Genomic DNA, 70,387 nt, shown 5'->3' with positions numbered 1-70,387 from the left:
TTTGATAGCATCTTTGATCCCACAGCATATCTTTTTACGTTGCTTATCATAGCATCTGCTCCCATGTGAGTTTCTTCATGCAGTCCCTTGAGCACTTCCATCATTTTGGCTATGGTTAAAACTTGTCCATTTGGGGTGACCCATCCCCCTTCAGCATTTTTTGCACATTTTAGCCTTTCTGCCAATTGATTTTCTTTGTCTGAATATTCAGGAGGTCTCATTTGTATTTTTCTACTGGGTATTAAAGCCCCAATCACCTGTCCTGCTAGTGCTGCCTTTTTGGCTGCCGTATCTGCTCTCTTGTTTCCTTGTGCCACTTCGCTATTTCCCTTCTGGTGGGCTTTGCAATGCATTATAGCTAATTCTTTGGGTTCCATTATTCCTTGTAACAATCTTAATATCTCTTGTCCATGCTTCATATTACTTCCTTGAGAATTTAAGAGCCCTTGTTCTTTCCAAATTGCTCCATGAGCAAAAAAAGTCCCAAAAAATTTAACAGACTCACTGTCACCTCTAAACATATTTGCTCTGAATCCGCTCCAATCAAGATGTCATCCACATACTGTAAAAAAGAGTGACATTTTTGTTACCTTCCTGCCATTGGGCTAGTTCTTTGGCCAAGATCTCACCAAACAGGGTAGGACTGTTCTTGAATCCTTGAGGAAGAACCGTCCAGCATAACTGCTCCTTCCTCCTCGTAGTGGGACTTTCCCATTCAAAGGCGAAAATTGTCTGGCTTTGTTCTATAGGAATACAGAAAAAAGCATCTTTGAAATCTAGCACTGTAAAACAATTGTTAGTCTCAGGCACCGAGGCTAAAAGAGTATATGGGTTTGGCACGGTTGGATGGATATCTTTTGTTATTTGGTTTACTGCCCTTAGGTCCTAGACCAGTCGATGCACTGATGCACCCTAACTGGCTTCGCTCCTGGTTGTAGCTCTGTTTTGACCAGAGTCACGTTTTTTGCTTTACCTGGCTTTGTTGAGGCCCAAACCAAGGGAATCACCGCATCCAATACACTTGAAGGGATACTTGCACTGTTATCGTCTGGAGCTGATCCCATCAAAAGGCAGATTTGTGCTCTCCATGCCGATTCTGGAGGGCTGTGGAGCTGCACGGAACTCTCAGAAAAGGTCACCTGTGCATTCAGTTTGCATAGTAAATCCCGTCCTAATAAAGGGAGGGGACACTCTGGCATATAGAGAAACTCATGAGCCAATTTAGTACCTCCAGTCGTACACTCCATTGGTTGCAAAAATGGCCTCAAAGCTTTCCTTCCCATAGCCCCAACAATAGTGGTAGTAGTCTTACTTAAGGGTCCTTTACAACTAGTTATCACTGAATGAGTGGCTCCACTATCTAATAAAAAATCTATAGTTTCATTCCCCAGCTTTACTGGAACCAGGGGATCAGCTGAGGAAATTCTAATTTTCTCCCCCGGTCCCCTTCATTCCATATTTGACTCCTCTAACATAATTAGGTCGGTGTTTGCTGGGCTCTGTAGCTTTGTTATCCTTCTTCGATTTGGACCTTCATCTTTCCAGTGCCCTGCCTGTCTACAAACTGCACATTGATTTGGACCCAAAGCGGGTCTAGGGAGGCCTCCTCCTGGCCTCCCTCCCCTTCCACTTCTTCCTCCTCTGTTACCTCTTCTGCTTCCCCTGCCCCTGCCTTGGAATTCATTCCTCTGGACAGCTGCCAGGATAGCAGCCTGTAGTTTCATTCGATTTTGTGTTTCTCTTTTTCTCTTTTCATCTCGATTATTATATACCTTATACGCTATTTCTATCAGCTGTGAAATAGACGTTCCCCCAGCTCCATCTGCCTTCTGTAGCTTCTTTCTAATATCCTGAGCTGACTGGCCAATGAATAGCGTATTAAACAGTCTCTGCTTCGTTTCCTCATTTGGATCCAGGTCTGTCCATTTTCTGACTGTTTTGCATAATCTTTCGTAAAAGGCCGAGGGATTTTCTTCAGGCCCTTGCTTTACTTCATACAACTTTGACACATTCTTTGGTTTCGGAACCCCGTACCGAACCCCGTATAAAATTAGCTGTTGATACTGCCTCAATAGCTCCCTACCCCCGCTCCTATTTGGATCCCACTCTGGATCCTTTCTGGTGGGTAAATAGCCCTCAGGATCCCCCTTTCCGTCCCTTCTCTCACCCTCTTCTTTTGCCTTATCAATTACCAGCCTCTTTTCTTCTCCTGTCAGGAAAGTATTCAGCAGCACCTGCACATCTCCCCAGTTAGGATTATGAGTTATCATAATAGTCTCCAAAAGTTGATGCAGCTTCTCAGGATTTTCCCTATATGATCCAATAGGCTGCTTCCAGTTTAGTAAATCCGAGGTTGTAAAAGGAACATGTACAAATACTGGCAGCCCTTCTGGTCCCACTGCTTGTCTCAAAGGAGCCTATATAACAGGTTGTTTCCGTGTCCTAGTTCGGCCAGAAACAGGGCTGGACTCTTTGCTTTCTAGCGGGGGGGGGCGATGCTTCGACTGAGGTGGAATCGTTTCCACAAGAAGGGGGCACTGTCAGTAGTTGTACATCCTCCTGCTCCTCTCCATTCAGAATTTGTCTGTTAGCACAATACCCACTCTCTTCCTTCTTTTCTACTGCAACCATTACAGATTCCTCTTCACTTATAAGTTCACATTCCCTTGGAATTTCTGGTTCCCTATATAGTGACACAAAAGCCTCCACATAGGGTATCTCATCCCACTTCCCCTTCCGGCAACAAAACAGCAGTAACTGTAACTGTAATATAGTATTATGGTTCAAGGTCCCATTTTTTGGCCATTGCTCATCACATTCCAGCTTATACATTGGCCACCATTGATTACAACATCTTTTCATTCTTTTTTTTTTGTCAGCTGATCTCCTCCAAAAATATTCCAGTGTTTCAAAATACAACCCAAAGGGCTACAGGGAGGAATAATGGATTGGCTTGATCCTATGTTATCCTATCCTATCCAACCTTATTACCTAGAAATACATTTTTTCCCGTACCTTTGTGCACACTCGGCTCTGACCCCTCTGGTCAATTTAAGGCAACCCTTGCCAAGCATCTACGTGCAACTTTATTCCTTTATGCACACTCAGCTCTGACCCCCTCTGGTCAATTTAAGGCAACCTTTGCCGAGCGTCTACGTGCGACATAATCCAACATAACCTTCTGTGGAAGTAAGTAAATTTTATACTCACCAATCCAAAGATTCACTCCCCTTTCGCCCTGGCACAAATATATCTGGTTGGCGTTGCACCTTTGAGTTTATTGTCATCCCGACTTTGGAGGGTGGTCGGAGGACTCTCCGATCAACAGGTCGGTGCACACTGGAGCTCAATCCGATCCAGTCCGCTGTCAGGAACGGCAAGATGATCCGAGCAAGGCCTTCTGGCAAGTCCCATCTGAATCGCCAAACCGTTGTCCCAAAATCTGGGTTCTGTTACCCGGTGTGCAAGCAACCAATAGACACACAGGGTCGAGATATTTGTTTATTTCATTTCTGCGCAGAGATGGGTGCTAGGTGGTAAATCCACAAAGGTAGCACACCTTCTCCCCCACTCATTCTTGATTTATACACACTTTTCAGGGAGTATTTTATACAAATCTTTCTATTGATTACAGTTTCATTACATCAGGTAATTGCTCTGCGATTGTCATTTCCATCTCATTATTCATTTAGGGGTGTGAAGTTTAATATGTTAATAAGCCTTAATGAACCTAAGGTCACTTCTGGGTTATTCTGCTGGTTTTGTCTTACCTACCCCTCGCAATCTTCAAAGCGCTGTGGTTTCATCAAGGTTATTTAGCCGGAGCTGGTTATCCTTTGCAGTACTATTTTTCACTCTCCCTTGTCCTTGAGTCTTGTTAACTATTTGGAAGGGTTTTCCCACAGTATTTCTCTAACAACGGAGCACTGGAACAGGTTGCCCAGAGAGATTGTGGAGTCTCCTTCTCTGGAGATATTCAAGGCCTGCCTGGAAGCAACCCACTCTAACATGCTCTAGGTGACCCTGCTGCATGGGGAGGTTGGACTAGATGATCTCCAGAGGTCCCTTCCAACCTTACTGATTCTATGATTCTATGAGTGAGGTGAGACTCTTGTGGGCATGGCTTTGTGTCACCTGGGCATGTGCGAGGCAGCCCTTTCGCTGGTGATGTTGTCTGTATCAATGCTGGGAGGTTATGAGCACATGCTCCAAGGATGTGAGTTGTCTTTGGTGTGCAGGGAAGTGTGCAGCAGTTTTTCATAAGACTCTCCCATGAGGCTTCATGTGTGTGTCCTGATTTGCAGGTTTGCAGATGAGCAGTGCCTGAACAAAGCCAAGCAAGAGGCTGCCAGCCAATCCGTTGAGCCCACCCAGAAAGAGAAGGCAAGAGAAAGCAGCTCTGGGGAGCAGAGGGGCCGAAGTGGTAAGGTAACAGCTGTCATGCTTTTGAGAATGTGGCCCTGGGAAAGCAGTGGGACAAGGCAATGCCCTTGTGCAATGTGTCCATTTAGGAAAGGGATAGGGAGTGGGGAGCAAAATGGGGAATCGGAAAGGTCCAAGGGCCTCCTTGGAAGTGTGCGCTCAGGTTACAGTCACCCAGGAATGGACAGGGTTGCCTGTCCTTCCTGTGGGATCCATCCCAGAGAGGCGGTTGAGAAGACCTTCCTTGTCCTGTACTTCCAGAAGGTCTTGCTGGTGAGTGGGTCCTCTGCTGAGGCTCTCTTGTCCACTCCAAACAAGTGAGGGGGAGGTAACAGGAGAGAAGAGAACGAAGGTGTGTGCTGGAGTGTATGGAGTGAGATGAGACTCTTGGGAAGTGGCTTTGGGTGCACCCTGTGTTCTTGCATGTGTGTGAGGGAGCTGTTTCCTTTTGCCCTGTTGCCTGTAGTAGTGCTGAGAGGTTGTGATCAGGTGCCCAAGGACTCAAGGTCTCCTGGCTGGATTGGCAGCATGTGTCAGTTTTTGGAGAGACTCCTGTGGGAGGTTTCATTTCTGTGTCTTGGTTTTCAGGATCGCAGATGAACAGTGCGTGGGCAAGGCTGAGGCACAATGAGCTGCCAAATCGGTAGAGCTGATGCAGAGAAAGAAAGGAGAAGAAGGCAGAGTGCTGGACACAGTGAGGACTGTGCGAGGGCCAAAGAGCAGACGGAAAAGGGGACTCCAAGGTTGGAGGAGTCTATGCTCAGTCTGCAGTAGCCAATGCGTGAGCAGACCAGTACGTGCTTCTTGTGGCAACCGTCCCAGCGATGCAGGTGTGCAGAGCTTCCGTGTTTTGTACTTCCAGAGGGGGTTGCTGGCAAGCGCCTCCTTTCCCGAGGACATGTTCAGGCAAAGCTGATCTGTGAGATGGAGTTGATGGGAGAGGAGAGGAGAAAGGCCCAGGCTGGAGTGCCTGGAATGAAGGGAGACTCCTGGAGAACTGGCTTTGGGTAACTGTGTGCTCCAGGATGATTGTGAGGCAGCCATTTCCTTTGGCAGAGTTGTGTGTCCTTCTTGAGGGATCCATCCTCGGGAGGCAATTGTGAAGAGCTTCCTGAGAGATTATGCTCATGTGCCCCCTGGGCGTAAGTCTTCTGACTCGGTGGGAAGTGTGTAGCAGCTTGTGGTGACTGTGCCACCTGACGTCTCCTTCTGGTTGCCAGGCTTTTAAATGAGCAAGACCTGGGCAAAGCCGCAAAGGAGGGTGTCCCCAAATCAGAAGAGCTTGCGCAGCAAAAGAAGGGAGAAGGCAGGTCTGAGGGGCTGAGGGATGTAAGAGAGGATGTATAAGGTGACTCTGCCTTTGAGACTTTTGAAGTAGGGAGAAAGTATGACAAGAAGTGCCACGGGAGGAAGGTGGTGCTGTAGAAGGGGAGGGTTGGACAAGCTCCGTGAGCGATGTATTTGCATTGAGCATGGTTTTGTAAGTCTAGGCTTTAATCTGAAGGATTAGGATTGACTCCCAAGCACACTAGTGTAAAAAATGAAGAAAGGAAGAAGTCTCTTGGCTCCATTGGCAGAGGCATGGAGCCATTGATGTGGACTTGTTTGGAAAAAGCAGGCCTTGGAGTTGAATGTTGTGCAATTGACTGTCCAATCAGGTGATGCCTCCTGGTCTGCTGAGCGGTGTTTCCTCTGATCTCCGGTCCATCTGAAATGCCTCCTCCCTGTTTGCCTTGCAGCATGGTTGCTCCTTGAGGCAGAAGAGCATAAGAAAAAATGGTGGCTTCTGCCCAGAGAAGCTCAAAACAAAGAGAAGAAAGATTTAAGAGCTGTCGGCCAAAACTACAGCTTCCTCTCCCTGCCCCGAGCAGAGAAGCAGAAGAAAGTGACCCAGGGACTGGAGATGCCACAACAAGAGTTAAGTTTATGCCACCTCCTTTTAAGGCTCAGGGGAGTGTAGAAGCATGGAGCACTGTGCTGCAGGGTCACGGATTCTGAGCCCTGGGGTGGATGCAGCAGCCACTGCTTTCCCCTGTTTTGGGGGTGCCCTGGGTCAGCCCCCAATGCCCTGTGTCTCCGGGCAGCCCCAGGGAGTGCCTGATGCTGGTGCTGCATTGGAGGGGGTGGAGATCTGCAGTGGCAGCATCTGTGCAGGGTCTGGGAGCAGGCAGGGACAGGAAGGGACGCAGCCAGCGTGCGAGAGGGAATCTGTCCTTTGCATTGCAGCATCCTGCCAAGATGAGGAAGCTGGCATCTGCAAAGGCTGGAGGCATCTGAAGCCTGCCTGGCAGAATGGAGGAGGTTGGAGGCCAATGGAGAGTGGAGAATGGGCCAGAGCCTTTGCTCTGGTAGAGGTCTCCAAATTTGAGTGGTATTTCCTCTCTGGTGAGCCGCAGGGCCAGAGCGGGGCTGGGCTGCTTCCAGCAGCTGGGCAGGGTTGGGCAGCGGCAGCCCCACAGCATGGCCCAGCCCCTAGGCCCAAGATACCTTGGGGGTTGCACAGAGTCCCATCCACACTGGACCTGCCCTGGTCTTGGGGACCCTGTTGCACCCTGGGGTGCTGGTATTTCCTGCTGTGACATTGCCCTGGGCGTGACTTGCAGCACACAGCCAGAGGCATGGATGGAGCCCCCAGACTGTTAGAGCTTGGCGGGTGCCTGTCCCTGTGCAAGCTGGGGCTGGGTAGAGCCCTGCTCCACGATCCACCACAGGACACACAAAGCCTACATCTCTCATGCTGTGGCTGTTTTGTAAGTGACACCCACCGCACAGCCCCAAAAGCCCTCACAAGTGAAGAAACACACAGCTTGCACCTCTTTGGCAGCTGCAGCCTGCTGTTTTGGAAAGAGCAAGCAAATATGAACTTCCAGAGATGTTTAACACGTCAGAGAAGGCTCTAGGACTGCGTTTGCTCATGAGATAGTGGGTGACCTAAACAGAGCAGCCTGCAGTGATTCACCCCCACCAACGGCGGCACCAGAAAAAAGGGTCCCCTAGCTCAGCGTGTTGTCCAAAATCTGGGTTCTGTTACCCGGTGTGCAAGCAACCAATAGACACACAGGGTCGAAATATTTATTTATTTCATTTCTGTGCAGAGATGAGTGCTAGGTAGTAAATCCACAAAGCTAGCATACCTTCTCCCCCTCTCAATCTTGATTTATACACACTTTTCAGGGAGTATTTTATACAAATCTTTCTATTGGTTATAGTTTCATTACATCAGGTAATTGCTCTGCGCTTGCGCTTTTACATTCTTGTTAATTAGCATAGGAAGCAAAGAAGAGGCAGTAACATCATTATCATGTCATTTCCATCTCATTATTCATTTAGGGGTGTGAAGTTCAATATGTTAATAAGCCTTAAGGAACCTAAGGTCACTTCTGGGTTATTCTGCTGTTTTTGTCTTACCTACCCGTCGCAATCTTCAAAGCGCTGTGGTTTCATCAAGGTTATTTAGCCGGAGCTGGTTATCCTTTGCAGTACTGTTTTTCTCTCCCGCTTCTCCTTGAGTCTTGTTAACTCTTTGCAAGGTTTTTTCTCACAGTATTTCTCTAACAAGCAGACAGGAACAAGGTTTTGTTTTGCTCATGGGTATGTGGTGTGAAATGACAGCTGCTTTGCAGCCACCTGAAAGCAAACAAACCTTTGCGCTGTGTAGGGCAGTCCAAACTTCCAGAGCAAGTTGTGGGCTGCAGTGAACTGTGAGCAAGTGGGAAGGAAGTGTTTTCCTTCAAGTAGCGTGCAGCTACGGAAGGTCTAAGTAGCTCCTGTTGCTTCCAAGCGTTACAGGAGGCTCTAGTTCTGAAAATGAACTGCATTTGGGACTTGGGCTAAGGCCAGTGGGGCTGTGACAGGGCAGAGCCCCAGGCCACTGGGAGCCCAAGGCCCCTGGAGCCAAAGGGAGCTGGGGACAAAACCCTCTGGGGCTGTAGTAGTAAATACATATCCTGCGTGACAAAGGAGTCGATGTGCTTTGGCATATAGTCGGATGTTCCCAGGGAGGGGAGGGAGGGTGCAGAAGACTTTAGGGATCCCTGGGCATTTGGTGCTGTCCCAGGGTGTCCCAGAAGACATGGCAGGAGAGGGACCCCAGGGGACATGGGGCTCCCAGAGGTGTCCCGGGGGGGATATAAGGTTCCCATGGTGTCCTGGAGGAGATGGGAGAGAAGGGAGGTGTAGGAGTTTCCCGCGGTGCCCTAAGAGACACAGGGAGTCCCAGAGGACTCCTGTGAGGGAGTCCCAGGTCTGGGGAAAGGGATCAGAGGTGTTCCAAGAGATGCGGGGGAGGGGTTGCGGGAGTGGGAGGTGGAGACATGAGGATTAGGGAGGATTATGGAGGCATGAGGGTTCCAAGTTGGTGACAGGGAATTCGAGGACCTGGAGAGTGTGCTAAGGGCTGTAAGGGGGTGCAGGGGACATGTGGGCAGCAGAGGTGCCCCAGAGAATATTGTGGGAGTCCCAGGGCTGTCCCAGAGCACATGGGAGTGGGTCCTGGAGAGGACGGCAGCGTCCAAGGCCTTTATTGCCATGGCTGTAGGGGCACTCAAGGCTTTCCCTGCCCAGAAGGAGGCCTGGGGTGTCTCAGGTGGGATCCTCAGCCCTGTGGCTTCTCCAGGGAGCCCAGGGAAGCCTCAAGCCGGTCTTGACCATGCTGAATGCCTCTATGCATCTCCTGGCACAGCCCCTGAACCATCTGGGGCAACTCAGCCACCGCTGCCTCCTGCAGTGGGGAGCCTGGGGACAAGGGGACACAGGGTACACCATGAGAGCAGGGAGGAGATGGACAAGGGAAAGGCAGAGACAAGGTTCAGGGCCTGGCACCAGGGAGACAGGGGCCATAAGGCCCTGACTGGGGCCAAGGAGGGCATATGAGGGAACAGAGCTCAGGGCCTGGAGCTGGAGACATACAGGGGATACAGGGCAACAGAAGTCAGGGGTTCGGGCTTGTCTTCAGGGCTGGGGAGATGCTGGGCACACAGGGAGATGCAAGAGTTAGAGCAGAGCCCTGGCACAGGGGACAGGAGGGACACAGTACACAAAGGGAGGGGTCAGGGCCTGGCGCAAGGGAAAAAGTGGAGCCTGGGGATTTCCAGGGCCACCCACGGTCCCAGTCCCCTGATCCGAGGTTGACCGCAGCCCTCCTCTAGGATGTGAGGCTGCCCTCCAGAGCCCTTGCAACATCTCATGATACCAAGGGCCCCCTTTGATCCCACCAGACCACAAAGCATTCCTTATGACCCTCCCCACAACCCCAAGGTGCCCCTTGGACAGCATTAGACCCCTGTGTGCCCAAATGAACCCTGGGTGCCTCCCATCAGCCTCCCCATCACCCTCCAGCCCTCCAAGATCCCAGGATGCCCCCAGGACCCCATAGGCCCCCCATGACTCCATGTTCCCTCTAGCCCCCTGAGACACCAGGCCATCCCCCATGACCCTGAGCCAGGGAGAGTCCACCTGTGTTGGGCTTCCCAGGGGGGTTCCCCTCCTTCCTCCTGGGTGAAGGCAGGCTCAGGGCCTCCCAGGTAGACCAGGGTCAGCTCAAGGCAGGCCTGCTGACAAGGACATAAGCCAATGGGACAAGGGCATGCTAAAATTCGCATCACACATCTCACCGCACACCTACCTCTGACAGTGCCAAGGTCACCTGGGGTGTGAGGACGTACACATAGAGCTTTGCATGTTGAAGGACCATGTTGAGGATGTAGGCTGGCAGAGGGGCCGCCTGCCTTGGCCCAAACATGTCCACACTGGCTGGGGTGCACTGCAGGGGTGGCATCAGAGGCAGGGGAAAGCAAAGGATGGGCGGGGGCTGGGCAGGCAGCAGGCAGTGTGCAAGGGGAGGGGAGCATACAAGGAGCCTGCGGGCATAGGGCAGAAGGAGAGCAGCATGCCGGTAGCGTGGAGGAAAGAGTCCAAGGAGCGTGTGGGCAGTGTTTGGGTTCTGGTAAGTCTGTCGCAGGCAGGCAGGGAGTGTGCGGGAGCATAGAGCTGCATGGGGATAGTCCCAGGGCCATGTAGGCAGCGATAAAGCATGCAGGGATTGTTGAGGCACTAAGCGTGTGGGCAGCGTGCAAAGAGCACATGGGCCCCTCTAAGTGTGCAGGGAGCATGGGAGGACCATGTAGGTGACAGTAAATCTCCAACAGGCATGCAAGGACTCACATGCACGGTGTGGCACAGCAGCAGCTGACTGAAGCAGCTGTAGCACTCATCCTGGTCAGGCAGAGGGGTCTCTGAGGTCCCTGGAGGACCAACAGTGAGCACTACTCTGTGCCAGCATTTCTCCTGCCCTTCTCCAGCCCTGCACTCACCTGCGTGTGTGGCAATGGTGTGATGTACAACGCACAGCAAGGCCGAGAGCGGCCCTGAGGTGAGGCCCAGCTCTTGGCTCAACTCTCGGGCCAGCTCCAGAGCCCCCTCATAAGCATCCAGGGGGACAAGGACAGGGGGCCCTGGCAGAACCTCTGCCAGCACCCTGTAGGAAGAAGGACACCCTGGGAGGACATGACAGGGACACTGGGGCACAGGGACAGCCTGGGAGACATGATGGGGACACCCTGGGGAGACCCAAGAGAGAAACTAAGAGGAAGGATACCCTTGGGGGACACAACGAGGACGCTAGGTGGAGGGAAAGTAGGGCTCTGTGGGGACACCTTGGGAGAAGATGACGAGGACACTATGGGGATGGGACATGAGGAGGATATGGACACCCAGAGGGCTGCTGGGGCAAGAATGGGGTCACTGTTGGGAAATACGGGGGTGTCCTGGGAGGGGAATTAGGCACCCAGCAGTGCTCCTAGGGTGTCCTGGGAGGGACAGGGATGCTGGGGGTGACGGAGGGAATGGGAGTACAACGTGAAGGAGAGGGACCCGAGGGAAGTGCTGGGGGTGGGGGGAGCATGACCATCGAAGAAGATCTCCAAGGCATCCCAGGGACATGCCAAGGGGTTGTGTGGTGGTGTTGAAAGGGTCCTGAGGGGGTGCCAGGGATGTCCTACAGATTTATGGGAGTCCTAGAGGTCCCGGGAACTGTTCCTGAGAAGTTCCAGGGTGTCCCAGGTTCCCAAAGGTTGCCACGCCCCTAGTGCTCCATGTGTCCACAAGGGTTCTCTCAAGAGGTCTCAGAGTCCCCAGGGTGTCTCAGGCATTTCAGCCCCCCCCCCCCCCCCGAGTGCCTCTGTGTGGTCTCACTCTCACCCACCAGTCCTGGGAGGTTGGGGCTGCCTGGAGCCTCCAAATCCAGGTCCATCCTGAGGGGCCAGGATGAAGCAGAAGGATAGGTGAGGGGACAGAGGGGACCACTGGGATTGGGGGAATCTAGGAGAGGTCAGGGACCAGTTGTGGATGGGAAGCACCTGGTGAGACAGCTGGGGACAGGAGGATTTGGGCAGTGCTGGGAGGGGCAGTAGGGGAGAGGAAAGATGCAGGGGCCAAGGAGCAATACTTGAAGGTAGAGTAAAGGGGAGATCTGGGGGGCATTTGGGGACAAGAGGGGAAAGGGGAGCCTGTCGTGACCCAGGCAGGACATTTCAGAAAGAGCTTGGGGCCATACTCACCACACACAAGTCTCAGCAACCAGCAGCGCCACTGCCTGTGCCCAAGCCTGGGAAGAGGGATGTGCCCAACCCCACACCCTGCTGGGGCTGCACCAGTGGAGCAGGAACATGAATGGGATGTTGCCACCCGCAGGGTCACATCCATCACTGTCACAACCCCCAGGGTAGCCCTGTCCCTAACCTCCCCAGCAGTGCCATCACTGTCCCCATCCTCGGCAACAGGGACTGGGTGCTCGCAACCCCACAGCAGGGCCACTGGCACTCCCAGCTCTGGCACAAGGGCATCATCACCACAGCCTCAGCAGGGCCACGTCTCTGCCCAACCCTGAGGAGAAGGACAAGGTGTTCCGAAGCCCTGCTGGGACCTTGCATGGCCTGTCCCTCCTGGGGCTGGGGATGCTAATGACATCCCTGCTGCTCATAACCTCATCAGCACTGGTGACAGAGGCAGGAATTACACTGTCAGTGGCAAAGGTGTCATTGCTAGTGATGACTTTGCCCTGGTTTGTGCTGGCATTTAGAGTGACATTCTTGTGCATGGTGGCATTTATTTACACCCGTGACATGACTGCTGCCTGTTTTAAGGGTGCTGACGTCAGTGCATGTGACATGGTCAAAGCGTTGTTGCTGGTTACGCCACCCTTGTCCATAAGATCACCGAAACCCACGCTGTCACTAACACAAGGTCAACAACAGTGGTGACATCGCTGTTGCGCAGGCTCCCTGGGCCCCGCTGTGGACAAGGAGCCCGGCTAGCCCCCCAGCACTTGTTGCTTTCAGGGTCGGATCCTGTTTCTTCAGTCTCCGGCTGTCTGGAGCTGCAGGGAGAGGAGAAGGAAGCACAGAGGTGCATCCAAGGCCTTCTCACAGGCAAAGGAAAGGTAACTGCAGGCGTTGCAGCCTGCCTGGGGCTCTCGTTGTCTGCTCTGGGCTGCAGGGCTCTCTGAGGGCTGCTGGCTGTGCAGAGCTGCGCCCTGCCCATGCCCCACAGGCAGCTGCATCCCCGTGATGCCTCGGTCGTGCTGGCCGTGCTTCGTCCCTGTTCTCACGTGTTGGTCTCTCTCCTCCCTGCCTGGCAGGGTGAGGTGAAAAAACTGAGGTTTCTGCCTTCCATCTGCATGCTCTGCTGAGTTACGCGCACCAAGACTGTGCCTCGGTCCCTGGCTCTTTTCTGCAGCACCCGGGAGCTGGCAGAGGAGATCAAGGTAAGGGGCAGGCAGCAGGGCTGGGGAAGGTGGTAGGGCCAGGCAGGCAGTGGCAGCGTTCTGAGGAGAGCCCTTGGCTGCTGGGTGCCAGGAGGGATGGGATAGGCCCTAGTAGCCCTAGACCTCTGTGTCACAGGGCTGTGGGGTCCGTGGGGAGTGCTTGGGGCTGAGCGCTAGATAGGGGTCTCACCAGAGCCAAGCTGATTGTGGAGGGGAAGGAAAGCAGAGGCTCCTGTAGGCCTGCTTCTGCAGTGACTTCTTCCTTCACGAGAGCACATGCAGAGCCTGGATGCATCCCTCTACTTGGAGGTATGTGCTGGGGGAGCCCTGGGGAGGGAGGCACTCCATCCCAGTGGGCTTGCTGCTGGGCCACCCTGTGCTGAGAGATGCCTGTAATAGCCCGGCAGAGCAGAATCTCAGCTGTGTTTCCCCACCCTCCTCCTTTCTTCTTCCCTTTCCCCTGTGCTGGGCCACAGGCAGTGCCCATAGGCTGTTCTGTGTGCAGGAAGCAGCTCTCCTGCCCTGAGGCCTCTGCCAGAGCACTGCAGGGTGGTGGGTGTGGTGCGACAGCAGCAGCAGTTCCATCCAGTCTGCTGTGAGGGAGGGGTCTCCTGAAGGAGTACCGCCACCCTCTGCCTCCTTACAGACCCTGGGTGCCATGGACCACATGCTGCAGGTGTTGGTGCTCACTTCTACCACCTCCAGGATCCTGGAGCTGCAGAGCCTCCTGCAGGTCTTGTAGGGTCAAAGAGTGGGGTTCCTGGGGGCTGCTCCCGGCTGTGCAGCAAAGCGACCCCATCCACAGGACAAGGCCAGCTGCAAGGGAAGGCCAGCCCAGCAGCTTTGTTGCTCTGGCCCCAAACCCTGTCCCCTAGCCAGGGGGGACAGCGGGCTCTGTTCTGGAATGGGTGCAGGGAGGGGCAGAGGCTGCAGTGCGGCCGGCTCCCTGCCTGCACACAGCTGGTCAGGGTGGGGCATTTTTGGCCACGGCTGGGAGGGACTCTAGGGGCAGGAGGCCCACCACAGCCATTGCTCGTGCTCCGAGGAAGCTCTGCTGGACTGCAAAGCCAGCCAGGCCCCTAGCAGAGCTGTCTCTCCTGGAGCAGGCATCAGAGCGCAGGGCAGAGGAGCAGCTTTTTTCCTTCCAGGTGCTGCTGGCCTTCACAGAGTCCCAGAGAAGGGCTGTGTGCAAGCAGGCAGTGGGCAGGATTGCAAGGCTCAGTGATTTCCTGAGTAGCTACTCGTCGCTGGAGGTAAGGTACCCATGGGGCACGCCAGATCCAGGCAGCCCATGACCCCTTCCCCAAGTGCCAGAGCTCCCTGCAGCTCCGGGCTCTCTTGGGAGGAAGGCGGGGCAGCGGTGAGGGGGCTCAGCAAGGGCTTTGCCCCTTTCCATGGGCTTCCCTCTGCAGGCCCTTTTCCTTTTGGGAACCAGCTGTGCCCCCAGGCCTTTGCTGGCAGCACTGCCCAGGCATCATGACGTGAGCCCAGGTGCTCTGGGAGGCAGGCCCTGCAGGGCCCTGCAGAGCACTGCCTCTGCTGTGATCCAGCCCGGCGAGGACTGTGGAGCTGAGGGCTTTGGCCTCAACTGGTGGCCCTCTGCCTTGCTACCCCAGGGACTGCCTCCCTCCCTCAGGTCTGTTCCGCTTCTGGAGAAGTCAGTGCCAGCCCTGCCCACAGCAGAAGGACACCTTTGCAAATCCTGGCTTGTCTGGTGGGGCATCTCATCCTGTGCTGCGCTGACTGGGAACAAGGCAGCAGCCATGGTACTGTGGAGGCTCTTTGTTCCCTCTACCACTTCCTGCTGCAGCAAAGGAGCAAGAGCAGCTGCATGGGGCTTGGTCCTTCCACACAGAGGCATCCAGGCAGCCTCCTTGCTCTGCCCTCAACTCTTCTGTCCTCTTTGCTCTGTGGGAGCAATACCCCTTGAAGAACCTGGAAAAGCTTCAGCAGCCTCTGCTCGATGCTAGGGCTCTGGTCTGCTTTTGAGCAGAAATCCAAGCAAAGGCCTCTGTCTTTCTGTATTTCTACAAGTGATTTGCCCTTCTGCCCCTTGGAAAAGGCCCAGAACCTCCCTGGGAATCCTGCTGCCCACAGCTGACTGCCAGGCCCTCTTCCTCTGTCAGCCACAGGGTTTTATTCCCAAAGCCCTTTGCTTGCCCCCTCCAGCTCTCTCGTGCTCTTGCTAACTGCTCTGGGGTTGCCCTCGTGTGCAGGCAGGGAGCTGTTGAAGGACAGTCCAGAGAGTCTGCAGCTCCAGAGGGCCTGAGAAGCGAGGCACACCTTGTGGTGCAGCAGCATCACAGAGACCACCAAGGTCAGGAGTGCCTCCCTGGCTGGTAATGTTGTCCGGAGGACCAGCAAAGGACATGAGTGAACAAAGGGATCCACCGCCTGTGGGGTGAGGGATGCTGTGCTCATGAGTTAGAGGGCTCCCATCAACCCTGAACAAGGACTCACTGAGGGTTTGCTGCATGGCACAACAGTGGCTCCAGCCTGACCAGGCTCTTGCAAGCTCTGCTTCCCTGCAATGCTGCCATCTTGACCCCAGCCATCCTCCCTGGCTCCACAGCACCACTCCAAGCCCTTCTGCAAGCGCTGCTTCTCTCCTCTTCTTGTTCCTGTAGATGTTTGTAAGATACCTGCAGCCCTGCGAGCAGCAGATGTTGTCCTCACAGCCATCATGGGCATGAGAATCTCCATCACCTGTCACCCAGAAGCAGCTGCCCACGTGCTGGACGTGCTCGTGACAGAGCACGTAAGCAGCCTGCAGCTGGCACAGTTGCGGCTTGAGGCCTCTGAGGGGCTTTTCCCTGGAGGTGCTGGGCTCCTGGGCACCGACAGCCCTTCAGGCCAGGAGGGAGCCATGAGGAGGGAAGCAGGTCTCAGGGCAGCGGGAGCTGTGGTAGCTGTCGGGTAGCAGCCCACCCTCAGCTGTCTGCCCTGCAGGTGCCTCTCGCCTCCCTGGCCACTCACAGGTGGTGACCGCCATGTCGGGGTGGCCCACATCCATGGCTGAGGCAGCTGCCCATGCTGCCCTGGTCCTGCATCCCCGTGCCTCGCTCAGCAGGCAGGGAAGTTGGAGCAAGGGCAGGGGCTGTAGCAGGCTGTGGTGCCTGTAGAGGAGCTGAGCCCAAAGAGGCTGTGGGACTTGGCCGTGGCTGGGCTTGCAGTCTGGGCGCTCCTTGTCCCTCTCCCAAGGGCCAAGACAGCCCCCAATCCTCACCACTCCAACACACCCCGCGAGCTCAGGAAGTGTGGCAGGCAGGTGTCGGCAGCGAGAGTTCTCTCTGGGTGTTTTCTGCAAGCAACCAGGGCCCTGCACAAGATCCTCTGTCAGCCTACGTGCCCGCAAGAGGTGAAGGCATTTTTCCCACAGCTCTTCCTGGTGCTGCTCTTCCAGATTGCCTTCGCTGCAGAGTTCATGCCCCAGGGTATTGGTATTTTCTGGACTGAATGCCAGCAGGATCAGTCCAGCCACAGCAGCCCCGTCAGGTGCTTCAAGCCAGTCCCTCCAGTCCTCCCATGTACCTGAAGCCAAGGCCAGGCTGCAGCTCTGACCTGTGCTCTGCATGCAGGTCCACTGCACAGGCCATGCGAGAGCTGCTGCACTGTGCAGGCTGTGAGAGTCAAGTGCTAGGTTTTGAGAGAAAGGGTATCTGGGACCTGCTGCTCAGCGCATAGACTTACCACAGGGGAGAGGGGTTGCTGGCCAGGTGAGACCGCTCTTTGCCTGGCTTTTGCTCGGCATCTCTTCCCTGGGGACGGAGCACCCCACACAATGCTCTTCCTGGTGGGTCAGAGAGGTTCCACCATTCTGCAAGAAAGAGGCTGCAGCCTCAGCACTTGTGACAGGGCACTGCACCAGGAAACTCCACTGGGAGATGCCTGCTCCCCAGCAGCCACGTGGCCATGTGTAGCAGAGCATCATTCACAGGCATGGTCCCCTCCCAAAGCCCTGGAGTGCCAGCCCCCACGCCTGTGCTGAGCCTCCAGGGAGCCCTGGGGCTCTGTCGACTCGCAGCCCCTCCGAGGGCAGACCACCAGGACAGGTACAAGATGCACAGAGGAATTTGGGATGCAAGTTGGAGATGCATCCAAAAAGGGCAGAAGACTGAAAATGGTGGACAGTCCTGACTGCAGGGTTACAAGGGTGTTTTTGCAGTCATCCAAGTAAATTAAGCAACCGATAATGCTGTCTTTCTCTTGGTGAAGTGGGATGGGGAAAGAGCAGCCCTCCACCAGCAAACGCCACTGGCTGCTGGAGCTCCATGCCAGCATTAGCTTGGCCTGCTTTGCCCTGGCCTGTTGGCTCATGGCTAGCCTGGGCAGTGCAAAGCCAGCAGAGGTTTGCGTGCTCAGCTGCGAAGCAACAGTGCTTCCTTGCCCGCACCAGGCAGATGAGGAAGAGCCTGAGTCCCCTGCATTCCTGGCTCTTCCACCAGCTTGCGGCGCTGCTCAGCAGGGAGGAGCTGTTTTGGGGAGATCCCGGCATTTTCTTTCTTCACTGAGGTGGGCTTGATAGCAAGCAGTGTCCCTGCACGTTGCCTGTAAACACTCTTCTCTCTTGTGCCTGTGGCTGTGGGGTGGGCTGCTGGGTCAGCGAGTGCACTCCTCTAAGTAGCCTTGGCCCATTTCTGCCAGGGTGTGTGTCCCAACCAGTGGTGTCTTGAGCCAGCTCTCCTGCTCTCGCCATGCACTTGTTCCTACACGGGAGGAGAACCAGAGCTTGCAGCTGGTTCAGAGGCCAGGAGGAGCAGGAGAGCAATGTGTGCAGTGTACCGTGAAGCAGAGGCCTGAGGCCTGGGAGCAGGGCTCGGTGTCTCTCCACAGTCAGGGCTGCCTCCCGACGGGGCTGTGCCTGGGCCTGGTGACCTTGCACTGTGCTGTCAGAGGGATCCAGCCCTGCACAGTGTGGGGAGTCCTGCAGGCTCTGCTGGGCTCTCCCTGCTGGGTGCGGTTCAGCTCCTGGTGCACCCTGACCTTATTGGAGCAGAGGACCGTGCCCTGAAGCTCTTGCCAAGACACATCAGCAGTCAGTCCCTGGAGATGCACAGGCTGGTTCTCAGGGGCCTCCTCACACTCTCAGAGAGACCTGAGACAGTGAGCAGGGATCAGGCAGGCAAGGTGGTGTGGGCAGCCTGGAACTGGGCAGGAGGCTTGGACATGCGGGGAATCCAGTGGGAGCTGTGGGAGCTGCTGCCAGCTCCCCCCGCTGCTGCCTTCCTCTGACCCGAGTCCTTCGTGCCAGGCTCTTGGCTGTGCCACACAGGGAGAAGGGTGCTTAGGTGTGCCTGGAAGAGTTCCCACTGCCAGCGAGTGCTGTCTCTGCCAGGCAGAGCTCCCAGCCCAGCACTAGCAAGTCAGCTCCAAACAGCCTCCGTTGTGGGAGCGCTGCGCCCACAGGGAGGAATGGTCCTGCTGCGAGAGGGATGATGAGCCACATCCCAAGTGCAGGCTAGTGCTGCCAGGTGCTTGTGGGTGCCAAGGCAGCAATGCTTGGCCACCAAGGGGCTGCAGCGTGCTCAGGGCTGCCTTGGAGAGCTTTGCCTTGTGCAAGCTGTGGGTGCCACAGAGCCCTGGCCCTGCACCCTGAGCCACCCAGAGGAAAGGAGCCTGCCTGAGCAGGGGTTACTTGTGGCCCTGGGAGCTTTCCCCACTGAGATGGCTGCAGTAACTATTGGGCCAGCTAGTTAGAAGCCATGGGAAGGCTGTTATTTCATCAGAGCCTTTTGCCAGGGGGCCTTGTGTATGCTTGAGCACAAGGCAGTTGTGTCTTTCTTGCAGGCAGGGAAAATGCAGAGGCTGCTGCCAGACATCATGCAGTGGCTGCAGGATGCTGCCAAGGACATTAGTGTGAAAACTTTGGTGGTGCTGAGAAACGTCCTGTGCTCCATGGATGAGCAGAAGGCCAAGCACACGGCTGTGCAGATGACTGAGGAGCTGCTGCCACATTTTGATGACATAAGGCGAGAGGGAGGGCCGAGGACCCTTCCGGTGTGCCCATGGATCTGTGTGCATGGGCGCGGGTGTCCTTTGTCCTTCTTCATGGAAATCCAGATGTCCCCTCTGGAGGGAGAGGGAGATAGAGCCCAGGAAGCCTGCCCTGCTGCTGCCAGAAAGCCCTCCATCTCCAGTGACCTCTCCTGCCAAGGTGGGGGGCGGTGGTGCCGGCAGATCATGAGGCCTTGCAGTGGAAACTGCCTGCTCATGCCCTGTCCCTGGAGCCAATACTGAGGTCTCCCCTCCCCTCCTTCCTCCTGCAGGAGGCCAGCTGTGTGCGAGACCTCTCCGTCCTCCTTTTTAAAGACCTCTTGGAGATTGTGGCAGGGAAGAGCAACCGGTGGATGAAGCAACGAGTGCAGAGGAGCCTGCTCCAGCTCTTCTTCCGCATGTGCGACTTGATGCGGAGCGTGGCCCAGGTGTGGATTTCAGATGTGACCAATGGTTTGTGGAGAGCAATGGTGACAGTCGTTGGGTGGGCCTGAGCACCAGGGCAAGGGTGGCTCACAGTCATCCTGCCTGTGGCGACATCTCCCGGTCTCTGCTGCTCTGCAGGCCTCTCGGTAATCCCGGCTCGGAGCAGCGCAGTTGCTGTACTGGGAGCAGTTCAGGGACCTCACCACAACCATGCAGCTGTGGAGGACTGGCGAGTGCCTGGTAAGGAACCTGCAAAGCCCCAGGGGCCAAGCTGCACAAGGCTTTCTCCCTGTGCCCAGGGCATGCATCTCTGCCCTTCACCTGCGGCTGCAGCCCAGAGCCCAAAGCTCAAGCCTGGAGCCGCTCACACACATGCTCGCTCTCCTCCAGCTCCAGCCCCACTGCCTTTTCTGCCCCTGGCATGTGGAAGGGACTTTTGGCCCAGTGGGGCCTCGTAAGCAGCTTGAAACGGGAGGGTCTCATTATGCCCCAGCCATGCTGTGCCCTCTGCTCCCTCCAAAATGTGGCACTCTACTGCTCCTGACTGGCAGTCAAGAGCATCCTGGCATGGGAAGGAAGGGGAGGGCGGCCCTGGGAGGGGGAAAAGGCCCAGCTCACTGGGAAGGGAAGGCTCCATCCCAAGCCTGGGCCCTTGTGCTCTCTCCAGCTGCAGTGGGACAGGAGGCAAGTGGAGCAATACCTGTGCCAGAGCCTATCCTACTTTGAGGACCCTCAGCCCTCTGTGCAAGAGACAGCCATGAGGTTCATTGGTGAGCTGCAGCCCCCCAAGGGCCCTCTCAGTTCCAGCACAATCAGATCCCAGCCCTTGCTGCTGCGCCCACAACAAGAACAAGACCAGCCGCTGCCCAAGCAGCCACTGCCCTGGGCAGGGCCTGGGCTTCCAGGGACTCCTTGTCTCCCTGCCCCATCCCTGCACACGCAGGCAAGCTAACGGGAGGCTCAAGTAGCCCTTCACGCACTCCAGGGCTGTTGCAGCCCAAGGACTGTGCTGGCCTTGGCCATGCCTGTGGCAGGAGGGTGCCTGGCCAGGCCAGGAAGGCGAGGCAGGAGGTGTGCTGCTGGCAGTATGCTGGGCCACCTGAGGGGTGACAAGCGGTATGTGCTTAGGGCTTGCCAGGAGACATATGAAGACCTGGAGGAAGGAGAAGCTGCAGAATGGTGAGCGTGTGCAGTGCTGCATCAGCTGGGGCTGGCAGGGAGGAGGAAGGAGCCTGGCCAGAGAGCTCCAAATCCTCTTGTGCCACAAACCAGGAAAGCTCGGTCTCCCCAGGGGGAGGCAGAGGGGAGGCAATGGGGCATTTAGGGCATTCCAGACCAGCCATCTCCAGCTGATCCATGTGTCCCAGCTGCTCCCTGTTCACCATGGAAAGAGCTGGCTGGCGCTGACCCTGTCAGCAATGATCCTGATGCCCTTGTGCTGCCCGCTGGGGCACGCTGGCTGCTGCCTGGCATCTCCCCCTGCCTGCAGGACAGCAGCACTCCACAGGCACATCCTGCCCAATTACTGAAATCCCCAGGCACTCTTTGCTGTGCTTTCCACAAAGAGGCAGCCCTATTTCTTCATCACATGTGTGTCATTTCTTTAGGGAGACAAAAGCAAGAGGGACATGTATTTGGAGAAACTTAGGAATCCTGTGTCACTGAGCAATATATGCCATAGTCCTGCTGCTTTTCTGCAGAGGGAAAGAGTACGGTTTGGGGGCCCAGTCCTACAACGAGTTGTGCACCAGTTGGGGGGCCCAGTCCTACAACCAGAGGACAGTTCGTCCTCTTGGGCCCCTGAGGCTGGGTGCTACAGTGCAGGGCGGGCTGCTCCTGCAGCTTGTCCACCTCCAGGGCCTCCTTCTCCTCTGCGGGGTTTAACTCCATGGCCTGTGGGGCAGATGCAGCCATCCTAGATGGCTCTGCACACCTTCCTCTTGGTCAACAGTGCTGCCTTCCCCCTTTCCCACAGCTGCTCTGCCTGGCTCACGGCTGGAGCCCCTGTTGTGGGCAGGAGCAGGCAGCTTGATCCCACACTCTCACCCACTGCTGGCCACATTAACAGCTCTGGAACAGCAGTGCTGAGGTCACTGCTGACACGGGAGGGCCATGGAGATGGCACGCCTGGCTCGGTCCTCCCCAACAGTGGCCCTGCCTGGCTGTGCCCTGCGGAGGGATTCTGGCGCCTGGAGGGTGACCAATGGGGAGGGAGCTGCACGGCTCGGGGCTGCTCTCCTTGGCACCCTTCCTGTGGGACATCGTGCTTACTCGAGGGAACAGCCATTCCAGAAGTAACAGGAGAATGGGAGGATGGGAAAGCTGAGTGACTGCCTTGAAGGAGTTAGTAGGAGAAACAGCAAAGACAGTTTGTTTGGAGAGGTGGAAGAGCTGCCTGGCAGGGACTGGCTTTCCTCAACACGAGCTGGTAGGAGAAGGGCAAGGAAAGCCTCCAAGCAGTGGTGGGAAGTGGTACCCCAAGTTCTCCCAAACCAGAAAAGGCCGTCTCTGGGAAGAGGGGAGTTTTGTAACACACCGGGACAATCCCATGCCATGGGAAGAGCCAGGGCAGTTTGGCAGTCTGTTCCGTCTCAGGATGGGAACCAGTCCCAGAACACCTTCCTGGGCCCCAACACGGACATGCTGATTGCTGACTGCTGACAACCTCTGTGTTAAATACGCTCTGAGTGTGTGCTGAGGAGGAGGGAGACTGTGTGCCATGACCTCCCCCTGCTTGGGGTGGAGATGTTGGGGAAAATGTCACCTGCAGCTTCCTGCAAAACTGCGGGGAAGGGAGCTCGCAAAGGGACCCAGTGGCAAAGGGGCATCCAAAAATCTTGGGGGATTGGGGTGAGGCCGGAGGGCTGCAGTGTGTAAGTGCCCCACAGGTGGGGGCACGCAGCCCCCAGTGTGTAACTGCCCTCCCCACACACAGCGGGAGCAGGGGCAACGGGAGAACTTCCTTTTCCCAGGGACAGAACAGCAGACCTCACAGCCAAGCCAACTTGCCCTCATTTTCCAGAGTTTTGAACTCTGGCAAAAGCCCAGCCTCAAAGGTCGGTAACCTGGACTGTTTAGCCGGCCCAGCTGCCAGCCCAGTATGCCAGAACTGCTCTTGTGCTGCTCGGACCGCCAGAGAGAGGCATGCGGAAGGCTGACAATATCTACTAGGGCGTGGGTATGCAAGAGATGATCCCCATTTCTGACTTTCTACCTTCAAGACGCAGGCTCTGGATCTGCAGCCCTGGGAGAGTGAAAGCAGCACACTATCATACAGGATAAACACAGCCTGTAAATAATCTTCCTTGTGTTTGACCCAAACAGCAGCTAATAAACAAGTTTCACAGACAAAGTCAATAGGCCTGCAAAGGGCTGGGGGGTGTGAATTCTTTGACTTCCTCAAGCATTAACCACTTTACTGACACCTGCCCCTGTTGCAGACCTTCAGTCTCACATTGCCGTAAGGGCCAGAGTATGGCAGAAGGGCCATAGATGCCCTTCTCATGTCCCCTGGGAACCCAGGAGCCACCCTTGCGTTCGTCACGCTGTCCCCTCATCTGCTCTTGCCTCTGGCCTTCAGCATCACTTAGAGCCATTCGTCCAAGGACTTCTTCCTTTTCTTCTGCCTTTTCCTTTAATACATTCAGAGTCATTACTCAGGCCTCTGCTTGCGGTATGCCTCGTTCCATCCTTTCACGCAACAATTTGCCACAACATAAGGGGACTACACTAGCGCATACACAATTCCCCCATCAATTATCCTAATAAAAGAGCCTTGAATGTCCCTTTAAGCAGATTTCCTGACCATCCTGTCCATTACAGCACAGATACCAAACAAGGTATAAGCAAGGCTATGAGGAATTTGTTACACTAACTCCTTCTTGGGTGAGATTTCCATAGAGGTTTGCAGCTGAAGCATCAAAGTTACAATAGGGTATGAGACTTGCCAAAGAGGGTCTGAGAATTTAGAACTCTTAAAATGTAGGCTTCCACCAAATGAGTTCCAGGATATACATGGAAACTGCTCTGGAAAATTTCTAAGCACCAACAGTTTTCCAGTTTGTGCCATGGACTAGTAGTCTTCATCCTTCATGGTCTGGTGACATAACAGTTCTTTCACAGGTTAGCCCCGGCCTGGTAATACACACCTAGGTGTAGAGCCCCTCAGGAAAGTGATCATTTTAGAAACAAAGAAAGCAGCAGGAAGTTCAGGTGGTAACAACTGGGTCAGCAAAGGCCCCTTGTGGGGCCGCAGATGATGCTTCTGTTGGCGCTTGGAGGAAGTTCACCTGGGCCAGGCAGCTCTCCTGTGGCAGCAGGAGTTGTCTGCGCTAGTATGCCTGTGCTGTGATCTTTTTCCAGCGGGAAGTGCGGACCCAGCAGGACAGCCCTTACACTCGACCACAGTGTTGGGAAGCAACAGCACAGGATGAGGTCCTCTCCAGCACAGCTGGAGTGCGTGTTTCACTGCTGTCCCTTCATGCAGACCCAGTCTCCTGGTTCCAAGCAGTGACAGACCTCAGAGGTGGGCTCAGGTCAGCCTTCCCTCCCCGGTGTGAGGAAAAGACCTGGCATAGCTCATTAATGCCTGACACCGATTCAGAAGAGTGTCAGCTGCCAACGGCAAGGCTGCCAGCGCGGCAATTAAGGGTGTTGGGCAAGGCAGACGCATGGGGCTGCCCGTCTAGGTCTCCGGATGTCACAACCCATGTTTCCTGGTCATCAGATTTCTTACAGGTTTTTACACGAGAGGTAACACATCCAGCCAGTTCAGGCCTCTCCTTCTGGCCAATTTGGTGATCAAATCAGAGGTTTTCCTTTCTACAGCCCCACTGGAATGGCACGATAGGCACAGTGCAACTTGTGTTCTATTTGAAGCGTTGCACAAATTTTCTGTGTCACTTTTGCTAAAAATGGTCCCACTACTGCCATCTAATGCTAGGAGAATATCAAACCAAGGGATTTGTTCTAGGATCAGGCAGCTCATACAGCACCCAGGCCATGCCTGGCAGCAGGAGCTCATGCCAAGGCTGGCAGAGTGTTTCTGCCCCTGGGAGGGCTGGGGGCACCTCCTTGCCACTCTGGCCCCGGGGCCATGGGGCTGTGCTGCTGCCCCTCCCGCCTCCCCTAATACCCTCCAGCACACAGTCGGAGCTGGCAGCCCTCCCCAACCTGCCCGGCAGAATCAGTCTTGTCCCACCGCTCCCGGCTCCTGAAAGCAGCAGCCCGTCAGGTCAAGCGGGCCAGACCGAAGGCCAGGCTGCTCAAGGTAACTACAGCAGTCACAAAATCCTTATAGTCGGCCCTGCACACCCCACGGCATGGGCCGTGTGTCAGCCCCAAGTGATCCCACCAATACCCAGCCCCCAGGAGAATCAAACAGGCAGCTGAGCTCAACTGCACTGGCAGAGCACACATTTATTCACGGGTTTCTCTGACTTTGCCTCTCTGGGGGGACTGTGTTGCAGATGGGTGCAGAAGGGGAGTCTTCTCTCCAGCTGCTGCCAAGACCTCCCCCAGACCTGTCTTGCTTTGTACTAACCTTGGACAGCTGGCGAGTGGCTTGGATGAGCAGCTTGGCTTCTGCCACGAGCCAGATAAGCTCCCACTCTGGCTCTCAACCGGAAGGCATCGCCTTGGCCTTGCCATCAAGGAGTTGCGTCTCCGCTGCGCACCAGGGCATCGAGCGTTGGCTTCTGCTAGCATCTCCTGAGCTCTGTGAAAAAGCCAGAAGCACTCAAAATCTGCCCTTCTTCATACTTTCAGGATTAGCCTCCAAGTCTTACACTGTCTTAGCAGACTTCCAAACATAGACTACCGAGTTACCAAAGTTTAGGCCTTCTCAGGATTCGATCTTCAAAGCAATCTACGTTACCTACTTATATGACTCTTCCGGGAACCTAGTCATCTGTCCAAGAAGTCAGGGCCGTCTCCTTCCACACAAACTAAACTCACACGTAAGATGCACTGCTACAATGAAAAGCCAAATGGACTATTTTTGCCTCACAGTCTCATGGACTGTTCTCTAGCTCTTTTCAAGTGCATTTCTATGTGTTGCTAGGTCGAGCACAAGAGCTTCAGAAATGAACGCCCTCTTTTCCACCACCCAGACAGCAAGAGCAGGGGATTACAGAGCTGACAAAAAGCAGAGTCGTTCAAACAACACAAACTTCAAAAATACTCTGTAGAGGCATGCATCTCGTCGTTTCTTCCAAGACAGTAAAGACAAATGAGAACAGTCCTCCAAACAGTCCTCCATCACAGCAGGGATCTCACTCTACTCTTCTCTTAAGCATGCTGCCTTATACTTGCATGCGTCCTGCTGACCAGATCTCAAGCAGGCATTTTGGACACAAAATCAGAGCTTAAAACAAGGTAATACTTCATTACTCACTAAAAACAAAACTCGACAAAAAATAAACTTACCTTGCCAGTTTCTTTGCTAGGTACTTTCTCATTTCCATATTCACCCAAGAGAGTTTTTCATACTGTTTCATTTCTCCCTGACCAAATGCTACTTGCAGAGCACTGTCTTGCTGCGCATTTTGTAGTCTTGCCACTTCCGATTCGAGGTCGCCAATTCGCCGCTCCAGCTGGTTTCTCACGGCTGCGTTATTGGCGTTTATTTCCTCTAATCTGCCTTGAGTGGCTGCCTGTGTCTGAAGCAGAACACGTAACTTCAAGGAACAGAAAGGAAGAAACAATGCTGCCCCACAACCCCATTTCACATCCCCGGTTTGAAAAACAGCCTTACTCAACCAGGGTATCCTGCCTGCTTCCTCACGACCAGCAACCATCAAGGCACAAACCTGAAACCACCCAACGCGTTTGCCTTGGTTCTCTATTTGTTTGGTTTTGCCCTTCCCTCAGGAGGGGAGGAACCTTAGTGAGCTGTTCTCTGAACACTCTGGTCTGGAGAATGACACAGCATGTCTGGTGTGTCTGGCCCTGCAGACTCTCAGCAATAACAGCCAGGAGGGGACAAACACATCCCTTTGCGATTCAACCACCTCCTGGAGGGATAAAGGGTCTGTTCCCCTCTCCTTGCTTTGCTGTTCCCCCTGAGTTCTCCCGCTACTCAGTACAGAGGCCAAGGGGATCACGATGTCCACGAATGCCAACTCCTCACATTGCATCCTGAAGACAAAAAGGCACAACACTCACAGAAGCATTTTCACACAGCCAGTTTCAGCTCTACAGCTGCCCTACAACAGCCCAGCCCTCTTCTCCCTCTGTCCCCCCACAAAAAGGCAGCAAAAGAGAACTAGACACCTACAGCAAGATACCTAAAAGACAACAACAGCAATGGAATGCACTGTGGACTGCAGGCGCAAATGGTGAAGAAGTTTACCTGCAAAAAGTGACTGAGCTCTTCCACTTTTTGCCTTAACTCTTGTCGGGCTCTTTCTGCAGTCTCTCTTTCATACTGCTCTATTTTGCAGTGATCCACCATATTATGCTGCAAGCAGTGCTGGAGGCAGACCAGTTCTCCTTGCAGCTCCTGATTTCTAGCTTCTCGCTGCACAGCTTTTGTGGATTCCATTGCCAGCTGCTGAGACAGTTCAACAACCTGTGCACAGGGGGAAAACAAGCACAGTTCATCAGAGAGCTCTAGAAAGTCTCCATTCGGTGGAGGAAAAAAAAAAAAAAAAAAAAAAAAACACCATCCAGCCTATTAGTCAGGATTATAGCTCAGGCCCATGGACTTGGTACTTCAACCAAGCACAAGCCAGCCTGCTTCCTTAAAGGAAGTACCTCTTTCCCATGAGTTCTGACAGGCTTCCTTCAGACCCATCCTTCCTCAAGTCTCCACCAAAACTTCACAAACCACGCCACAACTCACTGCAGTTCCACCCAAGGGCCTTAACCCAAGAGCTCTTGCTCACACTGTCTGTCTGAAGCACAACATCACCTCTTACTGCAACCCAGACCAGATGTTTGTGTGATATTGCTAGCTTTACACAGTTGACATACCTTGGCTTTCATCCTGCCCAAGTCCTCTTGCAAGTGCGCTCTTTCTGCCTTCAGGTCAATGCACACACCAGCAGAAACTCTCAGGGAAGTTTCCGACAGCCGCTGCTTCATGAGAGCCTCACTAAGTTCTCGCTGCAGCTGCCGGACCGTTCTCTAACAATGGATTGTTACCCAGGCACAAAGGAAAAGGTAAGAATGTGAAATCTGCATTTTTACTTCCATTCACTAGGTCATGTACTTAGGAGGGTTTCCAGAATGAGCTACAAAGGTCTGAAATCTTGTCCACCAGAAGACAGTCTCTCACAGCTGGGGACCTTCTTGAACCCCCAGAAATACATACATAAAGTAGCCCCTGGACAACATTCAGACTCCTCGATTGCACTAACACTTCATGCTGAAGGCATTCCTTCCCTTTAGGAACAGGAAAGAAAACTACTCTTTTCTTTGATCAGCACTCAGCAACTCCTCCTCGGTCACTCTTCTCTCCTCGGGCTTCCTCCTTTCCTTCTTTCCCACTCATCTCCACGCACCTTCCCCTCCCTCCCCTCCTCTCTCTCTGCCCATCCTCACTATTTTCTGAAACATTCTCTCGCCTCCTTCTTGCAGCACTGCACTTCCTTCCTGCATCTCCATTCCTCCACTTTTTCCTACAGGGTGGTTCTCGTTTTAAATCACTTGTTGTGCTGGGGTCGGTGCCATGGACAGACAAAACAAAGCCACTCTACAGGGCACTACAGGGATTAAGTAATAGAGATGAAAAAGCCAGCACAGAAGAATCACCTGATCCTGGTAAGAGCATCTCATGATGCTGTGTGCTCTCTGCTCAGATCCAAGCAGGGATATCCTGCTTGCCAAAACCTTCCCAGGAAAATCCCAGGAAACACAGGACAAACCAGAAGAATGTATTCCCATGCACATAATTATACCCAGTGAATTTCAGAAGGGAAAAATATTTTCCAGAACTGTCCTCTGTAAAGGCATTCTTTGGCAGCGTGCATCTTACCTCTCTTTCTACTCTCTCTGTCTCATGCATCAAGACTTGGTCTCTCAACTGAATGCACTTGGCATTCAACTCCTTGTTTCTGGCCTGCAGCAGGTAAACTTCCTCTTCTGCCTCTTTGCTGCTTTTACTGAGTGTGTTATGCAGTGCCGCCTGGACAGCACTCACGAGCTTCTCTTGGGTGGTCTGAGCCCGCACAGACTCCTCTTTCACAACGTGTCTGCGGACTTGATCTTTTTCACGCTCCAGAGCACGACCACGTTCCACGGCCTGACACTGGGCTTGACGCAGTGCCCTCCTTGTCACTTCCAAGAATGATGTTCTTCTCCTCAGAGACTGCTTCAGTTGCTGAACTTTCTTCTCTAGGCCGGTAGCTCGACTTTCAGCTTCACTCAGCTGCTGAGACAAGCTCTTGCTGGTTTCCCGCAAATCAGAGAGCTCCTGATTGAGCTTGTCTTGCAAACTAAGACACTGGGCACACTCCCTCTGAAACCTCTGCTCAGCCTCATCTTCTGCTGTCTGACAACTTTCAAGGGCCTCAACTTGAGCGGAGATCTGCTGGGAAGCGCAGGAGCCCACCTGTGCCTCCAGTCTCTCTTTGCTCTCACTTGTCTGTTCAAACGTAAGGAAGGAAATGGGACCAAACTTAAGCAAATCCTCGGAAAACAGGAGAGAATGGCAAGCATTCCCTAGAACCATACAAAGACTGTAGCCAGCTGCACTTCAGATCAGAATACAGTACTCACCTGCACAACTCCTCTTTCACCATTACCAGTTGCACAGTGGTATTTTACATTGGTACAGACCACCAGTTCCAAATTCCATTTAAATAGATGGGTTTACATACCTGCCTCCCAGAGCTTTCCCTGCCGTCCTGGAGGGCTTCTTCTCCATTTGACCAAGACTTAGGAAGAATGGCTGACTCGGAGTACCCTTCTGTATTAAAACCACATCTTGAGGTGAGCAGTGTGAGCTAATACAACTTCCTGATGCCTAGAGGGCTTCCAGAATCATCACGCAGAAGAGAAAAATCTGAATGCTAACACAGACCCACCCCCCAAACTCATCCAATTTGAAAGAGAGCCTCTCAGCAAGCACATTTAACATGCAGCTGCTTTCTTCCTCAGCCATTTCCTCTAGTGCATATTCCTTACTCACGTACCAAGCAAATCACTGCAAGGTGTGCAACGCAAGCCAGCAAGCACTCACAGCCTACACAACACCTGCCTGGTTGGCTGAAAAAGGCAATGTTCGGAGAAGCCCACAGACACTAAAATAAGCATGATCCAATTTCCTCCAAATGCCCATTTGCTCTAAACGCTTAGAAATCCTCTAACAAGCCAGTCAGAAACAAGGCCAAGGAAGCAGGGGCCAGTGGAGGAGACCACAAAAAGAACACGGGCCTCCTTTCTGGTCTCTCCAAAGCTCTTCCAAGTTCCTCCTCTCCCAAGGACATCAAAGCCTCTTCCTGCTGCCTGTCAGAGGGAACCAGAGGCAGGGGCTATGCTTTGCACGTGCCATCCAGCAACTACAGAATTTCCTTCAAGAAGCTTCCCAAGAAGCTATCAAGTTCCCTCTCAAAAAAATAGGCAAAGAGACAACCATGCTCCAGAGCCGTACCGGAGGCAGCTGTCCACCTGCTGCCTCCCCTGGCGCTGCCTCGCTGCAGCAAGGCGGCTCGGACACCGACCTGCAGCCTTGGGGACCGGGTCTGCACCAGCAGAGGCAGAGCGCAGTCAGCCGCAGTCCCACAGTGCTGTGTCACCCCCCGCTCCACCAAGGGGCCATCGCAGCCCCCAGATGCACGTCCCGGCCCCCACACACGTGCCCAGGGCCCTCGTCCCCTGGGGTCGCCCCACGCAGCTGCAGCAGGACACCCCGCCGCCAGCAAAGGCGGCAGCGCTTCCCTCCTGCCCCGCCGGCGGCCGAGGCTCCCACCTCCTGCCTCCGCAGCAGCCGCCCTCGGCAGAAATCCCGCGGCTCCTGCCCGCCGTGGGGCGCCGGGCCCCGACTCTCCTGCAGCGCGGCCGGGAGCAGGTTCCCCTGCCGGGAGAACTGCTCTGCCAGCACGCAGCTGGCCCAGGCCCTCCGCCCGCAGCTCGGCACCGCCGCCGCTCACGGGGGCGCTGGACGCCGGCGGCTCCTTCCTCCTCCGCAGGAGCCGGCGGATCTTCTCCATCCTGCGGCGGGGCGGGACACTGCACCACCTCGCCGCGGGGAGAGCTGAGGACGGGCGGGAAAAGCGCCGGCAGCGCTAGCAGCGCTAGCAGTGCCAGCAGCACCAGCAGCACCAGCACCGGAACTAATAGCACCAGCAGTACCAGCAGCACCAGCACCGGCACCACCAGCAGCAACAGCATCAGCACCAGCACCAGCACCAGACACCACCCAGGCCACGCTCGCACCATGCAGCTGCCCCTGACCCCACAATGGCGCTCGGGACGTCACAAAGGGCTGGGGGCGGGGAGGGCCGGGCAGGGGCGGGGCCTCGACGCCATCTTCCCCCGCCCAGGCCGCAGGGGCGGCAGGTGCTGGGCTCGGCTCTGCGGCGCCCAAGGACGGCTCGGGAATTGCTTTCTCCGCCAGCTCCTGCTGCTCTGTCGTGCTGGGCCACCTGCCCCCCTGCCACTGTCCCCTAGTTGGAGAGTCCCGACTCATTTAAAAGTCACCCCTGGCTGCAGGAAATACTGATCTCTTCTCCATTGCCTACAAGCCAGGGAAGGCCGCCCACGCAAGAACTTCACCGGTGGTAAGAAGGTGTAAAAACAAAGCCTTCCAGTTGCACGAACCAGCTCTGCCTGCACACCCCAAGTAAAGGGTTTAGAGCTAGTGCGAGGAGGCTCTGAAAGCAGCAGGTCTGCAATGCACTGGTGACCTCATTCCCACCTTTTCCTCTACATTACCAACATAATGTCAAAAAAGCTGCAGAAATCTCCTCTCCTGGCAGGTTTTGCTTGTTTACCTTCATCCAAACTGCCTTCACAAAGGCTCCTGCTCTGCTCCTGTTTTGAAAGCAGCTCCCCTTTTATCGCTCCCTTCTCAGAGGCAAAAGGTTCAGGCTCAGCACTGCTCGTCCACTCCTTGGGTAAAAATGCCTTTTACTTGTCCCGACAGCTAGAACTACTTGAGCAGCCTCCGTCCAGTCTGTCACCTGCCCTTGTCCGCTCATTCCAGTGCTAAAGTCATCAAAGCAGCCTGGGCAGTGACCAGGCAGCCAGTGCTGGCAATATCTGCCGGCAACCAGCACCTTCCCCTGCTTTGCCCGACTTGTAAGTGCCGAGAAATGTACTGCAAAGTGGCGTGTTTAATCAGTTTTCTCACACTGTTGTTTAGGCGTCTGGCCACACTAGTACAACAAATGTAAAACCGATGTCAGGCCTGAGCCAATCAACAAGGGAGTACATTTTTCATGCCAAGTCCTTTTCACCCCGGTGCTGTAGTCAGGAGGATGAGGAGCATAAATGCAGAAAATAGGTTTCTCTAAGCACCTTGGGACATTGTGCCCTTTGCAGGTAGATGCCGCTGCTGAAATTAGTGCAAAATCTGCACAGCCACCTCCGGAAGGGCTCCTTCGCCCTAGTTGTGCCAGGGAGCTGAGGCATAAGGAAATAGGAATTGGCATTCATGTTGTCAGCATTTTGCAACGAATTTTACTGTCTCTTTTCTCTGGAAATGGGTATTTTACCAGGAGACAAAACAAGGACCAAAACCAAGCTAGGATCTGCCCATGGTGGGCAGCCACAACCCTCAGCCACTGTTTTATCATAACAAGTAGTTTTTGTGAGTGGAAGGATTGTAGCTTTGCAAGCCCTGGGCCAGTGAGGGACCAGTGGCAGATGAATCCATCGTCTTTAAAGAGGAAAGATTCCCCCAAAGGTAGAAAGGGGCCCCAGTGATCGGTGGTGGCCTGAATGCCCGCATTCCCTTCCTGCAGCTGGAGATGCCTGGACTCATGACAGGGAGACTGGCACCATTTCAGAGAAGGTTCTTCCGTGGTAGCTAACATCAGGATACCAATATAATGAATGCTGTTAGAGCTGTCGTTAAAGGAAGCTTTTGCTGTGTCGTAAGAGTATTGCTCAGAAAGGCCCTGGTTAGCTGGGTGGGAGCTGATGCCTGTAAGCTGCCTTTGTGAATCAGAGGAGGGTGTGAGTTGAAAGAAGGGTGTCCAGAAAGGTGTGTGCTAGCAGGCGGCCCTTTCACGGTGCTGAAAAGAGCAAGTGCTGGAGAAAGGCTGAGGCTGGGAGCTGGAGAAAAAGCAGATGAGAAAAAGCTCAGAGAGAAGGAGTTTGTAAGCGAGAGGACAGTCCCTTGGGAGCAGGTGTGAAGTATCCTGGCCTCTCCCTCCTTTGCCTTTTCCCCATCAGGGAAAAGGTGCAGCTGAGTTGGCAACAGCAAATGCCAAGCTGCATTCTCTTGCTGAAGCTGTTCAGGACATGCTGCAGTTGTGCCCTGAAATCTGCAAAATGGGGCTGCTGCTTTGAGTGAGGCAGGAGGAAAAGTGAGAAATAGCAGGGCTGAGAGCTTGTCAGAGCAGACAAGGCACAAGAGTGTATGTGCGCTTTCCCCTACGTTCCCTGCCTCTGGCCCCAAGGTTGCTAATGGCTTCCCCCAGCTTGTCTTTCTTCAGGAAGCAGCAGGTGCTCCTTAAGTGTGGATGTGCGAGCAGTTCTAGTTTTTGGTCTGCCAGAGAGCTGCTCTTGTTGTGACTTGTGCTGTGTGAGGTGTTTGTGATGAGTTGCACTCTTGAGTGGCAGATCTGTGAGTATTGTGATGGCCAGTGTGCCAGGGAGAGGGGGAGGCTTTGTGTAGCGCATCTGAAGGGCCAGGAGTGATGTCTGAAGAAGACTAAGGTATGCTGGTGCTCCTGCTGGGCTCGAGAGAGGCTGTTGGAAATGCCCATGTTAGAGCTGGATTGTTTTCTTTGCAAAACCTTGTAATTCCTTCGAATGAGCTTGGCTTCTTGTGAGGAAGGCCAGCCACTACCCCTGGTTTCTTCTGCCTGGACCTGCTTGTGCCTGTGGAGCAGGAGGGGACAGGCTCTAACACGGGAGATGCCTTCCCATAGCGGATGAGAGGATGCCCTTCTCCAAGGCCCTTCTCGTGGCTTCATTTCAGCTACAGCCCTCTGGTGGGGTCAGTGGAGGGCTTCTAGTTGGAGGTCTGTTAAAATGTCAGCTCTGCAGCCCCCTGGTGCACAGGTGCTTGTGGGAATGGTGGTGGTGGTGCTGGATGATGCGTGTGTCTGCTTGGTTTAGACTGGGCAGGATGGTGTTGAACTAGTTGACTTGAAGTATGGCATGACTTTCTCTTGCTCCTCAGGTATTGCTAGAGCTTGGGATTGTGTTGTTTCCTCGTCCTCTCTCTGACCCCAGGGAGGGCTGAGCAGCTCAGTTGTGGGTGAGGAATGAATTTCCTGGGGATGGCCTGACCTGTCACTATTGCTGGAGACAGGGTGTAGCTGCCAGGGTTGGTCTCCTCATGAAGCTAGTGGGAAGTAACTCTGCCAAATGCAGGTTTCTCAGTGAAGTCCATGGTCACTCTTGTGTCTTGGGAATCCTTGGGAAGTCTTTAGGTGGTATCACAGGGAGGAGGACCTGCTTTCCCTTCTGCCAGTGTGTGAGAGAGGAAGTTAGTTACCACTTTGCTCCCATCCAGCTTCTTCTGCTCCTTCCCTTTCTTGCAGGTGAGACTACAGAAGACAGCCTCCGAGCTCAAAATGTGACTCTTTCTTGCATGGGTTTGTTTTTTCCCCCTGAGAAGCATCCTTGGAAAGGTGACTCACCACCAGATCTTGACAAGCCCTCTTGTGCCCATCCCAGCACTGGCGTTACATGAACTCAGGCTCCTAAGCTATATTGCCAACGTGTGCTGTGTTCTGCTTTGTCAAAGAGGAGAGCTGACAGTAGCTCTCTGCTCTCCCTCTTTGCAGCTGCTTGGTGGAGGCTGCCAGCGGCCGTGTTGCTCTATACTGAAAGCACTGTCACCTTCTTGTTTCCAGGTTTGTGCATAAAGGTGCAGCTTCAGGAAAGGCCTTTGCTGAGCAGGCTGAGAGAAAAGGTACTGTAACGCCACACAGAGCAATCGTAGGGGGCCACGTGACTCTGTATGTATGTCTTCCCCTCATAGGCCTGTCTGTCTCCCATGCCAGAGAGACCCTCTCCAGTGGCCAGGCTGTCCCAGCTGGCCCCCATTTCAGAATGCAGATCTGAGAAAAGAATGACCCCAGAAGACGCCAGGGAGCAACAGGGTCCTTCAGGAAGGGAAGGCCGAACAAGATGAGGAGTGTGAGAGGGCCAAAAACCTCATAGGAAAGCAGACTGGAAAGCACGAGGAGTCAATGCTCTGTCCACAGAGGCCCATGCATGAGCAGGCCAGCATGTCCTTCCTGTGCAAACCGTCCAAGTGGTGCAGGTGTGAAGAACTTTGCCATTTTGTCATTCGAGAGGAGGGCCTTGCTGTCAAGGGCATAATTTCCTGCAGTCATCTTCCTTTAATGAAGACCAGTGATGTGGAGGGGACAGGCGAGGAGACCAAGGCACGAGCCGGAGAGCATCAAATAGGTGGCCTGGCTAGCTCAGTTGGTAGAGCATGAGACTCTTAATCTCAGGGTTGTGGGTTCGAGCCCCACGTTGGGCGCTTGAGCTTTTCTTCAAGCTCAAGAGTGGTGTATCCCTATGATGTAAGAAGTGCAGCAAAAGGGGCAGGAGGCCTGAGTGGGTGAGCAAGGAGCTCTTGGCCAAATTCAGACAGAAGAAGAAAATACACAGAATGTGCAAGAGGGGACAGGCTCCTTGGGAGAATTATAGCAATATAGTCAGAGTATGTAGAGATGCTGTGAGGAAGGCTAAGGCCCATTTGGAGTTGAGCCTTGCAAGGGATGTCAAGGACAACAGGAAGGGCTTCTTCAAATATATCAGCAGCAAGTGGAGGACTAGGGAAAATGTGGGCCTCCTACTGCATCAGGCATGGGCCCTGGTGACAAGGGATACAGAGAAGGCAGAATTAGTGAATGCCTTCTTTGCTTCAGTCGTCACTGCTAAGGGCAGCCCTCATTAACCGTGTAGCCTGGATGTGAGGGAGAAAGTCCAGAGAAGGGAAGACTTTCCTTTGGTTGAGGAGGAAAGGATTAGAGACCTTCTGGGCAGGCTAGACATCCACAGATCCATGGGCCCAGATGGGATGCACCCACGGGTACTGAGGGAGCTGGCGGATGTTGTTGCCAAGCTACCAAGCTGCTCTCCATCATCTTGGAAAGGTCCTGGAGAAGTGGAGAGGTGCCTGAGGACTGGAAGAAAGCCAATGTCACTCCAGTCTTCAAGAAGGGCAAGAAGGAGGACCCAGGCAACTATAGGCCAGTCAGCCTCACCTCCATCCTTAGAAAGGGGGATGGAACAGCTCATTCTGGATGTCATCTCCAGACTGATGGAGGAAACTATGGTGATCAGGAGTAGCCAGCTTGGATTCACCAAGGGGAAATCCTGCTTAACCAACCTGATAGCCTTCTATGATAGACTGACTGGCTGGGTAGCTGAGGGCAGAGCAGTGCACGTTGTGTCCCTTGACTTCAGCAAGGCTTTTGACACTGTCTCCCATAACATCCTCCTAGAGAAGCTCAGCAAGTGTGGGTTAGACGAGTGGAGAGTGAGGGGGATTGAAAACTGGCTGAAAAGCAGAGCTCAGAGGGTCATCATCAGTGACATGGAGTCTAGTGGGAGACCTGTGACTAGTGGCGTCCCCCAGAGCTCAGTACTGGGTCCCATCCTGTTCAACTTCTTCATCAATGACCTGGATGAGGGGACAGAGTGCCTCCTCAGCAAGTTTGCTGATGACACGAAGCTGGGAGGAGTGGCTGACACACCTGATGGATGTGCTGCCATTCAGAGAGACCTGGACAAGCTGGAGAGCTGGGCAGAGACAAACCTCCTGAGTTTCAACAAGGGCAAGTGCAGAATCGTGCATCTAGGGAAGAATCATCCTAGCTGGGGGCTGACGTTCCGGAGAGCAGCTCTGCAGAGAAAACCTGGGAGTGCTGGAGGATGACAGGTTGACCATTAGCCAGCAATGCGCCCTTGTGGCCAAGAAGGCCAATGGTCTCCTGGAGTGCATTAGGAAGAGTGTTGCCAGCAGGTCGAGGGAGGTGATCCTGCCCCTCTACTCAGCCCTGGGGAAGCCTCATCTGGAGGACTGTGTCCAGTTCTGGGCTCCCCAGTACAGGAGAGACATGGAGCTACTGGAGAGAGTCCAGCGTAGGGCTACAAAGGGCTACAAAGATCATCAGAGGGCTGGAGCACCTGCCCTATGAAGAAAGGCTGTGAGAGGTGGGCCTCTTCAGCCTGGGGAAGAGAAGACTGAGGGGGGATCTTCTCAATGTGTATAAGTACCTGAAGGGAGGGTGTCAAGGGGACTGGGACAAACTCTTTTCAGTTGCCCTGTGTGACAGGACAAGAGGCAATGGGCAGAAATTGAAGCACAGGAAGTTCCGCCTGAAGGTGAGGGGGAATTTCTTCCCTGTGAGAGTGATGGAGCACTGGAACAGGTTGCCCAGAGAGGTAGTGGAGTCTCCTTCTCTGCAAATATTCAAGGCCCGCCTGGAAGCAACCCTGCCTACCATGCTCTAGGTGACCCTGCTGAGTGGGGAGGTTGGACTAGATGATCTCCAGATGTCCCTTCCAACCTTGCTGATTCTATGATTCTATGAGTGAGGTGAGACTCTTGTGGGCATGGCTTTGTGTCACCTGGGCATGTGCGAGGCAGCCCTTTCGCTGGTGATGTTGTCTGTATCAATGCTGGGAGGTTATGAGCACATGCTCCAAGGATGTGAGTTGTCTTTGGTGTGCAGGGAAGTGTGCAGCAGTTTTTTGGTAAGACTCTCCCATGAGGCTTCATGTGTGTGTCCTTCTGATTTGCAGGTTTGCAGATGAGCAGTACCTGAGCAAAGCCAAGCAAGAGGCTGCCAGCCAATTCATTGAGCCTGCCCAGAAAGAGAAGGCAAGAGAAGGCAGCTCTGGGGAGCAGAAGGGCCGAAGAGGTAAGGTAACAGCTGTCATGCTTTTGAGAACGTGGCCCTGGGTAAGCAGTGGGACAAGGCAATCCCCCTGTGCAATGTGTCCATTTAGGAAAGGGATAGGGAGTGGGGAGCAAAATGGGGAATCGGAAAGGTCCAAGGGCCTCCTTGGAAGTGTGCGCTCAGGTTACAGTCACCCAGGAATGGACAGGGTTGCCTGTCCTTCCTGTGGTCTCCATCCCAGAGAAGATCTTGAGAAGACCTTCCTTGTCCTGTACTTCCAGAAGGTCTTGCTGGTGAGTGGGTCCTCTGCTGAGGCTCTCTTGTCCACTCCAAACAAGTGAGGAGGAGGTAACAGGAGAGAAGAGAACAAAGGTGTGTGCTGGAGTGTATGGAGTGAGATGAGACTCTTGGGAAGTGGCTTTGGGTGCACCCTGTGTTCTTGCATGTGTGTGAGGGAGCTGTTTCCTTTTGCCCTGTTGCCTGTAGTAGTGCTGAGAGGTTGTGATCAGGTGCCCAAGGACTCAAAGTCTCCTGGCTGGATTGGCAGCATGTGTCAGTTTTTGGAGCGACTCCTGTGGGAGGTTTCATTTCTGTGTCTTGGTTTTCAGGATCGCAGATGAGCAGTGCGTGGGCAAGGCTGAGGCACAATGAGCTGCCAAATCGGTAGAGCTGATGCAGAGAAAGAAGGGAGAAGAAGGCAGAGTGCTGGACACAGTGAGGAGTGTTTGAGGGCCAAGGAGCACATGGAGAAGGGGACTCCAAGGTTGGAGGAGTCTGTGCTCAGTCTGCAGTAGCCAATGCATGAGCAGACCAGCACGTGCTCCTTGTGGCAACCGTCCCAGCGATGCAGGAGTGCAGATCTTCCTTGTTTTGTACTTCCAGAGGGTGTTGCTGGCAAGCGCCTCCTTTCTCGAGGACGTGTTCAGGCAAAACTGATCCGTGAGATGGAGTTGATGGGAGAGGAGAGGAGAAAGGCCCAGGCTGGAGTGCCTGGAATGAAGGGAGACTCCTGGAGAACTGGCTTTGGGTAACTCTGTGCTCTAGGATGAGTGTGAGGCAGCCATTTCCCTTGGCAGTGTTGTGTGTCCTTCTTGAGGGATCCATCCTCGGGAGGCAATTGTGAAGAGCTTCCTGAGAGATTATGCTCATGTGCCCCCTGGGCATAAGTCTTCTGACTCGGTGGGAAGTGTGTAGCAGCTTGTGGTGAGTGTGCCATCTGACATCTCCTTCTGGTTGCCAGGCTTTTAAATGAGCAAGACCTGGGCAAAGCCGCAAAGGAAGGTGTCCCCAAATCAGAAGAGCTTGCACAGCAAAAGAAGGGAGAAGGCAGGTCTGAGGGGCTGACGGATGTAAGAGAGGATGTATAAGGTGACTGCTTTTCAGACTTGTGAAGCAGGGAGAAAGTATGACAAGAAGTGCCACGGGAGGAAGGTGGTGCTGTAGAAGGGGAGGGTTGGACAAGCTCCGTGAGCGATGTATTTGCATTGAGCATGGTTTTGTAAGTCTAGGCTTTAATCTGAAGGATTAGGATTGACTCCCAAGCACACTAGTGTAAAAAATGAAGAAAGGAAGAAGTCTCTTGGCTCCATTGCCAGAGGTACGGAGCCACTGATGTGGACTTGTTTGGAAAATGCAGGCCTTGGAGTTGAATGTTGTGCAATTGGCTGTCCAATCAGGAGATGCCTCCTGGTCTGCTGAGCGGTGTTTCCTCTGATCTCTGGTCCATCTGAAATGCCTCCTCCCTGTTTGCCTTGCAGCATGGTTGCTCCTTGAGGCAGAAGAACGTCAGAGAAAAATGGTGGCTTCTGTCCAGAGAAGCTCAAAACAAAGAGAAGAAAGATTTAAGAGCTGTCGGCCAAAACTACAGCTTCCTCTCCCTGCCTTGAGCAGAGAAGCAGAAGAAAGTGACCCAAGGGCTGGAGATGCCACAACAAGAGTAAGTTTATGCCACCTCCTTTTAAGGCCCAGGGGAGTGTAGCAGCATGGAGCACTGTGCTGCAGGGTCACGGATTCTGAGCCCTGGGGTGGATGCAGCAGCCACTGCTTTCCCCTGTTTTGGGGGGTGCCCTGGGCCAGCCCCCGATGCCCTGTGTCTCTGTGCAGCCCCAGGGAGGGCCTGATGCTGGTGCTGCATTGGAGGGGGTGGAGATCTGCAGTGGCAGCATCTGTGCAGGGTCTGGGAGCAGGCAGGGACAGGAAGGGACGCAGCCAGCGTGCGAGAGGGAATCTGTCCTTTGCATTGCAGCATCCTGCCAAGATGAGGAAGCTGGCATCTGCAAAGGCTGGAGGCATCTGAAGCCTGCCTGGCAGAATGGAGGAGGTTGGAGGCCAATGGAGAGTGGAGAATGGGCCAGAGCCTTTGCTCTGGTAAAGGTCTCCAAATTTGAGTGGCGTTTCCTCTCTGGTGAGCCGCAGGGCCAGAGCGGGGCTGGGCTGCTGCCAGCAGCTGGGCCAGGCTGGGCAGCGGCAGCCCCATGGCATGGCCCAGCCCCTAGGCCCAAGGTACCTTGGGGGTTGCACAGAGTCCCGTCTACACTGGACCTGCCCTGCTCTTGGGGACCCTGCTGCACCCTGGGGTGCTGGTATTTCCTGCTGTGACATTGCCCTGGGCGTGACTTGCAGCACACAGCCAGAGGCATGGATGGAGCCCCCAGACTGTTAGAGCCTGGCAAGTGCCTGCCCCTGTGCAAGCTGGGGCTGGGTAGAGCCCTACTCCACGATCCACCACAGGACACACAAAGCCTACATCTCTCATGCCGTGGCTGTTTTGTAAGTGACACCCACCACACACCCCGAACAGCCCTCACAAGTGAAGAAACACACAGCTTGCACCTCTTTGGCAGCTGCAGCCTGCTGTTTTGGAAAGAGCAAGCAAATACGGACTTCCAGAGATGTTTAACACCTCACAGAAGGCTCTAGTGCTGCGTTTGCTCATGAGATAGTGGGTGGCCTAAACAGAGCAGCCTGCAGTGATTCACCCCCACCAACGGCGGCACCAGGAAAAAGGTTCCCCTTGCTCAGCGGACAGGAACAAGGCTTTGTTTTGCTCATGGGTATGTGGTCGTGTGAAATGACAGCTGCTCTACGGCCACCTGAAAGCAAGCCAAACCTTTGCGCTGTGTAGGGCAGTCCAAACTTCCAGAGCAAGTTGTGGGCTGCAGTGAACTGTGAGCAAGTGGGAAGGAAGTGTTTTCCTTCAAGTAGTATGCAGCTACTGAACGTTCAAGTAGCTCCTATTGCTTCCAAGTGTTACAGGAGGCTCTAGTTCTGAAAATGAACTGCATTTGGGACTTGGGCTAAGGCCAGTGGGGCTGTGACAGGGCAGAGCCCCAGGCCATTGGAGCCCAAGGCCCCTGGAGCCAAAGGGAGCTGGGGACAAAGCCCCCTGGGGCTGTAGTAGTAAATACATACCCTGTGTGACAAAGGAGTCGATGTGCTTTGGCATATAGTTGGGTGTTCCCAGGGAGGGGAGGGAGGGCCCACAGGATGTGAGGGATCCCTGGGCATTTGGTGCTGTCCCAGGGTGTCCCAGAAGACATGGCAGGAGAGGGACCCCAGGGGACATGGGGCTCCCAGAGGTGTCCCGGGGGGGATATAAGGTTCCCATGGTGTCCTGGAGGAGATGGGAGAGAAGGGGAGTGTAGGGGTTTCCCGGGGTGCCCTGAGAGACACAGGGAGTCCCAGGGGGCTCCTGTGAGGGAGTCCCAGGTCTGGGGACAGAGATCAGAGGACACGTGTGGGCAGCAGAGGTGCCCCAGAGAATATTGTGGGAGTCCCAGGGCTGTCCCAGGGCACATGGGAGTGGGTCCCAGAGAGGACAGCAGTGTCCAAGGCCTTTATTGGACTTGGCTCCAGGGGCACTCAAGGCTTTCCTTGCCCAGAGGGAGGCCTCAGGCACCCCAAGTCGGATCCTCAGCCCCGTGGCCTCTCCAGGGAGCCCAGGGAAGCCTCTAGCCGGTCTTGACCATGCTGAATGCCTGTATGCACCCCCTGGCACAGCCCCTGAACCACCTGGGCCAACTCAGCCATCGCTGCCTCCTGCAGTGGGGAGCCTGGGGACAAGGGGACACAGGTTACACCAAGAGAGCAGGGAGGAGGGGGACGAGGGAAAGGGGGAAACAAGGTTTAAGGCCTGGCACCAGGGAGACAGGGGCCATAAGGCCCTGACTGGGGCCAAGGAGGGCGTATGAGGGAACAGAGCTCAGGGCCTGGAGCTGGAGACATACAGGGGATACAGGGCGACAGAAGTCAGGGGTTAGGGTTTGTCTCCAGGGCTGGGGAGATGCTGGGCACACAGGGAGATGTGAGAGGTAGAGCAGAGGCCTGGCACAGGGGACAGGAGGGACACAGTACACAAAGGGAGGGGTCAGGGCCTGGTGCAAGGGAAAAAGTGGAGCCTGGGGATTTCCAGGGCCACCCATGGTCCCAGCCCTCTGATCCGAGGTTCACCGCAGCCCTGCTCTAGGATGCGAGGCTGCCCTCCAGAGCCCTTGCAACATCTCATGACACCAAGGGCCCCCTTTGATGCCACCAGACCACAAAGCATTCCCTATGACCCTCCCCACAATGCCAAGGTGCCCCTTGGACAGCATTAGACCCCTGTGTGCCCAAATGAACCCTGGGTGCCTCCCATCAGCCTCCCCATCACCCTCCAGCCCTCCAAGATCCCAGGATGCCCCCAGGACCCCATAGTCCCCCCATGACTCCATGTTCCCTCTAGTCCCCTGAGACACCAGGCCATCCCCCATGACCCTGAGTCAGGGAGAGTCCACCTGTGCTGAGCTTCCTAGGGGTTTCCCCTCCTTCCTCCTGGGTGAAGGCAGGCTCAGGGCCTCCTAGGTAGACCAGGATCAGGTCAAGGCAGGCTTGCTGACAAGGACATAAGCCGATGGGGACAGGGGCATGCTAAAATTCGCATCACACATCTCACCGCACACCTACCTCTGACAGTGCCAAGGTCACCTGGGGTGTGAGGGCATACATATAGAGCTTTGCATGTTGAAGGACCATGTTGAGGATGTAGGCGTGAGGGCATACACATAGAGCTTTGCATGTTGAAGGACCATGTTGAAGATGTAGGCTGGCATATGGCCGCCTGCCTTGGCCCAAACATGTCCACACTGGCTGGGGCGCACTGCAGAGATGGCATCACAGGTAGGGGAAAGCAAAGGATAGGCAGGGGCTGGGCAGGCTGCAGGCAGAGTGCAAGGGGAGGGGAGCATACAAGGAGCCTGCGGGCATAGGGCAGAAGGAGAGCAGCATGCTGCTAGCGTTTACGAAAGAGTCCAAGGAGCGTGTGGGCAGTGTTTGGGTTCTGGTAAGTCTGTCGCAGGTAGGCAGAGAGTGTGCAGGAGCATAGAGCTGCATGGGGATAGTCCCAGGACCATGCAGGCAGCGATAAATCATGCAGGGATTGCTGAGGCACTAAGCATGTGGGCTGCGTGCAAAGAGCACATGGGCCCCCTCTAAGTGTGCGGGGAGCATGGAAGGACCACGAACCCTGTGACAGTAAACCTCCAACAGGCATGCAAGGACTCACATGCACGGTGTGGCACAGCAGCAGCTGACTGAAGCAGCTGTAGCACTCATCCTGGTCAGGCAGAGGGGTCTCTGAGGTCCCTGGAGGACCAACAGAGAGCACAGCTCTGTGCCAGCATTTCTCCTGCCCTTCTCCAGCCCTGCACTCATATGTGTTGCAATGGTGTGATGCACAACGCACAGCAAGGGCGAGAGCAGCCCTGGGGTGAGGCCCAGCTCTTGGCTCAGCTCTCAGCCCAGCTCCAGAGCCCCCTCATAAGCATCCAGGGGGATAAGGACAGGGGACCCTGGCAGAACCTCTGCCAGCACCCTGTAGGAAGAAGGACACCCTGGGAGGACATGACAGGGACACTGGGGCACAGGGACAGCCTGGGAGACATGATGGGGACACCCTGGGGAGATGCAAGGAGGACCCTGTGTGGAGGGTTGTATCTGTACTAGGTGATACTTGCTGGGAATGCTCTGTGTAGTAACTTTTTGGTGTCTGGAACAATACAGCTGTGTCAAGTGGAATATAAATAAGTAACCAACAAAGTCTTGGAAATCTGTGAGAAAAAACAGCAGGTGGTTACATCTAGATTCTGTGGCTGGACCATGAGAAGCAGTCAACATGAAGGTCAGAAGTTGAAGACTAATGAAATAGCGACTCCCAAAGTCAATGTGGCCCCAAAAATAAGTCTGCATGCATGTGCAGTATTATAGCCCGGTTATGCAACCAAAGAGGAGTTGGGCTAGACTCCCTGCACTTGCTTGCCCCAGGTTCCGGGACTCCCGCCTACAACAAGTAACCACAAATACAGGAATTTTTCCGAAGGAGAGGAAGGCTGCTACACAACAGAGGACCATGTTGCCTCCTCGGGGACGCCCGAAAGGAATGTGCCTGCTGACTCTCTCTCATCATGCAGATGATCGGGATAAGCATTGGAGTGGTCCTTCTCGAGATTACCATTAGGTCGGTCTGTTTGTAAGTATCTACCAATAAACTGCTTGCTACTGAAGAGTGTTTGTCTGTGTGTGTGTGTTTGTGAGTTTGTGCTGACTTGCCATACTGGACGTTTGGCCCCTGGGAGTCTAACTGGAACAAGCCTTTCCTCTTGTGCTAGGTTATAAGCATTTGGAAAAGGGACTGGTTTTGTTTGCTGACTTCTCTGTCCTGACCTTACTAGCCAGGCCCTGGAGCCTATGACTACGGTCTGCAAGGTTAGACAGAGATGAGAATTGACAAGAAATGTCCAGCTGTTCAGCTCATTTCCATTGTTTCGGAGGAGGCTTTTGACCAGAACACAGAAAATAATTTGGAAAGCCAGAACTATTCTGCAGTGCCACCTTGAGTGTTAGGGACTTCTTCATCAGTTCTTTACGTTTCTTTCTTGTTCTTTTCTCCTGGGGAGTATTCATGCAGGTTCTCCTAATGACAAGAAACATGAAGGATCAGTCATGAACACGAAGACAATCTGACATGTGCACACTTGGTGCCTACACAGTAACTTTATGAAGGCTCCGCATATACACAAAAGATTAGCACACAGTTCCATTAGGCACAAAGCAAGCAAGGATCCCTGGAATCCTATCATCTAGCTTTACTTACTGTCATAAGAGACACATTCTACTTTAGGCCTGTACCTGTCAGTCTAACAGAGATGTGAAAAATGGATGCATGGATACAGAAAGCCTGTCCTTTGAAATTTAGCTCATGGCCTGCATTGCATTAACATGCTGATTACGTGTTCAAATGCCCAGAACATGTTTAGAAAAAAAGACACAAGACGTCCACAGAGATTCACAAAATCATACAATGGTTGAGCTTGGAAGGGATCTCTGCAGATCATCTAGTCCAACTCCCTGCTCAAGCAGGGTCACTTAGCACGTGTTGCCCAGGAACTTGTCCAGATGGTTGTGACTCTCTCCAAGGAAGCAGACTCCACAGCCTCTCTGGGAAATCTGATCCACCGCTCAGTCACCTTCACAGCAAACAAGTTTTCCCTCAAGTTCAGGTGGAACTTCTGGGTTGCTGTGTGTGCCCGTTGCCTCTTGTCTTATCACTGGACACCACTAGAAAGAGTCTGGCCCCATTCGCTCTACGACCTCCCTTCAGATTCTTATACACAGTGATAAGACCCCCCACCAGCCTCCTCTTCTCCACGCTGAAGAGTCCCAGCTCGCTCAGCCTTTCCTCACATGAGACATGCTCCAGTCCCTTCAGCATCTTAGAAGGCTTTGCATGGACTTGATCCAGTAACTCCCTGTCTCTCTTGTACCAGGAAGCCCAGAACTGCACACACTACTCCAGATGTGGCCTCAAACAACACAGCAACAGTACCTGCAAGGAGCAACCAGGAACAGAACAGCAACTTCATTCTGGCATGCAGGATTAACCACAAGAATTTCTGCTCTAAACCAGAGGTCAGGAAATGTGGAGGCTGCTGCGAATTCTTATCCAGATAACAAACAGAGTGCAACAGCTAATATGATCCCCAAGTAGAATCGTGAAGAAAGGAATATTCTCCCAGCAGACACAGAAGTATTCCTACTGGCACTTGAGGCATATCACATGAAATACTATTGGTAATTGTGATCTCCTTTGAAGAAAAAGAAAAAGAGAAATTGCAGCAAGAAAGGAACAAAGGCAGGCTAGGAAGATGCTCCAGAAATGAAGTGCCAATCATCCAAAAGCACACTAGGATAATTCCATCTGACAGAGCCAGACTAAGACAGAGGAAGTAGGATTGTTCCATACAGGCAAAGTTCCTCTAGGAACACAGAACCAGTTACCCTCACAAACAGTGCTGCCACAAGAACAAATATCCATAAAGTTGCCAGCAGGAAATGCCATCGGGATTTGAAAAGGCTTCACATCCTTGAAAAGGAAATTCTGCATGTGGATTTCAATCAAGAAAACACTTCACAAGGGAGCTTAAGTCTATTTGTAACATCAATGCTAGGATACCTTTGCCTGTGACAGGTGACTAAACCACAGCACCCAGGAGATTCTCTGGTAGGTGATGAGATGTCAAAGAAAAACAGGCAAACAGGAACCCAAACCTGAGTCACCGGGACAGGCACAGGAAGCTAAGCAGTGCCCGTTAGCCTCTAGTCTAACCCCACTGCCCAAGCACACATCATTCTTTTGTGCATGAGGAACCACAAGATTTAGTAACTGAGGAGCAAACCACAACAAATTAAAAGCTGCTTGTGCCTCTGCAATGGAAGGCATCAGGCAGTCTTCTTGCCTCTTTCAACCCCAGCCATCATTTGGATAAGTTTCAGAGTGAAAAAAAAAAGGCCTGAAAGAGCTGTTTCTTTTTCACATTTTCCATATCTCTAGTACAGTCATACTTATCAGTTTGCAAGATATAATTAGACAGGAAAAATAAGAGTTCTCTCAGACCGTGACACTCTTTGGAAGAAGACCTTACAGTGAAATTAGCACTCCTCTTTTGTTGTGTAAAACATATTTCTTACACAAAAAGAGTAAGAGAAATAAATACTTACTCTCTCTGCATCACTAAACAGCCCAAGATCTTTCACCATCTTCATGTCATGCACTGGTTTGCATCAGAGCCCAAACACAGATACTTCCAAGAGCTGCGGTGGAGGGTCAGCAAAGACCTAGGAAATGAAAACTCATAGACGTAGTCAAGGGAGACTTTTCAATATACACTGCAGGAGAACAGCACTGCACTGCAGCAAACGTTACCTCATCCCTGAACCAGCAAAGGTTGCTTACTGTGTGCACGTCCTCAGGGGTGCCAGTGAGGCTGAAAGCACTGCTCATGATCTTCTCTGGCCTGCCCTCCTCCAATGCAGCAGCAATCCCTCTGACCATGGCCTGAAAAAACACAGTTACAGCAGAAAGGGCTTACGAGGGAAAATACTGAGCACAGGAACCTTTGCACAGCAGTCAGCTGAAACAAGGCCCATTAAAAGCCTGACAAGTTAGACCCTGGAAACAGCAACAGTGTTTCAGAGCAAAGGATCACCCTCTTCCTCAGCTTGCTGCTCAGGTAGTAACAGCAGCCTGGTTCTCTGTTTCAGGAGGGCAGGGGTGTTTCAGACCATGCTCACTTCAGCAGTAAGGAAAGAGAGGAAAGAGAGGAAGCTGACAGAAAACAGGAGGACTAGTAAGCATAAGCAAGCAGCTCAGGAATGAACACAAGAGCAGCAAACACCTCTTCTGCTACATTATGCGGCAGCCTGCACAACCCTGAGGTTTCAGCCAACCACAGCAGGCATTCCCCACACCAAAGAACCTAAGACAAGAACCCAGAAGAACTTGAGGCTGGTGAGCTTCAAAGGGAGCTGAGCTGACAACACAAGGTGGAACAGAGGACAACACTGGAGTCAGGCAATCGGAACACCGTGGCGTGCATTAGACTGGTTGCAGTACGGCTTTTGGCATCCAAGTGTGCTTAAGGCAGGCAAACAGCCCATGGGCCTGTTAGGATAAAATAATACTCAGATCTGCAACAGCATCTCCCTCCTGGCTGAGGCTGGGTTCACAAAATACAATAAACAAACAAACAAACAAACAAACCCCTTTTCCTCAGACTGTAGCATGACCCTGCAGGCTTTAGTAAACCCTTGATTTCCTAGCCCTTCCCAAGCCAAGTGCTAGCAAGCAAGGTCAGACTGTCTGACTAGCAGACAGTGTGAAAAGTCTTCCTCCTGCATCAAAGTGCAAGAAGGATATTTTGTATACACAACCAACCAAACAGCACATTCCTCCCTTTCCAAGCTTCCAAGGTCCTTTTTAGAGATGGCCCCTTTCAAACTGGGCCCCCATGTCCTACGGTTTCCACAGTTAAATAGAGGCCAGAGAAGTCCTAAGTTGGATGGATTTCAACAAGCATGCAGAAGCTCTGCAAAACCTCCCTGTATTGGTATTAAGCCGAGACTGAGATCCCTATTTCTCCCTTCCGTGGCTGAGCTGCTATTTTGAATGTCATCCTGATCAGAGATGAAAGTCTAAGAGATGTACCACGCATCTCACAACAAAAGTCAGAGAAGACAAAATACATGTTGCTGAGAGTCAGTAAGCCTGTGCAATGCACACCTTATGCTCTGGCTTTAAAATGTAGGTTTAACCAAGGGCCTGGGAGAAAGGAATAAGGACACAGGTGTCAAGGAACTGTAGAAACTAACAGAAGAAAATGGGCCCTCGCCTGGAAGTTGTCTGAAAAAGATCTCCAGGCAAGGGTGCGTTCACATCCTTCTCCTTGGTCTAGCAAGGACAGTGCCCGTTTGCGGCCATCTTTTTCCTTTCCTCATTAGCAACTGCAGGAAGGGAGGAAGCTACCAAAAGAGTGCTAGAGCTCTACATCTACATACCTCAGGGCTCAGGCCCTGCTCCTCTCACAGCCCTCTTCTTTCCTCATTATCACACAGGACAGACTGCTAAGGTTTGTAAGTTAAAGCTGAAAATAAATCACAGGTGAACAATGAAAACTGAATGCTACGCTGCCCCAGCACAGTACAACAGCAGCTCCTGCCTATCTGCTTTCCCCAACAGCGTCCCAAACACACACCCAGGGCATTACAGCTTTCTACAAGGGGAGAACATCCCGGGGCAGAAGCAGCGCAGGAAGCGGCTGCTCTGTTCCTCTCCCTCCTGCCCTGCTGCCTGGGGGTCACTAGTGCTGCAGCTCTCACAGCTCAGGGCTTCTCAGCACCCGTCAAGCCACAGCGCGGGCAAAACCCCCGCTGTGTCCCCGGGATGGTCACGGGCAGCAGCTGCCCCCAGCGCAGCACACAGGTTTCTCTCCCATCCCATCCCTCCCCTCCCCTCCCTTCCCGCAGACTCGCCCAGGCCCCAGAGCAGAGCGGGGCCCTGCAGCAGAAGCGCCCGGCAGCAGCGTTTCACCACGCACCAGCACCGGCAGCCAGCGACACACAGGCCCCGCCCCCAGGGCCGGAAGTGACGCCTCCAACACCGCAGACCCTCCCACCCCGCGCTCTCCCATTGGCTCCCGTGGGGCGTTGCCTCCCCGGGGCGGGACACCAGGGAGGGTCGGGAGGGAGGCGGCAGTGCGCGTGCGCGGTGCAGGGGCCGGGTGGGGAGGGGCGGGCAGGGCTGTGCGGCAGCAGCGGCTGCGGAAGGCCCGGCCCGGCCCGGCCTGGGCTGCGTCTGGTCCCCGGCAGCCTCCGGCTCTTGCGCCCCTTCTGCTGGCAGAGCTGTGGCTGTTGTCTCTGCCTCCGAGGCCTAGCAGCAGACACCAGGGCCTCCTGGTCTGTCCCTTGCGCCCCGGGGACTCTGAGAGGTGTCACCCCGTGGTCCTGCACTCAGCATTGCGCACCCCCACCTGCATGCTGGCACCAGGAGGAGCCCTGGGCAACGCAGGAGGGAAGGGATCTCCCTTCCCAGGGGCTCCATGGCCATGCCTGGCTTTTTTGCTAGATAAAGCACAGGAAGGGTTTATATGGCACTAGAGCCCCCTGTACATTTCCTTTGCCTACCTGTAATCAGTGATCACAGTTCTCTGCTCTAATTAGCCCTCGGTGAGTTGTTGTTGCTAAAATGGCCCTCGGATCCGTTAATGCTCTATGAAACTTTGGGATCTGCTGCTGACTTTAATGTTTTGTTCACTCTCAATAGGTGCGATTCATGGACTCGGCACCAAGAACACCAAGAGGGTCACTGAAATGCAAAAAGCCCTGGTGAACCACACCTCCCTATCATTTTCTTTGAGTCTTGTATGGCTAATTTAGGAGGTTTCTGTTGTGTAGATGCAAGGTGGAGTCTTCAATAATACACAAATATTTCTGCTTTTGAAGGTTTTATTTTTGTTATTTCATCTTTCAGAATAAGCAACAGCAACATTCTGCAATGGATATTGATCCAGAGCGTCTCCTAATGAAGTCTGGGCATATAGGAAAAGCAGTGTCCCAGAGGTCAGACACTGTATGGACAATCTTCCATTTCATCTCCTCAACTCTGCCATTTCTCCCATCAGGTACCTGGGACTCAGGTCACTCCTGTTACAAGCTACCTTTATTCCACTGGAATCTCCAACTGAATGTTACAGCTCATACGCCCCAATTCCCACCTGCTTTCCTTAATAGACACAGAAGGATGGCTCTTCTTAATTGCAAGCAAAATAAAATAAAGCCCATGATACAGTTTCTTAAAAAATAATTACACTCTTTGACCATATGGTAAGTCCAAGCTGTCTCCCATGAGCTCTGCTTTCCACAAGGAACAGTCTTACTGGAAATCTTTTTGATAGGTAGGGAAGGCTAGATAAAAGCAGAACTTAGGGTTTGGCTAAAGGGCCAGGCTACTGAAAAGCAGAACAAGCTTTAAACTCCCTGGAGTGCAAACCAGCAGCTCAATACAGGAATGAACAAAGAGTAAGGGGAGGAGTTACTTAATCTTGCCATTAGGACGGTTCCTTTTATGTGGGACTGCAGCTTACACGTATGTACCTGCTAATTCTGCAGGAGGTCCCTGTGCCATTGGAAGAGTAGCATTAAGTATCTTGCCTTACATGTTAAATAAAACTAGATCCCCACAGCATGTTCTGGACAACACATGTAACCCCCATGTAAGCCTTTTTTCACATGGAGAAGCTCTAGGGTTGCTGCTAGGCCTAGTAGGGATCCCGGGGGTGCTGGCCCATAACCATCGGCAATTGGAACTTGTAGCTTGCGTACTGGCACAGGTCTAAATTGGACGTTCGAGTCTATCGTCTCCCTTAACAAGGAGACACAAGAGCTACGTTGAGGAGTATTGCAGAAGAGATTGATAATTGACTGTTTGCTTCCGCACCATAACCACAGATTCCACGACATTGTAAGAACGTGCTGTTTTAATTTAACTGAGGAATCTTCGTCTGTGAGGATGATGTTCCTAATATCAAACAGCTTGTTCAGTATATCCAACAACATGATGGTGACGCATGGCTGGCTGAGTGGTGGGCTCCCTGCCTGGATGGCTTGGACACCTTATCCAGGCGGTCTCATAGCATTGCTGGCTATCATAACACTATGTGTATTACTTTCAACATTATGTAAATTGCCTCGTCCGACACCCAAGTCCAACGAATAACCCGGTGTCAAGGCAAATGTTACTAATCAGCAACTATAAATATGTGCTTGTGGATGTGCGAAGCTGTTTATATTATGTACTTTAGGATAAAGATGTAATACACATGTACCCCATAAATCTGTGTGAAAAGATAATGTGATGATTGTAATATTCATTAAGCTGTCTATAAAAAGTAAAAGTCAGACATGATGGGAGTTCCTCACATCAGAGCCGTGCTTGGGGCGGCCCTGCTGTCTCTGTCACCGGCCGCCATGGGAGCTACGGGGAGCCCTCCTGCATTGGTAACATTGCTCCTTTTTTTTACCTAATTGTTAAAAAATGTATTTATATTAATGAGCCTCATGTCTCTCATGATCGAACCCCTAGATTATCCTTACAATGGCCAGAGCCAAGGCACAGGGAGGAAAGGGAAGGTGGGAAGCCCCTGAACTGGAACCCTCTGGGAGCCGGAGAGAGAACAGAAGTGGAAAGGTGGCTCTGGGAGAGGTGCTTGTGTCCCCCCGCCCCGTGCAGCTCTGCCTGACCCATCCTGCTCGTGGGAGACATCTTGGGCTGAGATTTCACATGCGGCCAGGATTGTGCTCCAGGAGAAACATGCAGGGCAGATGTTGTCAGTCCCCAAAGGTCCTGCTGCCACAAGGCAGTTTCCAACTGCATGGGGACAGGAGGCCCCGCAGTACATGAGTGTGGGCACACACGTGCACATCTGTGCACACCAAGTGGGTGCACAGTCCCGGTGCCCTCAGCTGCCCTTTACTTCCCCTCCAAAGCAGCCACGCTGCAAAGTGCCCGTTTCACATCCCCTCCAACAAAGTTTCCCATGATGTGGCCACTTGGTTTAATGCAACAGAGGAAAATCCAAAGCGCAGGAGCCCGGCTGGTGATCAGCGGTACCTCTCCCTCTTTTCCAGGAGGCAAGACGTCTGCCAAGGGCTGCGGAGTTAAACAGGAGGGGGCTGAGCATGAGGAAAGAAGCCGAGAAAAGCTGCTGGCCACGCTCAGGCTGTTGCTGATGGTGAGAAGCTCGCAGCTTCTTCTCTCCTTCTCGGGGCCCAACACCTTTTGTGGGGACAGCAGGGGTGTCCCACTCAGGTGCCAGGCTCCCGAGCCTGCTGCGCTCCCAGGCCAGGCTGCCTGAGGAGCAGACCCTCTTTCCCAGGTGCTGCTGGTGGGGGAAGGAAGGCTTTTGAGTGGAGCAGCAAACACCCCCTTGTTGGCAGGTACTTACGCGGGGAAGTGCTGCCGCCGTAGGTTCCGCTCCGGGATTTTTCGTTGGGCCTCCGGCCACTTCTCCCGCAGAGACGCCTCGGCGCTGAGTGGGGGCAGAGCCTGCGTTCCCCACGGTGAAGCGCTCCTGCGACAGAGGTGACAAATCCTCTCTCACCCGCTGGCTGGCAGCCCTGCTGCCACTGCCGTCCCACAGCCCCCGCACACGCCATTGCTTTGGTACCCAGAGCCCCTTTTGGCCCTGGAGGGATTTGGGGCTTGAAGTTAGGGCAGCAGAGAGGCTCCTGGAGGGAAGGTCTCCCCCAGGTCCTTTGGGGACCCCCAGAAGCCGGGGATGCTGCCCCCAGCCCTGCAGATGAGGGAGAGGGAAAGGGGACGTCGCATGCGCAGGGCTATGGGCACGGGGCTGTGCCAGGCCTTTGCCGCAGCTGTGCACGCTTACTCTTGCCAGGGCTCCGGCAGCTGGAAAGTCACTCTCTTTGCTCGAGCAGCTGGCTTCCCACCCTGCATTTTGGGTTTGCTCTGTCTCCTGGGCTCGTCTGGAGGATGGGGAATCCTTTGCACCGGAGGGCCCAAATGCTGCTGAGGAAGTGAGGCTTGGAGAAGTAAGTCTGCAAGCAGTTGGGCTGTTTCCTGGGTGCCTTGGGGCAGAGGTGCCCTCCGGCACCCACCCTGCGCCTCCAGCATGAGATCTCCTCACACCAGCTTGTGAGGAGCGCACCAAGCCTGGCTGCTCTTCCTTTGCCTGTCACCTGGGCTTCTGGAGAAGAGCTCCCGAGCTTTGACGCAGAATCACCCAGGGTTGCCCGAAGGCCCTCCTTCCCCAAGAAAAGCCTTATGTAACGGTCCCGCATCTTGGCCGTGCTCTCCAGCCTTTCCCTTTTGGCCAGCAGTGGATTGCGCACATCCAGGGAAGTGTCTTCCACACTGATCCCTCCTGTCCAGTGGTGATACTGTCAGGCATGGGAGGGAAAAGAGAAAGCAGTGGAGATGGAGGTGCGGCGAGAAGAAACCTCCCGTCACATGAGGCAGGTGTGCAGGGCTGAATGGCTTCAAAGGCTGCCAGTACCTCGTTCCTCCAGCCTGGCCGTGTAGTTTGGTTGGCATATGCGTCCCAGAAGTAGCCCACATCCCACTTCTTCAGAAGCTTGAGGATCTTCTGCAGGGCCACAGCATGGCAATACCATCAGGGATGAATTGGGTAGCTCCCCCTCTCTCCTGCTCTCTGGCACAAACCTTTCTGCCCGAGGGGTTTTGCTCACCACTACTGAGCCATGGACATATGGTGGGCTCCCAAACTCCATCCAGCCACAAGGGTCTCTTCTGCCATGAGCAGTGACCACGGCAGTCAATGCGCTCAGGAGAGCTGGGACGCTTGCCCTCACAGGAAAGCCCACCATTGTCATTGCTGGCATCAACAGTGCCTACAAAAGGGATCCTGCTGTGCTCCACAGAAACGCAGGAGACAAAAGTGTCCTGCAGAACTACCGAGCGGCTTCCCTCTCCTGCAGCAAGGCCCAAAGGAAGCACTTTTCCCAAAGGGACCACCAGGCCACTAGGCTTTTCTCCAGGGATAGCTGCCATAAGAAATGCATCCAGCCAGAGCACCTACCGCTGCTATTTCCCGGCAGGCTTTGCACTCCTGCAGCATCTTCTGGACTTCAGCTGGATAAAGGAGTCTCCTTTTGCCATCCTCCTCTACCCAGGGGCAGCCGGCCAGACAGGGCACGTGCACTCTAGGGAGAAGCACCATGGGCAGTGGGTAGCAGCGCAGGAGGACTTTGCTCTCCACTCTGTGCTCGCAAGCTATGCACCGCCTTTGGACACATCCTTTCCATTGGAACTGGCAATCCCAACAGGCTCAGTCCTCTCTGGCAAGAGCCCAGTGGCAAGCACAGCTCGGAGAAATGCTTGCACCCTTGGCAAGCCAGGAGAAAAGCCTCTGCCCCCCTTGTCCCTGCTGCAGTCTCCAGGCACTCTGAGCACAGGTCCCTGAAGCAAACACATCCTGCTCAGCCCCAGACAAAGGCGTCCACGAGGCCCCACTTCCCCCTTCCCGATTTCCAGGGCGTTCCCCAAATGCTCGGCCTATTGGGAGCAGAGAGTCAGCACAGAAGTGACACTGTTCTCAGCGGGAAGAAAACTAACTCCCCTTCAGGCTTCACAGGGACACTGTGTGCAAAGCAAGAGCTCACTCCCCTGGCGACAGCAGCACCCTCCCCGGCAAGTCTCACCTGGCTGCAGGCATTTTGATTGGGACTCTCTCCTCCCCGGGTTTACTTTCAGTGGCCCCGGGTATTTGGGGCAGATGGTGCTTCCCTCGGGAGCGGGAGTCCTTGGCCACACATTTCTCTGCGCGAGCTGAAAGAGGAGACCGTTCAGAACACCCCTGTGCCGGCCACCTTGGGCCATGTTGGGCTCGCCAGGAGCTCCTGCTGACCTCGCAGAGTCTGCTTTGGGGGAAAGCGTGTCCCCTGGGGGAGCGCTGTGTCCCACTCCGGGGACACACGGGTGGGCTCTTGCGGCCCGCTGCCCCCCGCGGCCTGACACAGGTCCCAGAAGCAGGGACCCGAGCAGAGCTGTGTACAGCACAAGGCGAGCTGCCGCCTGCCCAGCGCGGCAGGGAGGGGTCTGCAAGTGCAGGGCCTGCTCTGCCCCTCCGGACGCCCAAGAAGAGGCAGCGGGGAGAAAGCCCCGGCAGCGGCCTGGCCATGGACGCGCAGCCCAGCGGGGATGAGGGGAAGCCGAAGGGCTCCTGTCCACCATGGCCACCTCGGGCCGTCTCTTAGCATCTCTGCAGCAGTCAGACTCCCCGGGGCCACACTGTCCCCTTTGCCCCCCAGGCGCGCTCCACCAGGGCTCTGGGCACTGTCGCCAGCCCTCCCCATGCATGTCCCCCCATCTCCTGGCTCCGTGCAGCGCCTGTGCTGGGAAGAGTGTCTGGGACAGCCCTCCCGGCAGAGCTCCGCAAGGCCTTACCCTCTGCTCCGTGGTCACGCAACACTGCGTACGGCAAGCTGCCGGCCATCCCGAGGGCACGGTGCATGCTGTCCCTGCCCTCCCTCTGGGGCATCCCCATGGCTGCCCGCAAAGACCCGGCTGCCCGGCCGGGAGAATGGGCTTTTCTCCTTTGCCCAGAAGAACCTGCTCCTCTGGGCTCTCCTCCTCCCACGTGGCCCTTCCCCAAAGCGCCTGTCGCACGGTGCCGCCGCCTCCCTCGGCCTTGGCCGTCCAGCTGCAGAGCAGCTGCTGCCGAGCGGGCGGACGCGAGAGCAGCCCCCCGTGCTGGGGCTGCGGGAGGCCTGGCAGGGAAGTGTGGGGAGGGGGCTGGGCACCATGGGGAGAGGGCAGCTGTCTCTGTGATGCGGGAGAGCCCCACAGTGAGGCCAGCCCGTGTCACAGAGGGGCTGCAGGACCCCCTGGGGCCCCGGCCCCAGCCAGGGGGGCCATGCCATGGGCAGGGGCTGCCTGGAGCCTTGTGGGGAGCTGCCCACACCCCCTGCCTGCTCCCCAGGCAGGCTGTGGGGCAGGGAGAGCCTCAAGGGGATCCCCAGGCTGGGGTCACCTCGTGCATGCTGGGGGCTGAGCCCTGCAAGGTCCGCTGAGCGGGAGACGTGGAGGGGCAGTTGCTGGAGGGAGAGAAGAGCCCTCAACAAAAGGAAGGAAAAGGCAGGATTAGGGGAAAAGGGCAGGAGAAGAAGGAGAAAGAAGAAAAGCACAGGAAGAGGAAAGGGAAGGAACAGGAAAGAAGAGAGAAAGAAGAGAAAGCAGAAAGGGAAAGGAAAGAAGAGAAAATAGAAAGATAAGGATGGAGAGAAGCAAAAAGGAAGGAAAAGCAAAAGCAAAGAGAAGGAAGGAGAACAAGGAAAAGGAAGGAAGGAAAGGAAGGAAGGAGGGCAGAAGGAGAGATGAAGAAAGGCAAGGGGAGGGAGAGAGGGCAGGGGGATTTCAGGCAGAGCTGCCATGAGTGTCTCCAAACAGTGCCCAAAGCTGAGAAAAACACCTCCAGGCATCCTTGGGGGAATTCCCCTCTGCTCCATCCATCCTGGAAGATTTTGGCACTGGGAAACACTCGTGAGCATGCTGCCTTGGCCTTGCTGGGGGGATTATTTTCTAAAATGGTGTGTCAAAACCCAGCTGGGCCCTCTTGCAGTGGATTCTTGTGAGCCGCCTTCCCTCTAGCATCAGCCTTTTTCCACAGGAGACCCCAGCACGTGGGTTCTCTGGGGGCCTGGGAGGATGACCAGACTCCCCCCACCCCCACAGAGGTCTGGGGTCACTAGGGATCTCGAGGACCCTCCCACACATGCACTCTGGGTTCCCTGTTGCAGCAGAGAGCCCAGGGTGTCTGTGCAGGGAGGAAGAGGGCTGGTGTCTCCTGGCTTGGGAAGAAAGCCATATGTACCAGCTTGGCCCCTCAGCACGTCTGGCCACAGCTGGCCACCCAGCAGCATCCCTGGTGGCATCGGTGCCCCTTCCCAGTTCTGGTGGGGGACGGGCAATTGGAGGCTGCCTGGGAGTGTCCCCGTGAGGTTGTAGGAGTATTGGAGGTTTCTGAGGGTTCTTGAGGAGTTTCTGTTGCTTAGTCTTGTGCTCCTTGGGGCTCCCCGGGGTGTTTGGGGGCAGTTTGGGCTCCCAGGCAGTCAACCAAGGTGCCTCAAGACAGGCTTTGGGGACCTTGGGGCTGTCTGGGTGCCCCGTGGGTGTGTGTGGCGCCTAGGAGGGTGCTGGGGGAATGCCTGGCAGTTTTGCACGGTGCATTGGGGAACTGTGTGGGGCAGAGAGGGGCTTCACAGAACCACAGAGCTACAGACCATGCAGGCCCCACAGACGGAGGTGACGCCCCCTGCCCTGCGGTCCCGCCCACTCAGCCCTCCTCCATTGGCTCCCATGGGGCGTGGCCTCCCGGGGCTGGAGGGGCAGGAGGGAGGTGGCAGTGCACGTGCGCAGTACAGAGGTGGGGAGAGGCGGGCAGGGGAGCTGAGGGGAGGGGCCCTGAGAGGAGGGGAGGGGCGGGACATAGAGGGGAGGGGTGGGGCCGGGCAGGGCGGAGCATGCGCACTGGCATAGAGGAGGGCGGTGAGGGGCGGGGCAGGGGGCGGGTCCCGGGCTTTCCAGGCCCTGCGGGCAGGGAGGGGGCGAGAGGTGGCTGCTGGCAGCGCTGCTTTCCCTGGGGCAGCTCCCAGCTCCTCTCTGAGCCCAGCCCGGCTGTGGGCACCGTGAGGAGCAGGATGCGTGGAGGCTCCTGACGGCCATGGCCAGAGGCAGGCTCTCGGTTATCGTGGCAAATTAGCTGCGGGGGATGTGTGTCCTTCTGGAGGGCACAATAATAACAATAATAAAACCTTCAAAAGCAGAAATATTGGTATATTATTGAATACTCCACCTTGCATCTACACAACAGAAACCTCCTAAATTAGCCATACAAGACTCAAAGAAAATGATAGGGAGGTGTGGTTCACCAGGGCTTTTTGCATTTCAGTGACCCTCTTGGTGTTCTTGGTGGTGAGTCCATGAATCGCACCTATTGAGAGTGAACAAAACATTGAAGTCAGCAGTAGATCCCAAAATTTCATAGAGCATTAACGGATCCGAGGGCCATTTTAGCAACAACGACTCACCGAGGGCTAATTAGAGCAGAGAACTGTGATCACTGAGTACAGGTAGGCAAAGGAAATGTACAGGGGGCTCTAGTGCCATATAAACCCTTCCTGTGCTTTATCTAGCAAAAAAGCCAGGCACGGCCATGGAGCCCCTAGGAAGGGAGATCCGTTCCCTCTGCGTTGCCCAGGGCTCCTCCTGGTGCCAGTGTGCAGGTGGGGGTGCGCAATGCTGAGTGCAGGACCACGGGGTGACACCTCTCAGAGTCCCCGGGGCGCAAGGGACAGACCAGGAGGCCCTGGTGTCTGCTGCTAGGCCTCGGAGGCAGAGACAACAGCCACAGCTCCGCCAGCAGAAGGGGCGCAAGAGCCGGAGGCTGCCGGAGACCAGATGCAGCCCAGGCCGGGCCGGGCCGGGCCTTCCCCAGCCACTGCTGCCGCACAGCCCTGCCCGCCCCTCCCCACCTGGCCCCTGCACCGCGCACGCGCACTGCCGCCTCCCTCCCGACCCTCCCTGCTTTCCCGCCCCGGGGAGGCAACGCCCCACGGGAGCCAATGGGAGAGCGCGGGCTGGGAGGGTCTGCAGTGTTGGAGGCGTCACTTCCGGCCCTGGGGGCGGGGCCTGTGTGTCCCTGGCTGCTGGTGCTGGTGCATGGTGAAGCTCTGCTGCCGGGCGCTGCTGCCGCAGGGCCCCGCTCTGCTCTGGGGCCTGGGCGAGTCTGCGGGAGGGGAGAGGAGGGATGGGATGGGAGAGAAACCTGTGTGCTGCGCTGGGGGCAGCTGCTGCCCGTGAGCATCCCAGGGACGCAGCTGGGGTTTTGCCCGCGTTGCGGCCTGACGGGTGCTGAGAAGCCCTGAGCTGTGAGAGCTGCAGCACTAGTGACCCCCAGGCAGCAGGGCAGGAGGGAGAGGAACAGAGCAGCCGCTTCCCGTGCTGCTTCTGCCCCGGGATGTTCTCCCCTTGTGGAAAGCTGTAACGCCCTGGGTGTGTGTTTGGGAAGCTGTTGGGGAAAGCAGATAGGCAGGAGCTGCTGTTGTACTGTGCTGGGGTAGCGCAGCACTCAATTTTCATTGTTCACCTGTGATTTATTTTCAGCTTTAACTTACAAACCTTAGCAGTCTGTCCTGTGTGATAATGAGGAAAGAAGAGGGCTGTGAGAGGAGCAGGGCCTGACCCCTGAGGTATGTAGATGTAGAGCTCTAGCACTTTTTTGGTAGCTTCCTCCCTTCCTGCAGTTGCTAATGAGGAAAGGAAAAAGATGGCCGCAAACGGGCACTGTCCTTGCTAGACCAAGGAGAAGGATGTGAACGCACCCTTGCCTGGAGATCTTTTTCAGACAACTTCCAGGCGAGGGCCCATTTTCTTCTGTTAGTTTCTACAGTTCCTTGACACCTGTGTCCTTATTCCTTTCTCCCAGGCCCTTGGTTAAACCTACATTTTAAAGCCAGAGCATAAGGTGTGCATTGCACAGGCTTACTGACTCTCAGCAACATGTATTTTGTCTTCTCTGACTTTTGTTGTGAGATGCGTGGTACATCTCTTAGACTTTCATCTCTGATCAGGATGACATTCAAAATAGCAGCTCAGCCACGGAAGGGAGAAATAGGGATCTCAGTCTCGGCTTAATACCAATACAGGGAGGTTTTGCAGAGCTTCTGCATGCTTGTTGAAATCCATCCAACTTAGGACTTCTCTGGCCTCTATTTAACTGTGGAAACCGTAGGACATGGGGGCCCAGTTTGAAAGGGGCCATCTCTAAAAAGGACCTTGGAAGCTTGGAAAGGGAGGAATGTGCTGTTTGGTTGGTTGTGTATACAAAATATCCTTCTTGCACTTTGATGCAGGAGGAAGACTTTTCACACTGTCTGCTAGTCAGACAGTCTGACCTTGCTTGCTAGCACTTGGCTTGGAAAGGGCTAGGAAATCAAGGGTTTACTAAAGCCTGCAGGGTCATGTTACAGTCTGAGGAAAAGGGGTTTGTTTCTTTGTTTATTGTATTTTGTGAACCCAGCCTCAGCCAGGAGGGAGATGCTATTGCAGATCTGAGTATTATTTTATCCTAACAGGCCCATGGGCTGTTTGCCTGCCTTAAGCACACTTGGATGCCAAAAGCCGTACTGCAACCAGTCTAATGCACGCCACGGTGTTCCGATTGCCTGACTCCAGTGTTGTCCTCTGTTCCGCCTTGTGTTGTCAGCTCAGCTCCCTTTGAAGCTCACCAGCCTCAAGTTCTTCTGGGTTCCTCTCTTAGGTTCTTTGGTGTGGGGAATGCCTGCTGTGGTTGGCTGAAACCTCAGGGTTGTGCAGGCTGCAGCGTAATGTAGCAGAAGAGGCGTTTGCTGCTCTTGTGTTCATTCCTGAGCTGCTTGCTTATGCTTACTAGTCCTCCTGTTTTCTGTCAGCTTCCTCTCTTTCCTCTGTTACTGCTGAAGTGAGCATGGTCTGAAACACCCCTGCCCTCCTGAAACAGAGAACCAGGCTGCTGTTACTACCTGAGCAGCAAGCTGAGGAAGAGGGTGATCCTGTGCTCTGAAACACTGTTGCTGTTTCCAAGGTCTAACTTGTCAGGCTTTTAATGGGCCTTGTTTCAGCTGACTGCTGTGCAAAGGTTCCTGTGCTCAGTATTTTCCCTCGTAAGCCCTTTCTGCTGTAACTGTGTTTTTTCAGGCCATGGTCAGAGGGATTGCTGCACATTGGAGGAAGGCAGGCCAGAGGTCATGAGCAGTGCTTTCAGCCTCACTGGCACCCCTGAGGACGTGCACACAGTAAGCAACCTTTGCTGGTTCAGGGATGAAGGAACGTATGCTGCAGTGCAGTGCTGTTCTCCTGCAGTGTATATTGAAAAGTCTCCCTTGACTACGTCTATGAGTTTTCTTTTCCAAGGTCTTTGCTGACCCTCCACCGCAGCTCTTGGAAGTATCTGTGTTTGGGCTCTGATGCAAACCAGTGCATGACATGAAGATGGTGAAATATCTTGGGCTGTTTAGTGATGCCGAGAGAGTAAGTATTTATTTCTCTCTTTTTCTGTAAGTAATATGTTTTACACAGCAAAAGAGGAGTGCTAATTTCACTGTAAGGTCTTCTTCCAAAGAGTGTCACAGTCTTCTGAGAGAACTTTTATATTTCCTGTCTAATTATATCTTGCAAACTGATAAGTATGACCGTACTAGAGGTATGGAAAATGTGAAAAACAAACCGCTGTTTCGGGGCTTCATTTTTCACTCTGGAACTTACCCAAATGATGGCTGGGGTTGAAAGAGGCAAGAAGACTGCCTGATGCCTTCCATTGCAGAGGCAGAAGCAGCTTTTAATTTGTTGTGGTTTGCTCCTCAGTTACTGAATCTTGTGGTTCCTCATGCACAAAAGAATGATGTGTGCTTGGGCAGTGGGGTGAGACTAGAGGCTAACGGGCACTGCTTAGCTTCCTGTGCCTGTCCCGGTGACTCAGGTTTGGGTTCCTCTTTGCCTGTTTTTCTTTGACATCTCATCACCTCCCAAAGAATCTCCTGGGTGCTGTAGTTTAGTCACCTGTCACAGGCAAAGGAATCCTAGCATTGATGTTACAAATAGACTTAAGCTCCCTTGTGAAGTGTTTTCTTGATTGAAATCCACATGCAGAATTTCCTTTTCAAGGATGTGAAGCCTTTTCAAATCCCGATGGCATTTCCTGCTGGCAACTTTATGGGTATTTGTTCTTGTGGCAGCACTGTTTGTGAGGGTAACTGGTTCTGTGTCCCTAGAGGAACTTTGCCTGTATGGAACAATCCTATTTCCTCTGTCTTAGTCTGGCTCTGTCAGATGGAATTATCCTAGTGTGCTTTTGGATGATTGGCACTTCATTTCTGGAGCATCTTCCTAGCCTGCCTTTGTTCCTTTCTTGCTGCAATTTCTCTTTTTTTTTTCTTCAAAGGAGATCACATTACCCGTAGTATTTCATGTGATATGTCTCAAGTGCCAGTAGGAATACTTCTGTGTCTGCTGGGAGAATATTCCTTTCTTCATGATTCTACTTGGGGATCATATTAGCTGTTGCACTCTGTTTGTTATCTGGATAAGAATTCGCAGCAGCCTCCACATTTCCTGACCTCTGGTTTAGAGCAGAAATTCTTGTGGTTAATCCTGCAAGCCAGAATGAAGTTGCTGTTCTGTTCCTGGTTGCTCCTTGCAGGTACTGCTGCCCTGTTGTTTGAGGCCACATCTGGAGTAGTGTGTGCAGTTCTGGGCTTCCTGGTACAAGAGAGACAGGGAGTTACTGGATCAAGTCCATGCAAGGCCTTCTAAGATGCTGAAGGGACTGGAGCATGTCTCATGTGAGGAAAGGCTGAGTGAGCTGGGACTCTTCAGCGTGGAGAAGAGGAGGCTGGTGGGGGGGTCTTATCACTGTGTATAAGTATCCGAAGGGAGGTCGTAGAGAGAATGGGGCCAGACTCTTTCTAGTGGTGTCCAGTGATAAGACAAGAGGCAACGGGCACACACAGCAACCCAGAAGTTCCACCTGAACTTGAGGGAAAACTTGTTTGCTGTGAAGGTGACTGAGCGGTGGATCAGATTTCCCAGAGAGGCTGTGGAGTCTGCTTCCTTGGAGAGAGTCACAACCATCTGGACAAGTTCCTGGGCAACATGTGCTAAGTGACCCTGCTTGAGCAGGGAGTTGGACTAGATGATCTGCAGAGATCCCTTCCAAGCTCAACCATTGTATGATTTTGTGAATCTCTGTGGACGTCTTGTGTCTTTTTTTCTAAACATGTTCTGGGCATTTGAACACGTAATCAGCATGTTAATGCAATGCAGGCCATGAGCTAAATTTCAAAGGACAGGCTTTCTGTATCCATGCATCCATTTTTCACATCTCTGTTAGACTGACAGGTACAGGCCTAAAGTAGAATGTGTCTCTTATGACAGTAAGTAAAGCTAGATGATAGGATTCCAGGGATCCTTGCTTGCTTTGTGCCTAATGGAACTGTGTGCTAATCTTTTGTGTATATGCGGAGCCTTCATAAAGTTACTGTGTAGGCACCAAGTGTGCACATGTCAGATTGTCTTCCTGTTCGTGACTGATCCTTCATGTTTCTTGTCATTAGGAGAACCTGCATGAATACTCCCCAGGAGAAAAGAACAGGAAAGAAATGTAAAGAACTGATGAAGAAATCCCTAACACTCAAGGTGGCACTGCAGAATAGTTCTGGCTTTCCAAATTATTTTCTGTGTTCTGGTCAAAAGCCTCCTCTGAAACAATGGAAATGAGCTGAACAGCTGGACATTACTTATCAATTCACATCTCTGTCTAACCTTGCAGACCATAGTCATAGGCTCCAGGGCCTGGCTCGTAAGGTCAGGACAGAGAAGTCAGCAGACAAAACCAGTCCCTTTCCCAAATGCTTATAACCTAGCACAAGAGGAAAGGCTTGTTCCAGACTCCCAGGGGCCAAATGTTTGGCAAGCCAGCACAAACTCACAAACACACACACAGACAAACACTCTTCAGTAGCAAGCAGTTTATTGGTAGATACTTACAAACAGACCGACCTAATGGTAATCTCGAGAAGGACCACCTCAACGCTTGCCCCGATCGTCTGCATGATGAGAGAGAGTCAGCAGGCACATTCCTTTCGGGCGTCCCCGAGGAGGCAACATGGTCCTCTGTTGTGTAGCAGCCTTCGTCTCCTTTGGAAAAATTCCAGTATTTGTGGTTACTTGTTGTAGGCGGGAGTCCCGGAACCTGGGGCCAGCAAGTGCAGGGAGTCTAGCCCAACTCCTCCTTGGTTGCATAACCAGGCTATAATACTGCACATGCATATAGACTTATTTTGGGGGCCACATTGACTTTGGGAGTCGCTATTTCATTACTCTTCAACTTCTGACCTTCATGTTGACTGCTTCTCATGGTCCAGCCACAGAATCTAGATGTAACCACCTGCTGTTTTTTCTCACAGTTTTCCAAGACTTTGTTGGTTACTTATTTGTATTCCACTTGACACAGCTGTATTGTTCCAGACACCAAAAAGTTACAACACAGACCATTCCCAGCAAGTATCACCTAGTACGGATACAACCCTCCACACAGGGTCTTCCTTGTGTCTCCCCAGGGTGTCCCCATCATGTCTCCCAGGCTGTCCCTGTGCCCCAGTGTCCCTGTCATGTCCTCCCAGGGTGCCCTTCTTCCTACAGGGTGCTGGCAGAGGTTCTGCCAGGGTCCCCTGTCCTTATCCCCCTGGATGCTTATGAGGGGGCTCTGGAGCTGGGCCGAGAGCTGAGCCAAGAGCTGGGCCTCACCCCAGGGCTGCTCTCGCCCTTGCTGTGCATTGTACATCACACCATTGCAACACATATGAGTGCAGGGCTGGAGAAGGGCAGGAGAAATGCTGGCACAGAGCTGTGCTCTCTGTTGGTCCTCCAGGGACCTCAGAGACCCCTCTGCCTGACCAGGATGAGTGCTACAGCTGCTTCAGTCAGCTGCTGCTGTGCCACACCGTGCATGTGAGTCCTTGCATGCCTGTTGGAGGTTTACTGTCACATGGTTCGTGGTCCTCCCATGCTCCCCACACACTTAGAGGGGGCCCATGTGCTCTTTGCACGCAGCCCACATGCTTAGTGCCTCAGCAATCCCTGCATGCTTTATCACTGCCTGCATGGTCCTGGGACTATCCCCATGCAGCTCTATGCTCCCGCACACTCTCTGCCTACCTGCGACAGACTTACCAGAACCCAAACACTGCTCACATACTCCTTGGACTCTTTCCTCCACGCTACCAGCATGCTGCTCTCCTTCTGCCCTATGCCTGCAGGCTCCTTGTATGCTCCCCTCCCCTTGCACACTGCCTGCAGCCTGCCCAGCCCCTGCCCATCCTTCGCTTTCCCCTGCCTCTGATGCCATCTCTGCAGTGCCCCCCAGCCAGTGTGGCCATGTTTGGGCCAAAGCAGGTGGTCCCTCTGCCAGCCTACATCCTGAACACGGTCCTTCAACATGCAAAGCTCTATGTGTACGCCCTCGCGCCCCAGGTGACCTTGGCACTGTCAGAGGTAGGTGTGCGGTGAGATGTGTGATGCGAATTTTAGCATGCCCCTGTCCCCATCGGCTTATGTCCTTGTCAGCAAGTCTGCCTTGACCTGAACCTGGTCTACCTGGGAGGCCCTGAGCCTGCCTTCACCCAGGAGGAAGGAGGGGGAACCCCCGGGAAGCCCAACACAGGTGGACTCTCCCAGCTTAGGGTCATGGGGGATGGCCTGGTACCTTAGGGGGCTGAGGGGAACATGGAGTCATGGGGGACTACGGGGTCCTGGGGCCATCCTGGGATCTTGGAGGGCTGGAGGGTGATAGGGAGGCTGATGGGAGGCACCCAGGTTTCATTTGGGCACACAGGGGTCTAATGCTGTCCAAGGGGAACCTTGGCATTGTGGGGAGGGTCATAGGGAATGCTTTGTGGTCTGGTGGCATCAAAGGGGGCCCTTGGTGTCATGAGATGTTGCAAGGGCTCTGGAGGGCAGCCTCGCATCCTAGAGGAGGGCTGTGGTCAGCCTCAGATCGGGGGACTGGGACCGTGGGTGGCCCTGGAAATCCCCAGGCTCCACTGTGTCCCTTGCGCCAGGCCCTGACCCCTCCCTTTGTGTACTGTGTCCCTCCTGTCCCCTGTGCCAGGCCTCTGCTCTACCTCTCACATCTCTCTGTGTGCCCAGCATCTCCCCAGCCCTGGAGACAAGCCCTAACCCCTGACTTCTGTCGCCCTGTATCCCCTGTATGTCTCCAGCTCCAGGCCCTGAGCTCTGTTCCTTCATACGCCCTCCTTGGCCCCAGTCAGCACCTTATGGCCCCTGTCTCCTTGGTGCCAGGCCCTGAACCTTGTCTCCCCCTTTCCCTCATCCCCCTCCTCCCTGCTCTCTTGGTGTAACCTGTGTCCCCTTGTCCCCAGGCTCCCCACTGCAGGAGGCAGTGGCAGCTGAGTTGGCCCAGGTGGTTCAGGGGCTGTGCCAGGTGGGGCACACAGGCATTCAGCATGGTCAAGACCAGCTGGAGGCTTCCCTGGGCTCCCTGGAGAGGCCACGGGGCTGAGGATCCGACTTGGGGTGCCTGAGGCCTCCCTCTGGGCAAGGAAAGCCTTGAGTGCCCCTAGAGCCAAGTCCAATAAAGGCCTTGGACACTGCTGTCCTCTCTGGGACCCACTCCCATGTGCCTTGGGACAGCCCTGGGACTCCCACAATATTCTCTGGGGCACCTCTGCTGCCCACACGTGTCCTCTGATCTCTGTCCCCAGACCTGGGACTCCCTCACAGGAGCCCTCTGGGACTCCCTGTGTCTCTCAGGGCACCCCGGGAAACCCCTACACTCACCTTCTCTCCCATCTCCTCCAGGACACCATGGGAACCTTATATCCCCCCGGGACACCTCTGGGAGCCCCATGTCCCCTGGGGTCCCTCTCCTGCCATGTCTTCTGGGACACCCTGGGACAGCACCAAATGCCCAGGGATCCCTCACATCCTGTGGGCCCTCCCTCCCCTCCCTGGGAACACCCAACTATATGCCAAAGCACATCGACTCCCTTGTCACACAGGATATGTATTTACTACTACAGCCCCAGGGGGCTTTGTCCCCAGCTCCCTTTGGCTCCAGGGGCCTTGGGCTCCATGTGGCCTGGGGCTCTGCCCTGTCACAGCCCCACTGGCCTTAGCCCAAGTCCCAAATGCAGTTCATTTTCAGAACTAGAGCCTCCTGTAACACTTGGAAGCAACAGGAGCTACTTCGACCTTCAGTAGCTGCATACTACTTCAAGGAAAGCACTTCCTTCCCACTTGCTCACAGTTCACTGCAGCCCACAACTTGCTCTGGAAGTTTGGACTGCCCTACACAGCGCAAAGGTTTGGCTTGCTTTCAGGTGGCCGTAGAGAAGCTGTCATTTCACACGACCACATACCCATAAGCAAAACAAAGCCTTGTTCCTGTCCGCTGAGCAAGGGGACCCTTTTTCCTGGTGCCACCGTTGGTGGGGGTGAATCACTGCAGGCTGCTCTGTTTAGGCCACCCACTATCTCATGAGCAAATGCAGCACTAGAGCCCTCTCTGAGGTGTTAAACATCTCTGGAAGTCCATATTTGCTTGCTCTTTCCAAAACAGCAGGCTGCAGCTGCCATAGAGGTGCAAGCTGTGTGTTTCTTCACTTGTGAGGACTGTTCGGGGTGTGTGGTGGGTGTCACTTACAAAACAGCCACGGCATGAGAGATGTAGGCTTTGTGTGTCCTGTGGTGGATCGTGGAGCAGGGCTCTACCCAGCCCCAGCTTGCGCAGGGGTAGGCACTTGCCAAGCTCTAACAGTCTGGGGGCTCCATCCATGCCTCTGGCTGTGTGCTGCAAGTCACGCCCAGGGCAATGTCACAGCAGGAAATACCAGCACCCCAGGGTGCAACAGGGTCCCCAAGACCAGGGCAGGTCCAGTGTGGATGGGACTCTGTGCAACCCCCAAGGAATCTTGGGCCTAGGGGCTGGGCCATGCTGTGGGACTGCCGCTGCCCAGCCTGGCCCAGCTGCTGGCAGCAGCCCAGCCCCGCTCTGGCCCTGCGGCTCACCAGAGAGGAAACACCACTCAAATTTGGAGACCTTTACCAGAGCAAAGGCTCTGGCCCATTCTCCACTCTCCATTGGCCTCCAACCTCCTCCATTCTGCCAGGCAGGCTTCAGATGCCTCCAGCCTTTGCAGACGCCAGCTAACTCACCCTGGGCAGGATGCTGCAGTGCAAAGGACAGATTCCCTCTCGCACGCTGGCTGCGTCCCTTCCTGTCCCTGTCTGCTCCAAGATCCTGCACAGATGCTGCCACTGCAGATCTCCACCCCCTCCAATGCAGCACCAGCATCAGGCCCTCCCTGGGGCTGCACAGAGACACAGAGCATTGGGGGCTGACCCAGGGCACCCCCCAAAACAGGGGAAAGCAGTGGCTGCTGCATCCACCCCAGGGCTCAGAATCCATGACCCTGCAGCACAGTGCTCCATGCTGCTACACTCCCCTGGGCCTTAAAAGGAGGTGGCATAAACTTACCCTTGTTGTGGCATCTCCAGCCCTTGGGTCACTTTCTTCTGCTTCTCTGCTCAAGGCAGGGAGAGGAAGCTGTAGTTTTGGCTGACAGCTCTTGCATCTTTCTTCTCTTTGTTTTGAGCTTCTCTGGACAGAAGCCACCATTTTTCTCTGATGCTCTTCTGCCTCAAGGAGCAACCATGCTGCAAGGCAAACAGGGAGGAGGCATTTCAGATGGACCGGAGATCAGAGGAAACACTGCTCAGCAGACCAGGAGGCATCTCCTGATTGGACAGCCAATCACATGACATTCAACTCCAAGGCCTGCTTTTTCCAAACAAGTCCACATCAATGCGTCAATTCCTTTGCCAAAGGAGCCAAGAGACTTCCTCCTTTCTTCATTTTTTACACCAGTGTGCTTAGGAGTCAATCCAAATCCTTCAGATTAAAGCCTAGATTTACAAAACCATGCTCAATGCAAACACACCGCTCACAGAGCTTGTCCAACCCTCCCCTTCTACAGCACCACCTTCCTCCCGCGGCACTTCTTGTCATACTTTTCCCCTGCTTCACAAGTCTCAAAGGCAGAGTCACCTTATACATCCTCTCATATTCTTCAGCCCCTCAGAGCTGCCTTCTCCCTTCTTTTGCTGTGCAAGCTCTTCTGATTTGGGGACACCTTCCTTTGTGCCTTTGCCCAGGTCTTGCTCATTTAAAAGCTTGGCAACCAGAAGGAGATGTTAGGTGGCACACTCACCACAAGCTGCTACACTCTTCCCACCGAGTCAGAAGACTTATGCCCAGGGGGCACATGAGCATAATCTCTCAGGAAGCTCTTCACAATTGCCTCCCGAGGATGGATCCCTCAGGAAGGACACACAACACTGCCAAGGGAAATGGCTGCCTCACACTCATCCTAGAGCACAGAGTTACCCAAAGCCAGTTCTCCAGGAGTCTCCCTTCCTTCCAGGCACTCCAGCCCGGGCCTTTCTCCTCTCCTCTCCCATCAACTCCATCTCACGGATCAGTTTTGCCTGAACACGTCCTCGGGAAAGGAGGTGCTTGCCAGCAACACCCTCTGGAAGTACAAAACAAGGAAGCTCTGCACACCTGCATTGGTGGGACGGTTGCCACAAGGAGCACTGGCTGGTCTGCTCATGCATTGGCTACTGCAGACTGAGCACAGACTCCTCCAACCTTGGAGTCCTCTTCTCCATGTGCTCCTTGGCCCTCACACAATCCTCACTGTGTCCAGCACTCTGCCTTCTTCTCCCTTCTTTCTCTGCGTCAGCTCTACCGATTTGGCAGCTCATTGTGCCTCAGCCTTGCCCACGCACTGCTCATCTGCGATCCTGAAAACCAAGACACAGAAATGAAACCTCCCACAGGAGTCGCTCCAAAAACTGACACATGCTGCCAATCCAGCCAGGAGACCTTGAGTCCTTGGTCACAAGGACTGATCACAACCTCTCAGCACTACTACAGGCAACAGGGCAAAAGGAAACAGCTCCCTCACACACATGCAAGAACACAGGGTGCACCCAAAGCCACTTCCCAAGAGTCTCATCTCACTCCATACACTCCAGCACACACCTTCGCTCTCTTCTCTCCTGTTACCTCCTCCTCACTTGTTTGGAGTGGACAAGAGAGCCTCAGCAGAGGACCCACTCACCAGCAAGACCTTCTGGAAGTACAGGACAAGGAAGGTCTTCTCAACCGCCCCTCTGGGATGGATCCCACAGGAAGGACAGGCAACCCTGTCCATTCCTGGGTGACTGTAACCTGAGCGCACACTTCCAAGGAGGCCCTTGGACCTTTCCGATTCCCCATTTTGCTCCCCACCCCCCATCCCTTTCCTGAATCAACACATTGCACAAGGGCATTGCCTTGTCCCACTGCTTACCCAGGGCCACATTCTCAAAAGCATGACAGCTGTTACCTTACCTCTTCGGCCCCTCTGCTCCCCAGAGCCGCCTTCTCTTGCCTTCTCTTTCTGGGTGGGCTCAACGGATTGGCTGGCAGCCTCTTGCTTGGCTTTGCTCAGGCACTGCTCATCTGCAAACCTGCAAATCAGAAGGACACGAACATGAAGCCTCATGGGAGAGTCTTACGAAAAACTGGTGCACACTTCCCTGCACACCAAAGACAACTCACATCCTTGGAGCATGTGCTCATAACCTCTCAGCATTGTTACAGACAACATCACCAGCAAAAGGGCTGCCTCGCACATGCCCAGGTGACACAAAGCCATGCCCACAAGAGTCTCACCTCACTCATAGAATCATAGAATCAGTAAGGTTGGAAGGGACCTCTGGAGATCATCTAGTCCAACCTCCCTGCTCAGCAGGGTCACCTTGAGCATGTTAGACAGGGTTGCGTCCAGGCGGGCC

At 54.2% G+C, this 70,387-nt stretch overlaps 1 non-coding gene across 1 annotated transcript; it reads left to right on the top strand.

The window, feature by feature from the left end:
* Positions 1–35,143: 35,143 nt before the first annotated feature.
* Positions 35,144–35,216, top strand: TRNAK-CUU (transfer RNA lysine (anticodon CUU)). The gene has a single exon. It is a non-coding gene; the product is annotated as a tRNA-Lys (tRNA).
* The last annotated feature ends 35,171 nt before the right edge of the window (positions 35,217–70,387 follow it).

The sequence above is a fragment of the Rhea pennata genome, unplaced genomic scaffold (assembly GCF_028389875.1).
Source record: "Rhea pennata isolate bPtePen1 unplaced genomic scaffold, bPtePen1.pri scaffold_31, whole genome shotgun sequence".
Lineage (NCBI taxonomy): Eukaryota > Metazoa > Chordata > Aves > Rheiformes > Rheidae > Rhea > Rhea pennata.
The sequence above is the reverse complement of the archived record's forward strand: the minus strand, read 5'-3'. Positions and strand labels throughout refer to the sequence as shown.